This window comes from Neovison vison, chromosome 1 (assembly GCF_020171115.1).
Source record: "Neovison vison isolate M4711 chromosome 1, ASM_NN_V1, whole genome shotgun sequence".
In the NCBI taxonomy this organism is placed as follows: Eukaryota; Metazoa; Chordata; class Mammalia; order Carnivora; family Mustelidae; genus Neogale; species Neogale vison.
Genome location: NC_058091.1, coordinates 21,868,935 through 21,924,383, shown reverse-complemented (window position 1 = coordinate 21,924,383; position 55,449 = coordinate 21,868,935). Strand labels below are relative to the sequence as shown.

Below are 55,449 nucleotides of genomic sequence, written 5' to 3'. Positions count from 1 at the left end.
TCAGTGGCTTGGGATGTGTCAGCCTTGTGAGTGTGTTCGTCCTCCAGTAAATAAAGAGCCTCAAAACAACAGAACTTGAATGTTTTAGGATGCTGTTAAGGAAGCAAGGCTCTGGGAGGCGGGGATTCAGCCACATAGGCTACAAACTGGGGTAAGGAAACGGAAGGAGGGAGCGCAGAGTGACTTGACTGTCTGATATATTGGCTAGCCCTGACTCGAGACACGGGAGTAGGGCAGAATCTATAATTGAACCCTTTCTTCTTTGTAAAATAATTTGACTTTCAAGATTCACTTACTGGAACATCCGTGAAAATCTCCTGATGGAGTAGGCGAGCGTAAGGAGAAGCAAGGAGTGGGCAAAGAGGATGAATTTACTTGGGGAACTAGCAGTTGTCAGTAAATACTGGTGCAACGTGGACTTTAGAGATAAACAAGCAGCTGTTACTGGCTTCTGGCAAATTCAGATAATTCATCTCTGTTGGAGGAAGTTACCATGGACTCTGGCTTCCATAGTCAGCTGAAACAATCTTGAATAAGAAACTGTTCCTCTTCACCATCTATAGGAATTTATGAAGTGCCCCCTCTGGATATGTCATTTTAGAGAATGAACCCTTTGTGTTTGGCTTGCTTTCAGTAAGTATTTGATCAACATAAGAGAAAGGCCACAGAATACATTCAGAGTAGATTTTCAATACGAGCTTCCCTAACAGCACAGCGACGGGAGGCAGGACAGGCTCAGCTTTTGTGGGGGCTGAAGTTTTTACAGCTTTGTTTGTTTTGAAGCTTATATAGTTTTTAGAGTCCTCTATAAGATAAAAATCTATAAAATCGTGAGAGAAGAAGTGCCTCTGGTCATTTTGATATCATCTGAGAGGAAATATGACAGAATGAAAGAGACAGTGGTCTTAACTGATGGCAGTGAACTTATCTTACTTTTGCAAAATTTACAGAATTTTACGAAAACGTCTGGCCGAATGAACCCATCATGGAGGTCTCTCACGGGAACCTGTGTGAGGGAGGGAAGCCAATCTGAAGTTCATGCTCTGGTGGCTTCGCAGGAGGCATTCCCTACAGCGGTCATGGGCCAAAACCAGTCGCAGGGGCAGGACACCTGCCACTCTCTCTGACAGAGCAATGGAATCATCTATGGAGTGGAGAGAGACAGCGCTTCCAGCATCAGAACTGAATCACGGTGGATATGTGATGTAGATGTAGTAGCTTATCTTCCCAGTCCCATGAGGGACATCTTATTACCATTCTGAATTTTTCCATGAGAAGGCTGAGATGAAGAGACGTTAATTTGCCCAAGCGGGAGGACCTTTGTCCCGCCACTAGCCTCCACCACTTCTCACAATAACTGCCTGTCGAAGTCAGCTGGACGGACAGACCTCCATTGAACAGATCTGGTGACAAGGTCACCTGCCTCAAGGTCACCTACTTGTGTGCGGCTGGTTCTCTGAGCTTTCCCGCACTGCAGTAAGGTACTCCTTGAAATACTTACAACTAGAGACAGACCTGACATGCCAGGACTCTGTTCCAACTATTGAAGTTATCTAACATCACTGTTTTTCAGGTATAAAATCAGAAGGCTGTGCATATGGAGAAATGCTGGAGGAACAAATTATGTTTGGATTCCTGTATGACTCATATTTGTAATCGTTATGATGAAAAGCCCAAATTTTCTCCCAAAACAGCTTTTTATCCCCCTACTGATTTAAAAACACTTTTTATCAAGGTTGTGGAATATAACAACAACATACCAAAACCAATTACCTTCCTTGATGCCAGTAATAAGCAGTAGAAAATATATGAGAATCTCAGCACTGCTAGTAATAAATATATTTACCCAAGAATAAGTAGGACAAGAAATGTGCATGATTTGTGGAGACAATTACACTTCATTGAAGGACATTAAAAATAACCCAAGTTGGGGCACCTGGGTGGCTCAGTCATTAAGTGCCTGCTTCCACTCAGGTCATGATCCCAGGGTCCAGAGATAGAGCCCCACATCGGGCTCCCTGCTCAGCAGGGAAGCCTGCTTCTCTCTCTCCCACTCCCCCTGCTTGTGTTCCCTCTCTCTCTCTGTCAAATAAATAAATAAATAAATCCCAAGTAGATGAAGACATAACTCATGATAATGGATGGAAGAGTCAATACTAGCAATAAGGTACACTTTCCCTAAATTAATCTAAAATTCAATTCGATTCAAGTTGAAACCATGCCAGGCAGTTTCCATAGCATCAGTAGGAGTGTGGGCTCCTGGGTCCCTGGTCAGTGGCAGAAATGTGATACCTGGGTGAGCAGTAGAAGCCGAGGGTGTAGGCTTGGGGGCTCCCAGCCCAGTGGGGACAGTGTCTTCTGGCCTCTAGCTAACTTCTTCTCCATTTTGTTCCACCAGCCCTCCCCACACTTTTGTAACTAATTCCCTGTATTAAATTTTTCTTTGCCTGAAATAGCTCAGAGGGTTCCTGTTTTGCTGACTGGGCTCTTGCTAATACAGAAATACCTACATGAGTGCTAGACTGAACGTTTGTAGGGTCCGACAAGACAGAAAGAACGGGGCTCTCCAGTTGGGATTAGTGCCCTTCCGAGACACCAAAGCACTCTCACTCTCCCGGCAGAGATACACAGAGGAGGTCATGTGAGCACACAGCGAGACCCTGGCTGCCCGCAAGCCAAGAGAAGAGGCCTCAGGATAAAGTCTACCTTGCAGGCATCCTGATCCTGGACTTCAAGCTTCCAGAACGTGAGAAGTAAGTTTTGCGTGGTAGAAGCCGCCCAGACTATGGTATCTTGTAATGGCTGCCTGAGCAAACCAAGAATAAAAAGAAAGTATCAAAGATTAACCAAAAAAGAAAAAAAAAAGAAAGTAAAAGTAAGTTAAAAAAAAAAAAAAGTATCAAAGATTAACCAAAACGAAAAACCTAAACATCTGTAGAAAAACAGGCTGAGGATAAAGAAAAAAAAAGAAAAAGCGACACAATAAGAGGTGAGAAGAAGGATAAAGAAATAGGTCCCTCTCATATCGTCCTGTTGTTTTGTTTTCTTTCACAAAGTGAGAGAGGTTTAGGAGGTTACGTTTTATTTGCCAAGTGAAGAACTGAGGACTTACCCAGGGAATGGAATTAATATAAAAAGCCTAAATAATTCAAATCAAATCCCTTTTTCCCTCTTACTAATTTTTTTTGTTTTTTATTTAATTTTAAAAAGATTTTATTTATTTATTTGAGAGAACAACAAAGAGCAGAAAGGGAGCACAAAGGGTGGGGAGAGGCAGAGATAGAGGGAGAGGGAGAACCAGGACCCAAGCTCCCCACTGAGTAGGGAGCCCGATGGTGGGAGGGGGCTCGATCCCAGGACCCCCATGATCATGACCTGAGCCAAAGGCAGACGCCTAACCAACTGAGCCACCCAAGCGCCCAGTAATGCTTTCTAAACAATAGCATCTATGTAGTTGTCTTAATCCTCCTTTTATTTATTTTTAAGGAAATATCAAGTTTAATTTAAGGGAAAAAACCCAGAAATTGTCTGAGGAAACAACAAAACAAATTAATTCCCTGAAAAACGAGTTCTGCATCTTGGTGATCACATTTATTGAAAGGGTTGCAAAAAAAATTAAAGCACCCGTTAGCTTGTGAATTTTTGAGCTACCTGCAAATCAACTCATTTCAGGAGTGGAAGAATCCTTGGTTATTTCTTACTATCAAAATTTATGCAGGTTTCTCTTTTGAATGTCTTCTACATTTAAAGAGGCAGTCATACAAAAACTCCTATATTCCAAACACGATAAATTCTTTGTTTTAGCCGACTGTGAATGGAGGGGCAACTGGTACAACACCATCTCCCTGGACAAAAAGCATCAGAATATTCCATTTTGCTGATTTATAGATCTCTTTGTATGTTTCCTCCTCAATTTCTATGGTAGTCACAGTTTCTTCCACATCTCCCAATATCATATTTAAATGCTGATCATAAGCATGTAATCTGCCTCGAAGCTCTCTGTCATTTCTCATTTTCACATAAATTCGCTCATCTAGGCTGATGAGATCCAAGGGCTCTTCTACGGTGTTGGTTGGTTGTTGCTGGTCCACGTCGTCTGCCATGTTTCAAACCCTGCATCCTTTCCCCTTAATCCTCCTTCTACTTGCCTCTGCTGCTAATGTCACCAATTCTAATATATTAGACATAGGCATAGCTAACGGCTAAATTTCAAGAGCATAGAAAAAATTGATGAAGCGATAGGAAAGAGAAATCCCAAACCTATGGTAGACTTGTCTGAAATGTGTTCCTCTAACAGGTATTTTTTTTTTCTGTTGAAATATTAAGGATATGAAACTGAAGATACATGCAAAATATGATGAAGCTGGGGAAACAAAATTTAGTACTTAAAAAACAAGAGTGAAATCTTCCTGCAAAAAAGATTTTTCAAGGCAAAAATACTTATTTTTTTTTTACATTGGTAACATCCAAATGGTACTTAAAGTCAATTTCCTGGATGATCAGCAAACAAAAATTTTGCAATGCACTATAATGCCACAGCTTCTCTGTACTGTGCAGGAGACTTAGGGAGAGAATTTAGCAAATTTAGGAAAGATAAGAATGTCAGACTAGAAAACTTGCCCCGAGCAAGTTTTGCCCTGGCCCCAAGCAGACAACTGTCCTTTAACTAGACCTGTCACAAAACACGTCTGTCTGCTCATTCAAGCCCTCTTGCCTCAGGATGCTGAGAAGCCAGACACCTTTTTCTGTAGCTATTGTTTTTATGCTTAAGTTAGGAAGACAACGTTTTTTGACAGGGCATTTTTTAAAAGATTTATTTAATTGAGAGAGAGAGAGAGAATCTCAAGCAGACTCCCCATTGAGTGTGGAGCTCAAAGTGGGGCTCAGTCCCACGACCCTGAGGTCATGACCTGAGCTGCAACAAAGAGTCAGAAGCTTAACGGACTGCACCACTCAGGTGCGCCCAGGGCATTTCTGAATAGAATCTGAATTTAGAGCTATGCTTCTCCTAAGAGGAGAAGGAATATCAGAAATAGAATCTTCTAGGGGCTTTGTCGAAACCTCCCATGCCCTCTCTTCCCAGTCCCCAGGGGGCAGGGGGACCCTGGTCCTGATGAGAGGGTGTGACATTCCCTCAGGCCCACATGGCTGGAGGCAGGGGGACGGCTGAGAATCAGTAACTTATAAGAACAGGGAGAAGTATTTTATTGCAGTGATAAAGCAGTGTAAAAAAAAAATGAGAATTCTCATCTTGGTTTTATTTCTTTTACTTTTACAAAACAATTGTTTTAAGATTTTCTTACAAAAAAATTTTTAAAAGACATACAAATGACATTCGGGAGATGAGAATAATACTCCTCCTAATACAAAGTCATTAAAGTAAACAAGAGTTCAGGTATCAGACAGCACAAGGCATATTTATTCACCAAGACCAGAAGCCCCTGAGTCAATGACTTCTACTTTTTCCAACACAGTATTACTGGCTGCGGGAAATAATTTGCCTGAACTCTCTTTTTCTCTCTCCTGTTCAGCAGCCTCCTCCCAAGTCGTCGCCAGAGGCCTCCCCATGGTTTCTGGAAGCATTAGCGACAGCATGCCACTGACGAACGCCAAAATCCCAACAACCAGCTAGAAGGAATTAAAAGAACAATAGTAAGTGACATATCAAGAAAGAAATGTACCCTTCAGAGAGAACAGTAATTTCTGAACCTTTTACAGAGGGCAATAGCATTAAACTGGAGGCAGCAGTTGTCATTTTTACTCCCCGGGGAAACTTTGGTTACTTATGCCGTCTGCAGAGTTGGTCCAGTCACTGGTTCATTCATTCGACCACCATGGAGACCTACTCAGCAAATCCCAGTTAATGTCTACATTAGTGCCCTTGCAGGCACTGTCCTAGGAGCTGCAAGGAGAAAAAAGTCCCTGTCCCATCTTCTCCGATCCTAGAGAAACCCAGCAATTGAACCCTGGGTTGGGACTTCATGGCCAGAGACTGTCTTAGTCAAAGTTGTCCCTGCCCCCCAAAACGGTACATGATCAATATTCAATAGATGATGCAGAATGAATGAATGAATGAATGAATCCACAAATGAATGTTTCAATGAACCCAAACCTACAGAATTTAGAGAGAACCAAACAAAGGCAAATGGAAACTAACTGCTACTTTGGTGGGGTAGGGGTCCATGTGATTTCCTAAAAAAATTCAGTATTTCTTTACTTTCCAAATTTTCACACCCAAAAGGCAAGCTTTTAGATTAGCACCGAGGTGGTTTGCCTTTAAAAATGCAAATCCCATTATACCCATTTTACCTCAATTTAATAAAGAGTAAATCGCATTAAGATTTAAAGACTGCCTATCTATTCTCAGTTGATCCTTATGGAGATCCTGGGTGAATTCTAGAACTAAATCTCTACAGTCGGTAAAAATGGGTCTCATCCTTACATAATTTAAACGCCTCCAGCCAAAATTTCTGCCTGGGACAAGCCCATAAAAATAAAAGAAGGCACGGATTTCCTGACAGGTCTACGTCCTTGGAGGAGACACCCGCAGCGCACAGTGCCTCGGTGGCGTGAGGCAAGGCCCCATCAGTAACACGCGGGACCCGAGAAGGTTGGTTTTTGTTTTGCGGAACCCTGATAACCTAATTCTTCGAAGTCCTTGAGCAAGCCTAGAAGCAGTCACAGAATTTAACATGCCTTTCCGAAGGACACTTTAAGGTATCTTCTGGTGCCTCCAGACATAGCCGGGGAACCCACTGGATAAGTTTAAAAAGAGTCACTGGAAGATCAGGACTCTGATCTGGACTGGATTTTTCCTTTGTGGCTTGGCCGTGAGAAGGATCGCCAGGCAGGACACAAACCCCATAACCTGTCACCCCCCCTCCTCTTTCTCATGTAAGACCTGGTCTCCTGCCCCCCCCACCCCCGGCCAGCTCCCTCCGCCCCCTCAGGCGTCCTCATCACAAGCCCCCACCACTTGTTCCTCATCTCTCCCTCCCGCTTCACCCTCTCCAGACCCCACTGCCCCCTACCTCGGATGGCTGGGGGAGGAGGGACCGGTGGGGGTGGGGGAGGGTTCCTCTATCAACAGCCTCCCTCTTCTTTGCATGTTTTCAACCCTTTCCTTTCTCCCAGTTACTTTCCTTCAGTAAAAATAACCGTTCTCTGTGCCCGCTCCGCCTGGGAACTTGCTCCTGCTACCCGTGTGGTCTTGGTTACTTAAATTTCCTGCTCAGTTTCCTCATCTGTAAGATGGAAATAAGAGTAGTACCTGCCTCAAAGGAGGGTTGAACGAATTAAATTAAAGGACCCATCTAAGGCGCACTTAAAACGGTGCCTGTCCCCGGTAAGCGGTCCATAAATGGGATCATGTCATTCAAGGAAGCCAGAGAGGCCCCTGCCTTGGCCCCCACCACCCGAGCCCCTCAGTCTCCTCACCTCCCCTCACCTCTTCATAAAGTGACTCCCACACCCGCTCCTCTGGCTGACCTGTGGGGGCTTCCCACCCATCACACACAATTCCAGTGCACTGTCCTTCCCCATGTCAACTTGGCCCTCCTCCTGGGTTCCCTCCCGCCACCAAGAATGGCTCTGGCATCCCTCCCACCCCCTACCTCCAGCACACCCAACTGCTCACCATGTCCTGTGGATGTGACTTTTTCATCCCACTGTCTCTAAGTCACCCTTAGCACAAATGCAGTTCCCTTCCGACCTCCTTTGATACCCCGGCCTGTTTTTCTAGAGGCTCTCCTGACTTCCATAACCCACCCTGGTGTTAGCAATAAGCATGACCCCAAACCCAAACTCGTCATGTTCTATTTTCTCTGTAGGCCTTTGCCTTCCTGTTCCCCCTGCCTAGAATTCCCTTCTCTCTGTCTCCTCTGGCTGACTTCTACTGGCCCTTCCGGACATAGATTGGAAGACCCCTCCTCCAGGAAGTCTCCCCTCTGGCCCTAGCCTGGGTTGGTAGCCCTCTCCTATAACTCATGACCCTGGCATTCCCCATGTTCAGCCCTCATCTCTGGGGCTTGGGATGGTTTGTTCTTCTGCCTTCCCCAGGCACTGGACAGACAGACGTCTCTCAGGACCGAGGCTGTTTCTTTCATCTCTGCTCTGTAGCACCTAACAAGGAGGCTAGTTCAAATACAACACTCAACAGATCTTTGCCAAACTAACTGAAGAATACAAAACTGATAAAATTAGTGTCCCCTTATTTCTTAGACTACTAGAAAACAATGGTCTATAATAAAAGCATCAGAACAGGTGATTTTCATGTGCTTCTTTTTAGAAGAGAAAACACAAACTCATCTTCTAGATCAGCATTTCCATTCCTCCAAAGCAAAATATTGGCTCCCTAGGCACTTTGACACCCATAAAGAAGCTTAATGAGAAATTTTATAATTTATTTTCTTACTCATTAAAAACAACCAGCAAGGGCATCTGGGTGGCTCAGTGGGTTAAAGCCTCTGCCTTCAGCTCAGGTCATGATCCCAGGGTCCTGGGATTGAGCCCCACATTGGGCTCTCTGCTCAGCGGTGAGCCTGCTTCCCCCTCTCTCTCTCTGCCTGCCTCTCTGCCTACTTGTGATCTAATAAATAAAATCTTAAAAAAAAAAAAAACAAAAACAAAACAGCAACAGCTGGTTGTATCCAAAAGAAGCATATTCAGACTATCTCTGCAAGGAACACAAGACCCTCCTGACAGAGGTTGTCTTGGGGAAAGAGGACTGGGCACTGAGGGTCAGGGAGGAGGACTTGATTTCTTTGCATTCCCTTGTGCACTGTTTGTTTAACCTGTGTGAAAAGCAGGGCATTTGGGTTTGAATCCAAGCTCTGTCACCCGGGTGACCTTGAGCTACCAATTACTTTCTAAACATCAGTCTCCTCATTTTTAAAATGCGGATAGCAACAAACAGTATCTGTAATCTCTGAAGACCCAAACGGGTCTTTTTGTTTTTGTTTTAGTTTTGCATAACAAGTGCTATTTAAGTACCTGGTAAACAAAATTTAAAGTTCCTTTTGACTCCATAGCCCCTAACTGACTATTATGGATATCTTTTCTTTCTTTCTTTTTTTTTTTGAATCTTTATTTGGTTTTAGTATTTTTAGAGCAGTTTGTTTTCATAGATGTATCTTCTGTGTGCTTCAGCTTATTGGTTTCAAAAATGCCTTTTCTGCTTTTATCTCCTATTTACTTAATGAGGAGCACAGAGTGCTAGCACAAAGAAGATGCTTCCAGAAAAGTCCATGCCCTAAAAAAGGATGGTGGACTCTCCAAAACACTTCTCTATGCAGGACAGATAGCACGTATCATTTCTCAACCTCAGAGTCAGCCCCTAAAAGATGCTGGCATCCCAACACCAGAATTAAGCAAACTTGATGAGTGCCCATTACTGGGACGTGAGAGAGATCCAAGCTAAACCAGTGATTCCCAAAGAGAAGGGCACGCCACCTCTGTGTGCAAGGTGATTTTAGGGAGCACCACACTTTGTTCAATGGTTCAATGGTAATGGTCCCATTATTTTATTTTAGAAAAACATACGACTAGCCTAACACCCATGCTTTTGCTGATGATATTGCTGAAGACAAAACTAATTTTAAAAAGCCAGTCTATTTGATTTAAAATACCAGTTAAGGGATAACATGAGTGGCACACAGAGAGAGGGAAATGCTTTGCTGGATACAGTCCCGGGGATCCAAAGTGCCCTGTCCAGCCAGAGTCCAGCGGTCTAACTAGGGGGACAAAAACACACGCACAGACCATAAAGCTGGACTTTGGCTCCCTGTGGGCGTGGAAAGCAGCGCACGTGTAATGCTATGCAGACCAGAGGAAGGGAGACGTGGGGTCGTGGGATCCAGGTGTCTTCCTCAGAGAAGGGGGGTTTGCTCTGCTTCTTCAAGGATACGGGCAAGTTTAGCAAGGGGAGATGGGAGGAGGCTTCCATGCAGGGGGGTATCTGCAGGGGGTCCATCTGGAAAGGACTTCAAAACCCAGCAGAGCTCAGATTTTCTCCAACCCTGAAGGTGACGTGGCAGTCAGGACTTGCTGTGGTGTGGCAGACTCTTCTGACGGGGCCGGGGGAAGCACAGGCGGAGGATCTGGGAGGCAGACGGCGGAGGCCATTGAACCGGAAGCAGGCAAGCTGGGGTGGTTCCGAGAAGGAGGCTGAAGGTTTGGTGTCATGGATGGGGAAACAAGGGGGACAGAAGAACAGGACCATTGAAATGCAGACGCTCAAGCGCCCTGCTGGAGGCTGCTGACTTCTCCCCCAAAGTGGGGGGCAGAGGAGAAGGGCATGAAGGCATGGACCTGTCCTGTCCGGGAAAACCTGACTCTGTTGTGAGACCCCCCGAGAGAACATCCATGAGACCAGGCAAAGGATGGGTTTGCAGCGTGGAGGGGAAGTCTGAATGGAGAAGAGGTTTTCCACACAGGGACTGGGGAGGATAGCCGGGATGGCTTTCAGAGAATGAGTCCATTTAAGGCGAAACCAGAAAATGAATGAGGAGCACTGAAGATGAGAGGGGCCGGCCTAGAGGGAGCTGTGGCAAGAAAGTTCAAGAGAGGGCATCTGGAGGAAGGGGGAGAGGGCCAGAGACCCAGGGCCCTCCCCTAAGTTTCACAGCACCCCAGGCCACCTCCAACCCCCACTCCCAAGCCCTCCCCTAAGCCCTCACCCCACTTGTCTCCCATCTTCCTCCTGAGCAGAAGCCTCCCCGTGAAGAACCTGTCAAGTTTCAGGTAAGCTGAAAACCAAACCCCTAAAGCTCTCCATCAGGCACCACAGGACCCTCCAAGCAGCAGGCAGCCTCCAGAATTCACCTTGACCTTGGCCAGGCAGGCACCTGGTGGGAACCCAGAGGCAAGGGCGGGGTGGGCCCCAGGCTCCGGGAGGACGGAGAACAGAGCTCTCCCTACGCAGCTTCAGGTGATGGGTGGGGAGAGGTCCATCCACCGCAAACGCAAATGCAATTATGGGCTCATCAGAGGCAATCACGGAATATAGAACAGCAACCGCCATTCTCCTTCCCAACTCGTGAGCTATTAACATGGTTTCTATAAACCTCCAGAACTGCATTATAAACTGGCTTCCAAGAAGTAAAAATACAGAAGGCAATTAGCTCCCCCACCCCTCCCTCTGCTGTCCCAGTGAGGTTCTCTAAACTGATGCACACCTGCGGGAGGAAGGTCCAAGCGTTGGAGAGATAAACCCAGAACGGGGCCACGATGCTTCCCAAACGGCTCACCATGCTGCCGCTTCCCACGGCCAGAGACCTGCAAACAGAAGGAGCATTAGGACAGCAGCCGGAAGTGCAGATGGGTGCTCAGAGGGCGTACCTCCTGCAGCGCCCACCGCCCCCCCTCCACCACCACCACCTGCCCTGCCACACTTCTGGCAGAGAACAAATATAATAAAACTTCAGCTCGGCCCAATATACTGGAAAATAATTTTACACTAAAGTTTCGAGAATCACTTGGGATTTAGATCCACATTTTGTAAAACAGTGGCATATACAGGCATTCAGCAGATAATTCAAGACCCTTCAAGACCAAAAAATATATAATAGTAAAAATAACCCATTCTTCCTTTGCTATGTAGATGAGGCCCTTATGTGTATTCATTCAGTCTAACATTGAGAATAACATTGGTCTTCTACAGCAGGAATTTAGTTGGGGCAAGGAACGGACAGGAATGAGGAAGAACGGATTTATATCTATGGAACATTCTATTTTAATTCTTTAAAGTCAAGCAGTATCTTTTTTTTTTTTTTTAAAGATTTTATTTATTTATTTGACAGAGAGAAATCACAAGTAGATGGAGAGGCAGGCAGAGAGAGAGAGAGAAGCAGGCTCCCCGCCGAGCAGAGAGCCCGATGCGGGACTCGATCCCAGGACCCTGAGATCATGACCCGAGCCGAAGGCAGCGGCCCAACCCACTGAGCCACCCAGGCGCCGTGCTCCTCTTTAAAAGCTATTTAAGGTAGCCTTATAGAATGTGTAGTAAGAAGGAAAGAATGTGTTTTTAATGTGAGTAAGTATCTCTAATTAAGCCAAGAAGAAACGCCCCACACAGGAGAAAGCAAATCGGCCAAACAGCTTGATCCTGGACCTCAAGCCTCCAGATATGTGAGAAAATAGATTTCTGCTGTTTCAGGCACCCAAACTCTGGGGTTTTGTTAGGGAAGCCCTGAAAGTTAAGACAACGGACATCAGAACATCAAAAGACACACTCTGAGAAAATTAGCCTTGAATCATACAGAGAGTCAGTATAAGTCAATTGTATTTGAGATTTAAAATGGTTTTAGAATAATAGTGTGATTTCAGAACAATTTCTTTAGTATCCTTGTTAATGAGGTATAGACAAAGCCTCAGATTTAAAATTTGCATCTGACTTTCCCATGTCTCAGAGCTCCAGTAACTGCTAAAGAAAGAAAGCATTTCTACTCAAAGGTCAAATATAATGAAATGACATGTAAGCAAAGGACAAAAAAAAAACAAAAGAAAAATAATTCTTACCTTACCACGGTCGGATACAGCTCTGCTGTATAAAGGTAAATAAGGCCAAACGAGGCCCCTATGGCAAATTTTCCAGCCATAGTCACCACCACAGTATAAACAAAGTAACCCTGAAAAAACATATATTAGCAAAATAGACCATCAGAAGTAACATTTTAAAAGAAAAATGTGAAATCTTAAAAATTATTATTATTTATTATTACTATTATTTCTAATTACCCAATACTACCTGTTCCGTAGTAACTGACCCACTCCTGGAGTTGAGCAGAGCAGAATGAATCAAAGAGCCATAAAAACAAACTGTGCCCTTTGCAACAGTAATCTTCTAGCTTATAAATTATCTTCAGAAAATAATCTGAGATGGATAACTGAATTATTAAAACAGATTCTTCTTTTTTTCTTTTCGTCGATGCATTTCTCAACAGCGACCCTTCTCAACAGCGCCTCCAGTTCAGTTTCTGCTGTCCCTCCACTTCCAGCTGTGGCTCGCAAAGCCCTCCCACGTTCCATCTTTGCTCTCCTCTCCTGTCTGCCAGCTGGATGTGGAGACCCAGGGGACCCTGAAGGTCATGTGTTGAGGATGGCGGTGCCTCGGTCAACCTCAATCCATGAATGACCCGGTGAAGCCAAACACTCCCTCCCCTCCCAGCACCACTCCCACATCGGACTTTCTATAGGCAAGAATAAGTATCCGTTCTGCGAAGTCCCTGGAACTTGATGGAACTCGCCTCTAATGAAGCAACGAATGTCACCTTGTCATCCTGATCCCTGCGTGTTTGCTGGATGACTCTGTTGACAGTATCTATTGTAGACAGTGTTAACCGAATGAATTAATGTAACCTGGAAAACACTGATGGGTGCTGACACTGCCATTTGGGGAGAGACTTCATCAGAAGGAGAAATTTGTGGTTAAATATTAGTGCCCTGTTTCTAGAAATCCCCAACAGCTACTCTCCTGTTTTCCCCATTATCACAGGCATGTAACCATTATAGGACTCAGAGGTTTTGGGGTTCCCCTAAATCTTCACCAGCCAGCTCAAAAGCAGCTGCCACCAACTCAGCTACTGTACCTGTAAACTACTTGAAAAGACAAAACCAAAAAAAGGTGTGAATGAAGTTCCCTCAAATTGGCAGCAACCCCCTGGTCCTGAGTAGTTTGACGGCATTCGTGTTAGTTGTGCGTCAATCAGTGGGAAACTTCATTGTATAAAACATTTGATTCACCATCCTTCAGAATTAAGTGAAGTATTACTATAAAAAGTCACTGGTTAACTTAAAGAAAATTTCAAACAATATGCAAAACTTAAAATGCCTTGCTCTAAATGGTGAGATACTATTGTAATCCTAGAGAAAATTATAGAAAGTATTTTTTTTAATATTTTATTTATTCATTTGTGAGAGAGACAGAGAGAGCACAAGCAGGGGGAGAGGCAGAGGGAGAGGAAGAAGCAGACTCCCTACTGAGCAGGGAGCCCAAATTGGGGCTTGAGTCCAGGACCCTGGGATCATGACCTGAACAGAAAGCAGACAACTGAGCCACCCAGGTGCCCCATAGAAGGTATTTTAAAGTACTGTTAGAGTAACCATATTTTCCAAATCAAGAATGAAAACACAAGTCCTGATAACATTTTGCAGGGGGAAGAGGAGGAGCACTTCTGGATGCAAGAATTATTCTGGGGGTGGCGGGTAGTGCCTGGGCGGCTCAGTCTTCCCAACGTCCTGGGATCGAGCCCCACATCAGGCTCCCTCCTGGGCAGGAAACCTGCTTCTCCCTCTCCTTCTCCCCCCTGCTCGTGTTCCCTCTCTCGCTGTGTGTCTCTCCCTCAAATAAATAAATAAATAAAATCTTTTTAAAAAGAGAGTTCTTCTAGGGGATGGTGTTCGCCCAACCATAGAAATGGGAAAGTGGTCTCCGAAGTTTCTGGCAGTGTTTCTCAGTAGGAAACTGCATTTTTAAGAACGAGCTCCTTGAGGGATTGAGGCACACTTGAAAGTGAAAAGTGATGCCTGCAATGAAAAGCAAAACTGTTTAAATTGAAACAGTCCTGAATATAAAACTCATTATATCCTTCAGATGTCTCTATTGGCTTCCTCCATCCTCTGGTTTCTAATTAGCTGCTACCTTCTCTGAGAAGCACACCATCCTCGATCACCCTGGATAAAATAAACACATATGTCACACACACATACACACACACACACACACACACACTCCACCCCTCATCCCCTTTTGGTTTTCTTCACACTTGTAGAAACTTGATTCACTGTGTGTCTTCAGCCCCTAGGACAACATAATAGATGCTGGATACACAAGTGTTCAATGAATGAATGTTTATGACAACAATCATCACTGGAAGACGTGATCAACTTCCCTCATTCAGGACCACTGTGTTTAGAAAAAACAATACTGGTCATCCGTGGGAACTGGGATTATGGGCTTTTTTTTTTTTTTTTGAAACATTTTTTTCCTTAATGTTTTATTTTACCATGAACATGTATTACTTACATCACAGAGAAAGAATGTTTTTTTTTTTATTTTTAAATATTATGTATCTTCTCTGTCCATGTGTCTGAATGGACCTTCGTCCTTACTACCATGGTATAACTAACTGTGCCTTCAATAAAACATAAAAATAACTCACCTTGGGGATCACCATAATCACACCACAGAACAGTGCTCCGGAGATCAGACAGCAGACCAGAACGTTTCTTCTCCCTATCCTGTCCATCCCCCAGCCTATGAAGATGTAGGCAGGAATTTCCACTGCACCTGTCATTGAGTGAAAGGGCTCTCTATAAGCCGTGGCAGCAACCACACAAGGGGACCTCGTCTTCTAACCCACCACCCAAAAGGAATGATCAGCTCTCTTCCCATTATCAGGAGCCCTAAGGGCTACCCAATGCCCGCCCTGCAAGCCCAATCCCTTTGAAACTCCCTGGCATGAAGAGGATGTGTCCTCGGAAGGGCACTAACACCCCCACAGTCCTCCTGGCACTTATCGCCTGTCCCGGGGATCTCGCCCCCCACTAGGCTGTAAGTTCCCCGGTACACAACAGGGGACCCAGAGGCCAGGCATATTGGATGACTACATGAGTAAATTCATAGACAACATTGATAATTTCTGATCTTTGGTTTTTCACGCTTGGCAGAACGAGGGAAAATTCTAGATCAGTAACTTCCAAGTTAGGAACTAAAGCAGAGAATTCACTGTCGGCTAGGTACACAAACCAAAGATAACACACAAAGGATTTTTAAATCTGAAAGTAAACATCGAAACATCTAACATGAATCTCCAATGGCCTCTTTTTACTGCCCCACCTTGAAGGTGAAGGCTGGAGCTCTGAGTCCATAACTGACTGGAAAGCCCTTCTCTTAAAAAACCAAAGTTTGAACCTGAGATCCAGAGCCTAAAAGCTCTATGCCTACCAGCCAGAATGAAACAGGGCGCAAGCAGAACCTTTTGGCCAAACTGAGCAACGCCAGCGATCTCCTTTAGGAAAACTGCCATCGTCTACCAGGCCAGATCTTCCATGTAATTCAGTCTTGGGGTTCTCCCCTCCCTCTGCAGCTTGCCTAATCTCAGGATGGGCCCCCCGCTGCTCAGGCGTGACAGGCCCTTGTTCACACAACTGCAGAACATTGCAAGCACATGGAGGGGCAGGTCAGCCTCTCTGTCTCCCACAGCTTCTGAACATACCTCGGGGGGTACGGGGAGGGGGGTAGATACCTACACTCCGGGTGAACATTCTCAGTAGTACATCAGAAATTTACACAGCTGCCACTGCTCCAAAAAAAAAAAAACAAAAAAGTGGCTCAGGCAAAGACAAAAAAGAACATTCCGAGCTGCCTTTGAGGCTCCCCTCCATCGACATGGAACATAGTCAGCTCTGAAGGAAATGCTCCCTTCCACAGACCTGCAGTGGCAAAGTCCATGCTTTTAGGCCAGATCAGGGTGTACATCTCTTACTCTACTCTTCTTTTTTTAAATTATTTTTAAGAGTTTATCAGGCACTTTTCAAAGTCAAATAAGATAATCACCCACAAAAGAGCCACATGGTCTTACTTCGTGTCCCCTCTTTACAAGCGGGAGTAAATGCTTTGAGCCAGATGAGGGACCGGAAGCAAGGTCTTCAGGAGCCAAGACTCCTTTCCTGCAGCCTCCCGCCCCCCACTGTCTCCCTCTGTGCCTCAGGCCAGGGTGCCCGGCCACCAACCAACTTCCCAGGGTCTAGCAAAGCAGAGCTACAACTGTGAAATGGCTGAAGGGACATTTAAAGTATCCTACAACTGGTTTTTCTTGAGTTGTTGCTTCAAGATACTGTCACCACTAGGTTTTGGTGTAACCATGTCTGTGATAGACATGGTACAAGCAATGAGGCCCAAGCCTCCTGGGATTCGGACGATCGGCCATTACTTTCTTCCGTCTATAACGCAGAATCTCCCCATTCATCCGGACCCAGTTCTGCTCCTATCCCCACATGACCCCACGGGTATGTCTTGAAGCTGGACTGAAATCCCCACCAGCCCCAACCTATCTCCAGAGATAGAAACTCGTTCCAAAATGTCACAGCACAGAAATGCTGCCTGGAAGCACCTGCCGGCAAGAGAACTTCCGGGAAGGGTTACAAACATGAAAAATCCAAGACAGTAGAGAATAGAAAACCATGTATATTTATCTTAGAAACATTTTTATATTTATGAGATGTCCCAGTTTCTTGGGAATTTATATCTCCATTAAAACAAAGAAACTGTATCATAGAGAACTAAGATTCCAACTTCTCTAAGCGACCCCACGTCACACATATGCCCCCACCCCCCGCCCCACCCGTCCTCCTGCCCCTTGCTACTCTGCTCGAGGAATTCTGCATCATTTCTCGAGCTGACATACAGAATGGGTTTTGAAGCCAACATGGACTCTGTCTGCAAGCTTGTTGGTTTCCCCAAAAAGAGAAGAATGGGTTTTTATTTTTTCTTAAAATGACTCCCCTGGTAATTCCTGCTGAGCTATAATAAATAAAAACAGATGTTTTTATGTCATCAGAGTCCCTTAATGAGAAGGGATGCTGTCTTTGTGTAAAAATGTAAGAGCGAGATTTTTCTGAGGATAATAGTAAATGCAGGCAGCCTTCATGAAAATGACCAGGAGTTAAGACTAGATGGACACGTATCGATTTCTAAAGTTTCTCTCATGTCTGGTGTGATTTTGGTTGACCCTCGGAGTCATGCCTCAAGACGTCATGATATCTGGGGCCATTTTAACCTGCTACTGAGATAAAGAAGCATGAAAATGAAATTATAGTTGCATGTATTCAAGTGACCTTACAGACTACAATTTCTAAATTAAGGACTTTTGGAAGGTAGAAAGATACCAGAAGAGCTCCAAGATGTATTAAATTTAAAAACGAAAGCCACTTGCAAAGAACAGTAGTTAGTGAATGATCTCTTCATCTGCACAAATGTATGAAAATGCATAGAAAGAGGTCTAAAAGGGTACAAGCCAAATATTACAGACATCACCTCTCAAAGAGAGTTCTGAGATGGGGATGGGCTTATGGGAAGGAAGCAAGCAAGGAGTAGAGGCAGAAGAGGAAGGAGGGACTCAATTCTTTTAAGTGCTGGCATTGTTATAAAAGAGAAATATAGGCACGCCTGGGTGGCTCAGTGGGTTAAAGCCTCTGCCTTCGGCTCAGGTCATGGTCCCAGGGTCCTGGGATCGAGCCCCGCATCAGGCTCTCTGCTCAGTGGGGAGCCTGCTTCCTCCTCTCTCTCTTTCTCTCTCTGCCTGCCTCTTCGCCTACTTGTAATATCTCTCTCTCTCTCTCTGTCAAATAAATAAAATCTTTAAAAGAGAAATATATACCTGTACTCCAGCATAATAACACTAAAAGAGACCATAATAAATAGTTGGCAATATTGTTCCTGGTACAGAAAAGACAATAAAAACATACTAAAAACATGGTGGAAACATCAATTCATTGCCACACTTAAATATACATTAACTACTTACCCATGAGGAAGAGGTTTAAATATTCATTGCCTCCTAAATTAACAGAATTCAAGGAGAAGAAGTAGAATCCCAAACACCCAGTGAACCAAATCAGCCAAACAATAAGTGTCCTTGTTCCAACATTCCAGTCAGAAAACAGATCTATCAGGCTGTGCTTCTTAACTTCAGAGGGTTCATTACCAACAGGACCATTTAGATCCAGTGACCAAAGTTCTGACAGTTCACAGGAGCTCGCCCTATTCCACTTGGCCATCATATCAACTACTCTCTGTGCTTCTTCATGTCTTCCCTGTGAGAGAAGCCAAAAAGGTGTCTCTGGGAGTATCCAACAGCACAGGACAAAGGGGACAGTCACTGTGGAGAGGATTATCTGATAGATCCACCAGGTCCTGACAAAGTAGGCTGTCAAAGCCACCACCATTGTTCCAATGGCAAAAAAGGAATGCATCTGGATGCATGCCCACGTCCGAGACTTCATGCCAATAAATTCCATCACATAGACAAACACCACCACGAGATAGCCACTTCCAGACTGAAAAACAAAGCAGGGAGGGTGGTCCAGATTTAAGGTCACATTTATTAACTGCTAAGGGGTCTGATCTCTCTGCATATCACACATAGGCAAGAAGGAAAATGACAGAAATTGTTTTCTGAGGCCCTTACCACATTTGTAAAATGGTGGTTAAGTCAATCCATCCTTCTTTAAATGGTTCTTTCCACCCATCCCCCACCCTTGCCCCTCCAAAAGGCCAAACTTGAGAGGCTACGTATGATAGAGATGACAGGATATGTATGATATATGTTAGACTCTGCCTTGGGTTTCATGTAAGGATTCCTCTGTAGCGTGCGTCTATTTCTCAGTTAATGTAACTGTAAACATGCATAGCAATTACTCTACATACAAGAGGTCCTTATTATTAAACCCTAAACTGTTAAATGGGGGCAAAAAAATTGACAACTAATGTGAAGAAATAGATTTGGTCGAAACTTTAACAAGCAACAAAAGAGAAAATAAACTGGGCTTCATGAAAATTAGAATTCCGTGCGTCAAAGGAGGCTACCAACAGAGTGAAAAGACAACGTATGGAATGACATATTTACAAATCATGTATCTGGTAAGAAATTAATAACCAGCGTATATAGAAGACTCCTAAAACTCAACAACAAAACAAGCAATCTAATTCAAAATGAGCAAAGAAATTTGGATTATTCCAAAAAGATATATGAATGGCCAATAAGCACATGAAAAGTTGTTCAACATCACTAACCATTATGGAAATGTAAATCAAAACCACATTGAGATACCACCTCATAACCATTAGGAAGGCTATTAATTTAAAAAAAAACAACAGAAAATAACAAGTGTTGAATAAGGATATGGAGAAATTGGAACTCTTGTGCACTACTGGTGGGAATATAAAATGATTCCCCCCAAAAAAATTAAAAATAGAATTACCATATGACCCAGCAGTCCCACTTTGGATATATACCCAAAATAATTGAAAGCTAGGTCCCAAAGAAATATTTGTATACCCATGTTTGTATCAGCATTATTACAATGGCTAAAATGTGGAAGCAACAAAAACATCCATGGACAGACGGACAGACAAGCAAAATGTGGTCTATCTAGATAATGGACTATTATTAAGCCTTAAAATCGAAGGAAATTCTGACACGCTACAACAGGCTTGAACTTTAAGGACATTATACTAAGCGAAATAAGCCAATCACAAAAAAATAAAATACTGTATGATTCCACTTATATGAGGTACACAGTGTAGCTGAAATCATAGAGATAGAATGCAGAATGTGGTTGCTCAGGGCTGAGGCGAGGAGGAAATGAGAGTTAGTGTTTAGTGGGTATAGGGTTCCAGTTTTGCAAGATGAAAAGTGTTGTGGAGATGGATAGTGATTATGGCTGCACAACAATATGAATGTGCTTAGTATCACTGAAATGTATACTTCAAGGTAGCTAAGATGGTAAATTTTACGTTATGTGTATTTCACCACAATTTTTAAAATTGGGGGAAATAACTTTATTTTAAAATAAGCCTATCTTTAACAAAATTTAGACTATAATGGCAATAGGTGATCATTCTTAGAATAAACAAAGAATGAATCAAATGATGGATTTTTTTGTGTGCGGGGGGGCGGGGTGGATGATAAGGAGATTCGAATTTTTCCTTCCAGAGTATTTCACATTTGACTTCTATAACGCAAATCAGAAAGTTAATTTTTACAAAATTATTTAAGAGCCAAAAGCCTCTCTTAATCCTTTGATATTCAAATCATAATCTTTTGAAGGCTCATCATGTCATTATCCTTGTGGATGTTAATTTCTTCAAAAGTTAACTGGTCTAGCTCTGCCACATCCCAACAGGCCAAGGGATTTGGGTAGGATGATTTGGTTTTCCCCACTGCTCTCAAGACATTTGTAATCAAACATCTTTTGTAAGACCTGCAATCTCTTCTTGCATCAGAGAGTCAGAAAGAGGCTAACCTACAAGCAATTTCCTGGGCCAGAGAGGCTGACACTAGCAGTAAGCAGGGATGTGCGTGGTGGGGCCTCTCCTGCATGAATGCTTGATTTAATATTTTTGTGACAACAGCTTCCATTTCTTCATACAACCTTGTAATTGCAAGACTCAAGATGGCGAAGCCTGGGGGTGCCTTGGTGGCTCAGTGGGTTAAAGCCTCTGCCTTCAGCTCAGGTCATGATCTCAGGGTCCTGGGATCGAGCCCCACATCGGGCTCTCTGCTCAGCAGGGAGCCTGCTTCCTCCTCTCTCTCTGCCTGCCTCTCTGCCTACTTGTGGTCTCTGTCTGTCAAATAAATAAATAAAATCTTTAAAAAAAAAAAAAAAAAAAAGATGGCGAAGCCTGATCATGAGGACTCCCACACCCAAAAATCTAGTTGTTTGGTAACTGCTGCTGTTAAAGTACACAAAGATGGTGATTACTATCAAATACTATAAATTTCCCCCAGTAAGTTAAGAGGTAACATCAGTGCCCAGCAGGGGGCCTTTTCCATATTAATTCTGAGTCCACTCCCACTTCTTATTGGTTACTTCTGTCACTGGCTTCAGACAATCCATACATCTATGTAATCCCAAGACACTCTTTGGATCCATTCACACCCGTCACCTCCACTGATAACACTCTGCTCTTCCCATCCCCCTGGACACCACCACCCCTCCCCCAACAGAGCAGGCAGAGTAGCCACTTGGCCCCACCTGAGCCCATTCAGGACATTCCCATTGCCTCTAGGAAATGACACAAACTCTTGATCATCCTCTGAGGCCCTGGCTAATCATCCCCGACACCTTCAGCCTCATCAAGGTATTTTATCTCCTCTCTATTCTCCAGACATCTGGACTTTCAATTCCTTCTCATCTTAGGGCCTTCTTACTTGCTGCCTCTGCCTGGAACATTCTCTTACCCATCCCTCAGAACTAAAAAGCCCATGACTCTCCAGACTCTCCACCTTCCCAGCTTAAGACCCCCCACGGTCAGGCCTCCATTGTCAACATTGTATCTTCCAGGATGGCCCATGAGTGTCTTGCCTTCCCACTAAGCTGTAGAGCCACTGAAACAGTCTGGTCCAGTTTACTGGGCGGGCAGATTCTAATAAATATGTTGACTAAAGGAGTCTGTCTGCATCTTCCCTACTCAGAATTCAACCCAGCTACATTTCTCATGAAAATCAAAGACAGAAATTTAAGGCTCCATTTACAAATGCATTCAATGAGTGACTGTCTCATTTTCTCGGTTCCGGAAATAAACACATGGTTTTTGCAAGACTGAAACAGCTATTTTCAGAATGCATCCTCTTAAGCCTTCCAAAAGAGGACCTTCACAATCTCTCCATACCTGTGCTTCCACTGAGCCATCATTCCCACCAAAGTTCTCATCAAATCTCACTCTGCAAGCCCAGAGCCATTTCCTCTCATTCTGTCCTTAATGGACACAGACTGCAGGTTGTTAACTTTTGTGTTAAAAACTCTTTACATTCCTAAATATATATAAGTACTTTTTTAAAAGGGGCTATGCGGGGCACCTGGGTGGCTCAGTGGGTGAAAGCCTCTGCCTTTGGTTCAGGTCATAATCCCAGGGTCCCGGGATCGAGCCCCACATCGGGCTCTTGCTCTGCAGGGAGCCTGCTTCCTCCTCTCTCTCTCTCTGCCTGTCTCTCTGCTTACTTGTGATCTCTGTCTGTCAAATAAATAAATAAAATCTTTTTAAAAAATTCAATTAAAGTAAAAATTAAATTAAAAATAAAAGGGGCTATGCCTCCAATTCTCCTAAATTTTTTTTCTTTTTATGCATCATCCCCATCCTTGGGCATGCATGTGGCTTCCTAGGAACCCTGTGCAGCCATTAGGGAAGACTCCAAAACGGAACGCACCCGCCTGCTTTGTAAGGGCCAGGACCTCTCCTGAGATTGCAGTCCTTGGCCTCTCCCCGGAATCTTGGCTCATACACCCTGGTGAGAGGGGATGCTTGCCTGTCCCTGGGTTTAGCAAGATCACAAGCTCCTCCCACAGTAGAAACTTCACTCCACTCTCCTTGACTGGTGACCTCCCACAGGACTCACTGCTTCTGTCATTTGGCCATTTGAACCCTGTCTGGATGCCTCACCAAGTGTGGGGATGCTTTGTCACTGGCTGATCCATTTCTGGTAACAGTCCCCACCGGAAGGACAGCATATGCTGTGTCAGGCACCCTACCGTGCATTTAACTTTAATCTCACTGACTCGTGAAAACAACCCAGTGAAGCAGGTAGTATTTTCTACAGTTTACAGCTTAGAAACTAAGGCCCAAAGAGTGTTGTCCAAGGCCACACAGTGAAAAAGCCAAAATATTTGTTTGCCCAAGGCCACACAGTGAAAAAGCCAAAATTTGACCAAATTGATGTGCAAACTCATGCCTGTTTCCGTATATTTCCCTGTTCCTTGTAACAGAAGAGCCTGAGGCCTTCTAGTGTTCATTCCTACCACACAGTATACAAAAGACTTTATTAACAGTATACCTTAAGCATCTGTTTGGCTCCTGCATTCGGGGCCTGACTCGACCAATAGAATCGCTCAGAAATGAAATAATGCCTCAGTGATTGTGGAATGTGGATCGCGTGCCAGGCGTGCCGTCAGACAAGAAGTCTGCCTAGTAAGCAACCACTTTTCATGTTAATGAATTTAGCTGTAAACACAGGGCGTTACTATTGCACAGAAAAAGGTCCCACTGGAGTGAACAAAGACAAGTCCTTACTCTCTCTCTCTCACCACATTCTAACTGACCCAAACTGAGACAGGCTCGAGATGAAAATACAGCAGAAGAATTAATGAGATGTTTTTTGTTTGTTTGTTTTAAAAAGCACACACACAACTCACCATAGCAAGAAGAAAGCGTGTGATCATGAAACTGTAAAAATCAGATGAGAACGCCACGGCGACGCCAAAGAAAAATATTCCAGTGCTTGTGATCCACAAGACAAACCGCCTTCCTATCCTGAAAAATAAGAATCGCACAGCGGGAAAATCAAGGTATGGTTAGTAACAGTTCAAGCATCCTCTCTAATTCACGAAAGGTAAGTACTACCTATGTATTTAATAGCTTCTGTACTGGGGTGCCTGGGGTGCTCAGTGGTTAAGCGTCTGCCTTCAGCTCAGATCATGAACCCAGGGTCTTAGGATGAGCCCCCTGGGCTCCATGCACAATGGGAAGCCTGCTTCTCCCTCTCCCTCTCCTGATGCTTGTGTTCCCTCTCATGCTGTCTCTCTCTCTGTGTCAAATAAATAAATACAATCTTTAAAACAAAACAAAAACAGAGGTCTTGCTACGTTCTGCTCCTGGAACAAGGTGCTTAGTTGCCGCATATTTTCCTAATGGGGAGGGGGCATTTCTTTGTCTAAAAAGCAAACAAATTGCATTCCTGACTGATTTTTTAAAATTGAGATATAATTCGCAGACCATGAAATTCAACCTTTTTTTTTTTAAAAAAAAAGGCTACACTACAGTGGCTTGTAGTATATTTACAAAGTTGCACCACGCTCATGACGAATTAATTCCAGGACATTTTCATCACTGCAAAAAGATACTGTGCACCCAGGAGCCATCATTCTGCCTTTTCTGCTCCCTCTGGTTCCTGGCAACCACAGTTCCGTCTCTAGAGATTTGCCTGTTCTGGAGATTTTATATGAACAGAGTCACAGAACATATGACCTGCTGCGGCTGGCTTCTATCACTTAGCATTCCGTCTTCAAATCTCGTCTTGGAGCGTCTGTGGCTGTGGCGTGTATGCTGTCTGCACCTGGGTGCTGAAAGTGTACAGCAGCACTTCCTTCCTTTTTGGATCTAAATAACACTCCGACATACGGCTATTCCACATTTGTTTGCGTAGTCATCACTTGATGTAAATTTGGATTGTTTCTACTTTTTGGCTCTTGAAAATAATGCTGCCATGAACACCTTGTAAGCAAAATTTTGTGTGAATTTATGTTTTCAGTTCTCTTGGGTGTATACCTAGGAGTGGAAGGGCTGGGTCATACGGTAACTCGATGTTTAACCATTTGGACGAGCTGCCAAACTGTTTTCCCAAGCGGCTGCCCCATTTTTATAATCTTGCTCACAACGTATGAGGGGACCAATTTCTCTACATCCTTGGCAACACTTGTCTGTTGTTGCCTATCTTTTTGAGGATGGGCATCCTAGTGAATGTGCAGGGGTATCTCATTGTGGTTTTGATTTATATTTCCTTAATGATTAATGGTGGTGAACATTTTCCTATGTGCTTATTGGCCATTTGTATACATTCCTTAAAGAAATATCAATCCAAATCCTTTTCCCATTTTTGAATTGGGTTCTTTGTCTTTTCATTATTGACTTGTAAGAGTTCTTTATATATTCAGGATACTGAACCCTCATTAGATATGTGGTTCTCAAAGATTTTCTCCCTGTGAGTTATCCCTGAGAGATCATTTCAAGGCAAAAGAACATAGCTTTGAGATTCCAACCAAGACATCTGCCTCGTAAGGCAGAGGATATGGAAGCAAATTTTAAAAAACCATCCTCTGCACAACATCAGCCTTCTATGCTCCCACACATACTAGCAGGAATGGTTGGCCCTACACACCCACATTCTCCAAACTCATCTGAGCCCTGAATGCCATTTCATATGTTTTACCCATCCCCCATCAACCCCATCTACCACCCACAATGTCTCTACCACCCATCTCCTGCACAGAACAGAGACCATCAGAGAAAGCCCCACGACTTCCTGCTCTGTCCACTTGCCAACACATCCTATGTCTGCACTCAGTTCTCTCTTCCTCCCTCTGCTCTAGAGATACACACCCTTTCCTCTCCAAATACCAGTCTTTGTATTGGATCATGCCTCTTCCCACCTCCCCTGAGAACTTCCTCTAACAAATACTTCGTTTACCTCTTTCTCTCTCCTCTGACTCCTTCCTTTCAGTTTAAGTCTTTTCCAGCCAACGACAAGAACCTTCTCTGGACCCCGTCCCTCTTTCAGCCACATTACATCCTGCCTTTCTTCCACTGATGGCTTCTCCCTAAGAAATCCCTACTTCCCCAACTCCTACGTTTCCTTAGCCACTGACCACCAGGTCACCACTGGCTTTCCTGAGATCGCTCTCCAGTCCCCACAGACCTCCAGGCTGCCTCCCTCAGTCTTCACATGCTTCTCTCTAGTGTCACGGACGCTCTTGCTCCTGAAGGCCCACTCCCTGTATCAGTTTGCAGAACTCCCTTTTCCACATTTGCGGTGAGGGCCCACCTGCCTCAATGCTGGCATTTCCTCAAGTCTTCTCCTGCACGCGCTCTGCCCTTTCTTGTCATCCCCTGGCCTGGCTCGGATTCCTAAAGACACAAGATTAACTTCCTCCTGGCCTTCTGCTCCTACTGGTTCTTCTCCATTTGCATGTCTTGCACAGCTGCCACCTTTTATTATTGCTGGTGGTGATGTTTCGATTCTCCCTTTTTTTCTTAATCTAGGGATCGGACATGCTCATTGGAAAACATACTCAAACATGTTTCCCTTTCGTCTAAAGTGGCTCTTTCCCTCATGTTTCCTGAATTGGTTGGTATTCTCCCCAAATCCTCTTCCTCCTGCATAGTGGTCACCAAATTATGTCAGTTTAAAAATGCCTCCTTGGGTCACTAGGGTGGCTTAGTCGATTTAAGCATCTGCCTTCAGCTTGGGTCAAGATACTGGGGTCCTGAGATCGAGTCCCACGTCGGGCTCCTTACTCAGCGGGGAGACTGCTTCTCCCTCTGCCTGCTGCTCCCCCTGATTGTGCTTTCTCTCTCTCACCCTTTCTCTTTCAAATAAATGAGTAAAATCTTAAAAAAAAAAATGCCTCCTCAATATGTGTCCACCTTACCCTCTCTGTCTCCCCTGCCTTCACCATTTCCTACCTCTTTCATTCCAAAGACCTCCCAACTAGCCCTCCTAATGTCGTAAAAAGTGCTTTTTTGGGGAGCGCACTCCCCAATCACACTTCCCAGAAATAAAAACAAAGCTGGGTGTAGTTTGGCTTCACTACCTTTATCCATCCTATACTTCTGCCAAATGGGCCTCCCCACAATTCCCTGAATGTGCTAGGCTATCTTGTGACATAAAATTGGGTTTCCTCCCCCTTAGAAAGCATTCCCAGCGAGCATCTAAAACCCAGGTCAAACGTGCAGGCTTTTCTGACCATCCCCTGGGGTCTTGCAGCAGAAATGAAGAGACAACGCACTGTAGTAATCAGGTGTTCAGGCCTGGGTTCAAATCCCAGCTCCACTGCTTACCCTCCAAATAAACTTTCTGTGCCTCCTTTTCTACACCGGTACTTAAAATAGGGCCAATACCGCCTACCTCCCAGACTTCTTTAAATAATTAAATGAGATAATACACAGGACATTTAAAATAGCACCTAGTGCATAGTAAATGGTGTGTAAATGTGAGTTGTTATTTTAAAAGCATTTGTCACATTTCATTGAAATTATCTACTTAAAAGTCTTTCTCCTCCGGGCGCCTGGGTGGCTCAGTGGGTTAAGCCGCTGCCTTCGGCTCAGGTCATGATCTCAGGGTCCTGGGATCGAGGCCCGCATCGGGCTCTCTGCTCAGCAGGGAGCCTGCTTCCTCCTCTCTCTCTGCCTGTCTCTCTGCCTGCTTGTGATCTCTCTCTGTCAAATAAATAAATAAAATCTTTAAAAAAAAAAAGTCTTTCTCCTCCACTGTTAGCTCTATAATGATGGAATCAGATCTTATTTCCTTGCCTTTTTATTACATCATACATACAAAAGAATGCCTACAAAAACGTATGTACAATTTGGAGAATAATAAAGACTCAAACCTCTATGATTTCACAACCCAAAGTAAGAAAGGGACCATTGCCACCCTCCCAATAGCTTCTCACATCTCTCTTGGTGTTTCCAAACCCAAATCCTTGCCCCCTTTTTGGAGGGACCATTATCCTAATTTCAGCAACCATTAATTCCTTGTTTTTCATTCCATTTTACCATGTTTATAGACAGCCCAAAACAAGATAGGTTACTTTTGCTAGCTTTTGAACTTTCTATCATCAAATAGTACTGTACATCTTATTTTATGTCTTGCTTCTTTCACTCAATACCATTTTTGGAGATTCCTCTCTGTTGTTTGAGTGATGTTTCATCCATTGCATGGCCGCACAACCCACAGCAAGAAATACTGCCATACGTGTGTCTACAACATGGCTGAAGCATATCTGGGTTCCTTGCATGGCCAGGCTGGTAGCAACAATGCTGTAAGAGACTTCTGACGCACATACCCATGTGGACATGTGCAGGGGCATCTCCAAAGCCCAACCTCTAGGACATGTGAGTTGTGCACATCTCCAAATTTTCTGTATAATGAGAAATGATTCTTCAAAGTTTTCCTGATTTGCAGTCTTAATTTGCATTCACACCAGCAGGGCGAGAGATCCTATTACCCATTATCCTCACCAACACTTGGCATTACAAGACTTTCTACTTTTGACAACTGGTCAAAAATAAACAGTATGTTATAGATCATTGACACCCCTTTCATCTTTCCATTAGCTGTCTGGATTTTCTCTTTTATTAAGTGACTTCAAATCTTTTTCCCAGTTTTCTAGTGGGTTTGTCTATCTTTTTCCTATTGATATAAAGTCCTGTAAGTATCCTGGATTCTAATCTTTTAGTTATATGTAAAGCAAATATTCTCTCTCTTTTTCTCTCTCTCTAGCTTGTCTTAAATTCTAGTGAAGTCAAATTTATTCATTTTTTCCTTCATGGTTAGCACTTTTTACGTCTTAAAAAAAATCTTCCCTTCCTTCAATTAGGTTCTGAAAATGTTCTCCCCTATTATCTTTCTAAAGTTACATAGTTTTTCCTTTCACATATGGAACTTTAACCCTGGATTTTAATCCTTCTGATGTTTGTATTGTAAGGTGTGAGGAAGGGACACCAGTTCTATTTTCTTCTATATGGCTATACAGTTGTCCCAGTACCCTTATTATTCCTTTTCCTGCTGATGTGCGATGCCTCATCTGTTCCATAGTTATATCTATAATTGCACTACTCTGTATGGGGTCCCCTAAGGAACTATCAACTGTTTGTCTAATGATATATCTATTTATCTCAATGATTTGATTCTTGATGTCTGTCATTTTCTCCATAAAGAGTTTATATACTTTTTGATTTACCAAAAAAAGATTTATCCAAAAAAGATTTATCCTTATATATTTTATATTTTTAAGTTTTTACAATGGCATTTTTTAAACTTATTTTTTTTAATTGAAGCATAGTTGACATCTGTTACATTAGTATCAAGTGTACAACATAATGATTCAACAACTCTATACATTATGCTCTGCTCATCGCAAGGGTAGCTACCACCTGTCCCCACACAAGGCTATTACAATACCATTGATTATATTTCCTGTGCTCTACCTTTTGTCCCCATGACTTACTCATTCCATAACTGGAAGCCTGTATCTCCCACTTGTTCAGTTCACCCACCACCAGCACTGTCTCCCCTCTGGCAACCAACAGTTTGTTTTCTGTATTTATGGGTCTGGTCCTGCTTTTTGTTTATTTGTTTGTTCATCTGTTTTGTTTTTTAGATTCCACATGTAAGTGAAGTCATATGATATTTGACTTTCTGTGACTTTTTTTTTTTTTTTAAGATTTTATTTTATTTATTTGAGAGAGACAGTGAGAGAGAGCATGAGCGAGGAGAAGGTCAGAGGGAGAAGCAGACTCCCCATGGAGCTGGGAGCCTGACGTGGGACTCGATCCCAGGACTCCAGGATCACGCCCTGAGCCGGAGGCAGTCGTTTAACCAACTGCGCCACCCAGGCGTCCCTGACTTTCTGTGACTTATTTCACTTGGCATGATGCCCTCCAGGTCCATCCATGTTGCTGCAAATGGCTGGAATATTATTCACCCATGTAACATTATATATATATTACATATTATATTATAAGTTCTATTATTACATTTCATTATAATTAATATTACTTTTATTAATACTTATTATTTTATTTTGTATTATTAGTTATATATTTATTGTATATTTATATTTATTATATAGTACATATTTATATTTATATAATACTTATATAATTATTAATGTTAGGTCATATTATGCATTCTGTGTTATTAGCATATTGATACATTTTATTTCAATTTATTAATATATAATATATTGATAAATAAAATATATTGTATTAATATACTATTTATATATCACAACTTTTTATCCCTTCATCTATTAATGGACACTTAAGTTGCCTCCATATCTTGACTATTATAAATAATGCTACAGTAAACATAAGAATACATATATCTTTCCAAATTAGTGTTTCCATTTTCTTTGGGTAAATAGTCAGTGGTAGAATTACTGGATCATATGATATTCCTATTTTTAATTTTTTGAGAAACTTCCTTACTATTTTTCCACAGTGATTGCACCAATTTACATTCCCACTAATAGTGCACAAGGGTGACTTTTCTCCACAACTTCACCAACACTTGTTATTTCTTGTTTTTTTTTTAATTTATTTTAGCCATTTTGACAGGTGTATGGTGGTATCTCATTGTGGTTCTGATTTGCATTTAGTGATGTCGAGCATCTTCTCATGTCTGTTGGCCATCTGCATGTCTTCTGCCCATTTTTTTTCTTCTGCCTCTTTTTTAATCAGATTATTTTTCTGATGTTGAGTTGTATAAGTTCTTTGTAGCTTTTGAATACTAACCCCTTATGTGTATATCATTTGCAAATATCTTCTCCCATTCCATAGGCTACCTTTTCATTCTGTTGATGGTTTCCTTCACTATGCAAAAGCTTTTATTCTTGGGTAGCCCTGATAATTTATTTTTGTTTTTTATTTACCTCTCCTGAGGAGATATCGCTAGAAAAATGTTGCTAAGGCCAATGTCAAAGAGATTACTGCCTATGTTTCCTTCTATGCATTTCATGGTTTCAGTCTCATATTCAGGTTTTTAAGTCGTTTTGAACTTATTTTTGTGTATGATGTAAGAAGGTGGTCCAGTTCCATTTTTTTGCATGCAGCTGTTCAGTTTTCCCTGCACTATTTATTGAAAAGAGTGTCTTTTCCCCATCATATATTCTTGCCTCCTTTGTTAGGGATTAATTGACTGTGTAAGTTTGACTTCATTTCTGGACTCTGCAATGGCATTTAAAAATTTTTCTATTTACTCCTAGTAGATATAAACATAATTAATTTATATATATTGATAACATATCAAGCAACCTCATTAAATGTTCATTAATTCTAACAATTCATCTGCTGGATTTTCTTCATACACAATTATATGCTAAAAATAATGACTTTTTTTCTTCTTTCTGCTTGGGCATTTCTCTCTCCTTCTGTTTCTCCCTCTTTTTTCCTTCACTGTTTTGCTTTATAGTACTAGAATCTCCAGCACAAAACTAGGCAGAAGCAGTGTTTCATATATCTTTGTAGGTTCCTGATTCCAAAACAAAAGCTTTTGACATTTTACATTAAGATGTTCATGGTAGGTCTTTTTGTAGATACCTGTTATTAGATTAAGGACATTCTTCTACTTTTAGTTTTGTCATGAATTAATTTTGAAATTTAACAATTTTTTTCCTGCATTTACTGAGTTGCAAATATGAGTTTTGTCCTCTACTCTGTTAATGTAGTAAATTCCATTGATTAGTTTCTAATACCAAGTATATTTCAGACCTTACCCCTCCATCATCATGAATTTTAATCTCTCATATTTTCCATCTGTCTCTCTGATGTTTATTATTAATAATTTTTTTCTGAGCTCTCATCCATTTTATTCATTCTTTCTTTACTTGTATATAACAGGTTGTCACAACTACCAGGAATTTGTCAGTCACTTATTTTGGTCTGTATTTCTAGATGTTCGAAGCAGTTAATCTTCAATTTTATAACATTTTAAAATACAATTTCCAGGGGGTGCCTAGCTGGCTCCATTGGTGGAGCATGTGATTCTTGATCTTGAGGTCATGAGTTCAAGTACCATGTTGGGCAAAGAGTTTACTTTAAATAAATAAATAAATAAATTTAGTTAATTTTTCTCATTTTGTTAAAATACAATATCCAGATTTTTATCAATAATTTTAAGCTTGTCATCTATTCCTTTAAGAGCAGTGAACATAGTGGATTTTTAACCTACCCCTGACAATTCTAGTATTTGAAGTCTTTGTGCAGAAGGGCTGCTTTTGCTGCCTACTGCTTCTGCTGACTCTCACTCATGGTGCCTTCTGATCATGTGTTTTGGTTTTGACTGACCCCATTTCCACACCTTCCACACAACTACCAGGAAAGAAGTTACAGAAAAGAAGATTCTTAATCACAGAAACATAACTTCAGCCACCAAATAATAACTACACTCCACTTCCCTAATTTCATTATTCAAACAGCACCTCACAGGATGTGAGTGAGAAGTGGGGAGACCTGGGCACTCCTCCCTTTAGGCTTCCATAGACTCTCCCTCCATTGGCTTTCACTTCTAGTATGGCCCCAGCTACAACAAAGCCCTATACTTTTATTCTGGACATGTCTGTTGGCCCCATTAGACTAGTTCACGCCAACAGCAGGGATTTTGACCTAAGCTGCTGCCTTCAGGTTCCAGGGATCCAGCACATGCCTGTAGAATTCACAACTACGGGACCAAATAAATTCATCTCTGTGTATTAGCCCAGGTACTTAAAGCGTAGTCCATGTCCATAGGGAGGAGCTTTGCTTTATTTAAATGTTATGTACCCATTTTTATGTGTGTTTTTTTAAAGAAAATATGGCTAGTGTATCAAATCCACAATTTCACAGATAGTACTGCTTAGAACCAGGCTATATCTATTAAAAAGCAAGTATATTTAAACACACACACACACACACATATATATATATTATACATATTCAAGTAATAACAAGTATTTATTGAGTTGCTATATGTCCAAGGTAATTTTTCTGCATTAATTTTGCAATAACCCTTTGAAGTGAGTGCTATTATTTTCATCACCAGCTTACAAACTAGTTTCTGAAACTCAGGTCATACAATTTTCCCAGGGCTCATGGCTAGTAAGGTACAACCAGGATCTGAACCCAGGTCAGCTATCATCAGAACGCATGCTCTAACTACTAGGTTTTTTGTGTATCCCTAAATAACAGATCAGCAAAGAGGTAGGTATCTAGATAGGAGGTGTGAATATGACTAAAATTTTCAACATAATTTCCTGACCTCTAAGAAAACCAGATAGGAAAATGAGCCTTACACTGATGCAACAAACTTAAATACTTCATATTACCTGTCAGAAAAGTGGCCAAAAATCATCGCTCCCAGCAGGACTCCCACCATAAATACGGGCTGGACCATCTTTGCATACCATTCTCGGTTACAGACCAGATCCCACTGAGTCACCACGGTGCTGTCCCACTTGCTCTTGTCATAGATGTAGCCATCCATACAAGGAAAGCTACTCTTCTGGCCATTATAATCAGAGTTCAAAACAGAATTGTCATCCCTCCGGAATCGGTGACAACTTGTCAGTTCCCAGACCTCACCATTCTGCAGCTGCACTATAATCTGATCTTTATGGCCTGTGAAAAACAGGATCCAGATGTCCTCCAATCTCCAAATAGAGATATTGCCAAAAAGAACCTGACTCACGTTGCCTGGAGGCCTGCAAGTATGGTAGGGGGACACTGTCAGGAACACAGATGCCAAGTAGTGGATACCACAAGAGATGTTCTGGAAGGCACATATAAAATAGAGGAATTTCTGAAATCTGTAAAGAGAAAAAAAGCAAGTTACTATATCTGGCCTACAGGTTCAAAAAGACTGTAAGTAAATACGAAGGGTATTCATCACATTTAGCTTAATATATATACAGATGGATAAATACAGAAATGTTTCCATACATACATGTGTTATTTGTTATCATATATACATAACTCTGTTAGGTGAACCCACAAGTAATGACATTGAGACAGGGAACTAAAGGGACCCCATGAAAAACTACTTTTCCTGCTTCTAGTCTTGCTAGGACCTACACCCCACCCCTTACACATGCCTTACAGAACAGATAATGCATGTCCTCCTTATAAAGGCCAAGGAGTTCATGATTTCTTTGGAGACTTCCAGTATAGTAGATAGCATCTAAGGAGTGACCACGTGGAGTCATAAAGAATGTTTTCCAAGACCACGAACTCATCAAGACCCCTGGCTGCAAGGCATAAGTGACTTATGGGGGACAACTAAACACTCATCTTTGTTCCCAGATATCTGAGAAGATGCTGCACCAGACCATCCCCAATAAAAACCCCGGACTCCAAGCAAAGATGAAACTCATTCTCCTTTCCTTTCTGACTTTTCCAGAGACTGTCTATATCTGCTCTCTCTATGTCTTCAATAAACCTTGCTCTCATTTCCTCTTGGCTCACATTTGATTTCTAGCCTGTGCAAAGCCAAGGACTCTCCTGGTTGATCCTGCAGGACATCCTCTGGGTTCTCAAACCTGGCCAATCCGCATCAACATCCCAATAGCAGCACGCACACCCAGTGCCCAGATTTTGTTTTCTAAATACCATTTCTTCATTAAAAGGAGCCAGGAAAAATGGCTGATTTGAGGACAGAACAGGAAAAATTAAAAATATGGCTAAAGCATCTTATAGAATCAGAAAGTAAAGAGGCATGTAAAAATAAAAAAAGGTTGGGGGCATGTCACAGGGACACAGGAATCAATCTGAAAAAGCTCACAATTTGAGCAACGAAATAAATAGCATGGTATATCCCAAGGTATAAAATAAATCTACAAGTCTATGATGTTTTGTTTAATTTTATGTGTCAACAAGAATGGGCTAAGCCCAAATACCCGGTAAACATTATTTCTGGATGTGTCTGTGAGATTAACATTTGAATACGTAGATGGAGTAAAGGAGATTACTCCCACTGGTGGGTGGGCATGCTGATCCCACTGAGGGCCTGACTACAGCAAAAGGTGGAGGAAGGGCAAATTCATTCTCTCTGCTGGGGCCGAGACATCCATCTTCTCCTATCCTTGAACATTGGAATTCCTGGTTCTCAGGGTTTTGGACTCAGACCCAAACAGGGAAAGTGAAGGACTCCATAAAAACCTGCCTTTTGCTCCTTTTCCTGCTTCTATTCCTTTTTTTTTTTAAAGATTTTATTCATTTATTTGACAGAGGGAAAGAGATCACAAGTAGGCACAGAGGCAGGTAGAGAGAGGGGGGGGATGCAGGCTCCCAGCCGAGCAGAAAGCCCAATGTGGGGCTTCATCCCAGGACCCTGATATCATACCTGAGCCAAAGGCAGAGGCCCAACCCACTGAGCCACCCAGGCACCCCCTTGCTTCTATTCTTGCTAGGGCCTACTTTATACATGCCTCAGAAGGCAAACAGTAGGTCCTCCTTGTAAGGAACACAGAGTTAATGGTTTCTTTAGAATAGATAATATCCAAGGAAGAACCAGGTGAGAATGACCAACCAGATGAAGCTGTTATAGGTGTATTTCAGACCACCAGTGCTAAACATCCATCTCAACGCCAAGGTCCCTTCCTCTAAGGAATAACACCTGGGCTTTCGTCTCCATACTAACTTGTTCCTGGATGCCTAAGAGGACATGTACACCAGACCACGAGACTCAGTAAAAACCCCTGAACCCTGACCAAAGACGAGATTTCCTCCTTTCCTTTCTGAGTCTCCCAGAAGTTCTGTCTATACTCTCTCTATACTTTCAATAAATAAACTCTGCTTTCTCCTCCCACTGGCTCAGATTTCTATCCTGTGCACAGTCAGGGACTCTCTTGGCTGGTCCTGTGGGACTCCTGGGTCCTCAGACCCAGCCTGGTAGCAACTAGACCATGACTTACATCATCAGCCCCCCGATTTTCAGGCCTTTAGTTGGACCTCACAAGTACAACACCGGCTATCCTGGATCCCAGCCTCCAGACAGCACATTGTGCGACTCCATAACTGTGTAAGTCAATTCCTATAATACATCTCTCATCTGTATCTGTCCATATATCCTATTTGTCCTGTTTCTCTAGGGGAACTTGATGAATACAGATTTTGGTACTAAACATAGTTCTAAACAGAACAAAATTTAAAAAATGAACTTTCTGGGGACAACCTGGGTAGCTAAGTTGGTTAAGCAACTGCCTTTGGCTCAAGTCATGATCCTGGAGACCTGGGATTGAGTCCTGGATCAAGCTCCCTGCTCTGCAGGGAGTCTGCTTTTCCCTTTGCCTCTCCCCCTTCTCATGCTCTCTCTCTCTCTCTTTTTCAACTAAATAAATAAATAGATAAATAAATATTTTATATGAATTTTACTATCTTAGATGCCTCCTATGACTGGAGTCATGCAATAGTTATTCTTTTTGTGTCTGGCTTATTTTACTTAGCAAAATGTCCTCAAGGTTCATCCATATTGCTGTGTATTGCAGAATTTCCTTCTTTCTTTTAAGGCTGAATAGTATTCCACTGTAGGGTACACACCACATTTTCCTTACCCACTCATTTGTGGATACACACGGAGGTTGTTTCCACATCTTAGCTATTGTGACTAGGGCTGCCCATGGGATACCCATAACCATGGAAGGGCTAATATCTCTTTGATATCCTGTTTTCAATTCTTTTAAACATATACCCAGAAGTGGGGTTGCTGGATCATATGGTGGTTCTATTTTTTAATTTTTTGTGGAACCTCCATACTGTTTTCCTAGGCGGCTACACTAGTTTGCATTCCCAATGGCAGCACACAAGTGTTCCAACTTCTCCACATCCTCACCAACATGTGTTGTCCTTTGTTCGTTTGTTTGTTTGTTTTTTAATAATAGCCACCCTGACAGGTATAAGGTGATATCTCATTGTGCTTTTGATTTGCATTTCCCTGTGATTAATGATAAAGGAAGTTTTTTCATACACCTACTGACTATTTGCATATTTTCCTTGGAGAAGTGTCTATTCAAGTCATAGGCCCATTTTTTAAAATCAGGTTATTAATTATTTGGTTAGAAGTTGTATCCATTCCTTATTTTTTGGAAATTTGCTCCCTATCAGATATATGGTTTGGAAATATTTTCTCCCATTTTGTAGGTGGCCTTTCTATTCTGTTGACTGTTTGCTTGTTGTGAGAAAGCTTTTTGGTTTGATGTAGCCCCATTGGTTTATTTTTGGTTTTTGTTGCCTGTGCTTTTGATGTCATACCTATGAAATCAGTGCCAACATCATTGTCAGGAAGCTTTCCTGTCTTCTACTAGGAGCTTTACTGCTTCAGGTCTCATGCTTAAGTCTTTAAACACAGCCTTCTCTCTTCCAGCTTGCACCAATGGCGCAACTCACAGGAGTTCCTAAAGTCAGAGGATGGAGTAAAAGACTTGGGCCTGACTTTACAGATGGTTCCACACCATATGCAGGCACTGCCCGAAAGTGGACAGCTGAAGTACGATAGCCCCTCCCTGGTACAGGCCTGAAGAATAGTCGTGAAGGGAAACCCTTACAGTGAACAGAACTTCGAGCAATGCACCTAGTTACACTTCGCTTGGAAGGAGAAATAGCCAGACATGTGATCATATATCAACACGTAAGCTGTGGCGGATGGTTTAGCTGGATGGTCAGAACTTGGAGGGCACATGATCAAAAAGTGGGCGTCAAATAAATTTGAAGAGGAGGTATGTGGGCAGACCTCTAGGAAGAGGCGAGAAATGTGAAGATATTGGTGTCCCATGTGAATGCTCACCAAAGGGATTATTAAAATCCTCCTCAAGCAGATAGCATGATCCATTCTGCAGGTACTAGCTGGCCTCTTTCCCAAGCCATCCTGTCATTGCCCACTGGGCTCATGAACAAAGTGGTTATGGAGGCAGGGACACAGGTCATGCACAGGCTCTGCATCTCGGTGAGCTGATCTGGCTCAGACACCACTGAGGACCACATGTGCCAGCAGCAGAGACCAACACTGAGCCCCAGTATGGCACCGCTACTGGGGTGAATGTCTGCTTACTGTGCGGAACCATGTGGGCAACACTTTGTCCTGACTAGAACAGACACTGGTTATAGACTTGCCTTCCGTGCACAATGCTTCGGCCAAAACTACAATACTTACAGAATGCTCTATCCACCACTGGGGTATCTCACGCAGCATTGCTTATGATGAAAAAACTCACTTCACAGCAGAAGAAATATGGCAGCGGGCCCCTGCTGATACCACTTACTGACCTTACCACGTTCCCTACTATCCTGAACGGTGGACTCGCCTTTTGAAGACTCAATTACAAAGCCAGCTGGGTGGCAACAACATGCAGGGCTAAGACGAGATTCTCTAGAAAGCTGTGTATGCTCTGAATCAAGCTCCGATATATGGTGCTATTTCTCACACACATGAGTCTAGGAATCAAGGGGTGGAAATGAGAGTTACACCACTCACTGTCACACCTAAGGACCTGTTAACAAAATTGTTGCTTCCTGTTCCCACATCCTTATGCTCTGCTAGCCAAAGATCTTAGCTCCAGAGGGAAGAATGTTTCCACCAGGAGACACAACAATGATGCCACTGAACTGGAAACAAAGACTGCTGCCGTCAGAGCACATCGAAGCTAAATGGCGCTGTTGACGTACGTGATCTTCCTCTTCCTGCCTACTTCTCAGAGCTGCCCACCCACCTGGTCCTGGAGCTCCCCCTCCCTGGAAGGTACTTCCAACCATCCTTTAGCTCCCTTGTTCTCAAACTTTTTGTTCTCAGGAGGCCTTAAATTCTTAGAAATCTTGAGGATCCCAAGGGCCTTGTCTTTATGTGAGTTGCCAGTATGTATTAGAAATTAAAATGGAGAACACTTTAAATATTTATTCACCCGCTCAAACCTATTAATAAGCCCATTTCATGTTAACACTAAAGAACATACAGCTATAGTTTTCAAAACAAAATGAAACAAAATTAGTAAGAAGAATGGTGGCATTTTGCATTGAAAACTTATAAAAATGGGGCACCTGGCTGGCTTAGTCGGTGGAGCGTGTGACTCTGGATCTTGGGGTTGTGAGTCTGAGCCCCACATTGGGTGTGGAAGTTGCTTAAAAATAAAATCTCCAACACCCCCCTATACACACACACCACTTAGATTAAAAGAAGATCCTAGTTTCTCCAGTCAGTGGCTGCATTCCATCTGATCCATTTTTACACTTCCACTAGCCTCTGGAAGTCTATTGTATCTTCATGAAAAATGAGAGTAAAGATGGCAGCTAATGTCTCTGTGTTACCATGACAGCGGTTTGGACCTTGCAGACCCCGAGATGGCACAGGGCACATTGTGAGAATTGCTGGCCTTGCCTGTTCCCCCTGTGGTATTTTCTCTCCACTCTTCTCATCCCCCACAAATGAAACACCGGTCATTCATTTACTCATGTTCTCTCCCATTGCTTTCTTTCTCTTCTCTGGCCACGACAGACAGCTTAAGTGCACTCCTGTTCTTTATGTTGAGTTTTTAGAGAACACCAGGTGAATGTTTTCTATTTCTCTACCAAATCAATAACAATAAAAGGCCCATAATAGGTTGAAAGAAAGTCCCATAAAGGTAGAAACTGTAATGCAGCCACTTTCGAATCTCCTATAGCACCTTGCCTGGTGTGTAGTGTGGTGTCTGTAGAATGTCCCAGCATCCCTCAGGGTTCAAGTAAACAGCACTGAGGTTAATGTGTCCTCAATGCCTCTGGTAAAGAGAGGTGCTCAAGAGGCCAGTGTATAAAGAATTTTGAGAAAGTATTTTTTTAGCTGGGTTCTTCATCAGCAAAAAAAAAAAAAAAAAAAAAAGAGTGTGTGCATGTGTGTGCAGAGATGTATAAAATGAACATATATGGATATATAATATTTATATACTGAATTAACACCTTGTGCATATTGAAATAAAAATTCACATATATATTTACTTGTATACACATGTTCATATGTAAAATGGGTGTTTTCTGTGGTACTCCAAAAGATCATCTTGGCCCACTACGTGGTGGACACCCCACTCTGAAGGCTATCACAAGCTGGCAAGGCTAAGCAAAGTCGCAGAAGTGGTGATGTGAAGTCAGCAAGAAGGCAACCCCCCAAGTCCTCAGGGACGACTGCCAAGATGGTACGTGGCATCCTCACTTCTCATAGAACCCCACATAGATTAAAAAAAAAAAAAAAGTAAGATGGAATCAACTTAGTGGGTAGTAGCTATCAGGACGCCACACGCCGGAGCGGCCACAGTTTCAAAATTCAACTCTGAATCTGGCACTGGCCCCGGCAGCTAGTTCAGAAGAGAAAAACACAAAGCTAAAGTAAGCCAGAATCAAGTGACTTTTTTGTAGTAGCAGAAAGGGAGGGAGAACACACAGATACTATTCTCAGGGTCTCTGGGGGATGGGCAACCAAGAGAAGAGCCTAGAGCCCCAAAGCTTGAGTGCTTGGGGCTAGAGGGGAGCCAACTCTGTTTTTCCAGAAAACGTGCCCCTGCTCAAAGAAAGACTATCAGAAATCTGCCTCACCGAGTCCACACAGAGGGACTGGATAGGAACAGCAGGCTGGAAAGACAAGCCTGACCTGTTGAGACTCAAAAGATCCCGAGAGGCTAAGACCATAGCTTGAAAGGGTAATGTGGGAGCCCCTCAGCCCTCCAGGTCACTAACCTCAAGGATCAGGTTCCTAGATGTCACGTAGAGTCCTAGGGTCAAGGCTCTGCCCTTGGCCTGCACACACTGAGCTACCTATGAGCACCTGGCAATGCTGGTGGGTCACCGGCTCCCAGGCAACAGACTGATGAATTCAGGAGGTTTTTCCTCCCTCCCTGGCAATCTCTCAGGAAGCATTTCCCAGCCTGTTAAGGATGATCACTAGCTAAAAGGGGCCTATTCGAGAATCCCATCTGAGTGTTTCTGTTTCTGTCAGGCAGATTCTAGATGGGTCTGTTCTTGCACAACAGAGGTTTCTCGTTTCCCTCCCTGCCCCTGTTTATACCTGTAGCTCGCTATGTGCATAACACTTTATTCGGCCTTGTCCTGGTCACTGGGTATTGGCTCACACACTTTAGCACCTGGGCTGGTACCTAAATAGTTTCATCCCCTAGAATGCTTCCACCATTGAAAAGTTCACATTCCACTGACCGTCACCTCCCCCTTCCCAGCTCCTCTAGTCCTTCCCGTTGACCCCATTCCCAGCACCAACCAGGTGCCCAGTCTTCGGAACCCACCAGCTTCTCTAGTTCATTGCTGCCTTCCTGGTTTGAACTCCTTCCCCTGGCAGCCTGAACCCCACAGTCAACACTCGAAATCCCTACACACACACACACACACACACACACACCCTGGCAGGCCTCTGAAGTTAGGATTTGTCTTCTCCCACCCCTAGTGACTGTGTTTCAGGAGGTCTGAGGTAGGATCCAGAGCTCTATATAAGATTGAAAAGTTTCGGGACCCCTGGGTGGCTCAGTTGGTTGGACGACTGCCTTCGGCTCAGGGCGTGATCCTGGAGTCCCGGGATCGAGTCCCGCATCAGGCTTCCAGCTCCATGGGGAGTCTGCTTCGCTCTCTGACCTTCTCCTCGCTCATGCTCTCTCTCACTGTCTCTCTCTCTCAAATAAATAAATAAAATCTTTAAAAAAAAAAAAAAAAGACTGAAAAGTTTCCTAAGAGATCTTGATATGGATGAGAAACACTACCCTAGGAAATCAAATTCTCTGGCTGAACAACCTGTTGATCCAAGGTTTGACATCCGAAATACTTAATAACTCTCGTGGAGCCACTGGAACTCTCACAAACAGCCTGTGAGGCATAATGTGTTATAACTACTTTGCGATTCTGTTTGGCAGCTGACCACAGGCACACTCAGCAACAGAGTGATTCCTCTCCCCAGTATGCACCCAACAGAATGCGGGTACAAACTCCTGCCTTTACAACATGCCTTCTGTTCTGCAAAGTGACCTCCCTAATATCTGAACTCCTTAGCATGCCATAAAAAAACGTTCTTGGGGATGATTGTGAACTTATGTCTCCCCTTCCTTCCCTCACCCTCATACTACACCTTAAAAGATGTAGACAAGACAAACTACATGTGATAAGCCCAACCTGGAGACAATCTAGATGTCTACTAACAGCAGATGAATAAATCATGGAATATTCATGCCACGACACACTGTCCACCAGTGGAAATCAACAAAGTACTGTGACATACAATATGGGTGAATCTCCCATATATGATGTTGAACAAAAGAAGCCAGACCAAAAGTACCTGATTTTTTACTCTATTTATATACAATTTGGAAACAGGTGAAACTAGGGGTACCTGGGTGCCTCAGCTGGTTAAGTATCTGCCTTCAGCTCAGGTCATGAACCCAGGGTTCTGGGATTGAGCCTCACATCAGGCTCCCTGCCTCTCCCTCTCCATCTGTGCTCACACACACACACTCTCTCTCTCTCTCAAATAAATAAATAAAATCTTTAGAATCAGGCAAAACTCGCCTATGGCAGCAGATGAGGACAGTAGTGAGTGGGGGCGGGGGAGTGCTTGGGAGAGGGTGTGATAATGGGTGGTCTGGCGGTGGTACTTCATGGTAATTCATCAGGTTGTAGATTACAGTGTATACTTTTCTGTGTATATGTAATATATCAGCTTAAACATTTTATATCTACAAGCCTCAGAGAGTGGGAAAAGGAGTCACCAACGCCCTGCTGAGGCACGATTGGAATGGGTACCAAGTCACACCCAGTCTGTCCACCTGGTGCCTACCAGATGGATTTCAGCCCTGAATGGCCACCCAATCCATGCTGACAAGGAGGCATCTTGTTGAGCAATACATTATTTATCCAAATGCCTAGTTAATGTCTCAACCCAGAAATTCCATGCGGAACTCAGAACACTCTCAAATAGATCCCAGCCCCAAGCCTGCCCCAGCTGGAGCGTGTAACTGTTTCTGAGTTTCAGACACCATCATCTACACAAAGCAGAAATATGGGGCATGGGGTGGAAGGCCGAGAGGGCCTTCCCACTTCTCCTCCATAAGCAAGAGGTCCCGTCAATCCCACCTGTTAAAACTGTCTAGTCCTGGGGCACCTGGGTGGCTCAGTGGGTTAAGCCTCTGCCTTAGGCTCAGGTCATGATCCCAGGATCCTGGTATCAAGCCCCACATCAGGCTCTCTGCTCAGCAGGGAGCCTGCTTCCTCTTCTCTCTCTGTCTGCCTCTCTGCCTACTTCTGATCTCTCTCTGTGTCAAATAAATAAATAAAATCTTAAAAAAAAAAGCAAAAACAAAAAACAACAACAAAAAAAAACTGTATAGTCCTCCCTGTTCACATCCCCCCACTCCCCCACCTCAGTCCAGACCCTCCTTATCTCCCCTGGGCTCTTCCCTAGGTCTTCTCTGGGCTCTGCCCAAACTCCCACCCTTCCAAGGCACCTTCCATTCTGCAAGGTGACCTTCCTAACACCTGAACTCCATAGCATGCCACACAAAAACGTTCTTGGGGATGATTGTGAGCTTACCTCTCCCCTTCCTTCTCTCAGCCTCATACTTCCTAATCCAGAAATAACAAACCACCTAGGAGTCTCTGAACAGTCCAAGCTAGTTCACATAACTACACATTCTATGTGCCAGAAAGATCCAGAGTATCCTTTCAATTCAAACTTCCCTTTCCCTGTTGCAAGAAGAACTTCTTAAAAAAAACAAGACCCTACTTCCCTAGGCATCTAGCATTGTGACATATCACTATCACCCTTACAAAGACTGTTGTGCATCAGGTGTTATCCATGGGCCCAACCTAAGGCCCCTGCAGGATAATACTAACAGATACAGCACACCACCGTGTTCACAGCTAGAGAGACACACTAATGGAAAAACAATCATACAGACACAATGGGCAGAAAACCCAGAAGCCAAGGAAAACAAAGATGACCAGAACCCCTAGAAAATGGATCTCTATAATTTGGGTGACAGGTGAAGAAATGACTGTCAGTCCTAGATTTATATTATTCTGTACAAAGAAGCCTAATGGGTGGCAGCCCAGTGTGGTTAACAGTAGGGACTCCAGAGCCAGACTGCCAAGCTTTGAATCTTGTGTCTGTTACTTACAAACTCCTTAAGCTTACTCATTAAACTTTCTCTGCCTCAGTTTCCTTACCTGAAAAATGGGTTGTTCTGGGATTGAAGACAGTTAATACGTGTACAGCATTATGGCACACTGTCAGTGCATAGAAGAGCTAACTATGACGTTCCTGAGGCAAAGTCAAAAGGGAAGAACCTAAACAGCTTCAGATACTGGGGGAAAAAAAAAAGGCAAAACAAAACTACCTATGCCCACAGATGTAAATCAGCTATAGGCTCCCCATTCCCACGGTGATATTTCAAATCCTTTCTCTCCTTAAATCAAGACAACTTGGGCATCCACGTTCTCCGTCTATCCCAACATAGATGCCTGAGTGTGATTCCTCAATTCCCTCTCACCCGGGCCATAAGTCCAAATTTATGCAATTTCAGTTATGGCTGCAGGACAAGACCTGGAATGGCTTTTTAATTCTTAAGTGCCCTGCTTTCCTCTCTTAAAGGTGATTAGGATTGTGCTTCCTCACCCTAGAAATGACTATGAGAAATGAAAGATCATTAGGGTTCTCTACTTAACATTGTCACTAGGTTTCCTTAAAAGAAGGCTAATAACAAAACACAATGACTTCCCTTTCTATTTAAAAACAATAAGGAGTATATTAAAGCAAATATCAGAGAAAACGGGGTGTCCTGTGCTCTAGTCACACTGTTTTTTGTTTTTTGGGGTTTTTTTACCTTCTTCCATAAGCTTGTTACCCTTACCTTGCTACATGCTGCTTTTACAAGCCAACTGTTCCCACCAGGATGAGGACCCAGGTAACAATAACAGCCATGCCTTACTGAGAACATCCTGAATGTTAAAACTTTGACGTACATGACTGTGGCCGGCTAAGAGTTGTCTCCCCCAATCCATTCTCCTCTTCTCCCACCATGCAGAGCTTCATCTGACCCATGTGGGTGAGGACAATGAGGGCAGATGCTTCAAGCGCAGAGGGAGAGGCCCCATGCTGTGGATGACAGACCTGCCTCAGCCACTTGGGTCCCTGGATGATCCCGCGGGACAGAACCTACCCTGAACAATTACTGGAGAGGGACAAACTTCCAACTGAGGGGTCTCTTTGGTAGCCAAACACCAACTGATATAATGACCCAAGTTAATCCCTAAAATACAGAGGGAGAGAATGGTATTAGTACCTCTTACCTCATAGGGCTACTACAAGGATGAATGAGAGGCTGCCCGTGGAACCCTTGAAATAAATATCTAGAGTGCTATTATTATCGCCATTCTACAGATGAGGACATAGTTAGTAAAACACTCACAACCAGAGAGTTAGCATGTGGTAGAGCCAGGCCTGGAATTCAGACATCCAACCCCAGAGTTGAGCTTGTAACCCCCCTGCTGTTCTGCTTCAAGAAAGATAAAACAATATAATGTATAAAGACCCTGTAGAGCCCTGGGGTTGGTATTTGTTGTGCTCAGGAGAGCATCACAGTTGACAGCCTGGGCTGTGGAAGCTGATGGACATCTGGTGACATCCAACCCTACCCTCCGATTACTAGATCCGAGAGGGAGGCACAAAGCCCAGCTTTCACCTGTGTAAAATGAGGGATGCCACCAATCTCGGGGAGCTGTGGTGAAGACTGCAGGTAACAGGTGCAAAGAGGTTCTGACACAGCAGAACAGGAGGAAGCGGAAGACAACTGGGGCCTCTTGCCCCTCCGCCCACCACTTAACCCCCTTTTTGGGGGCTGGACACAGAAAAATAACCAGCTTCTGTACAGCATCCAACTTGGAGAGCAGGACTGTGTCATCTCCTCTCTACAAGCCCGGGAGGGAGGTAAGGCAGGAATGACTGTGATTCCTGTTCTGGGGATAGGAAACTGAGGCACAGTATTCCCAGAATCATACTAGAAGTAAGAGGCAGGCCAGGATTCCAACTCCACTCCAGTCTCCAATGGTCAAGCTGTATGGCTGCGGACCCGGCAGCCTCTCCTCCCGAAAACTTTCTGGGTCAGACAGAGGAGCGTTTCTCCATGAACGAGTGAATGAAATATTTTAATGTCTTAATTAATTTTACAAATGAAAGGAGGTTGTCAAGTGGCTCCATGTGGGTCCCAGTGTAGGGTGTCTGTGGGTCCCTGGCCACACCAGCCTCAGTTTCCCAGTCATTAAGGATGCAAACACTTTCTCTGCAAGGGCATCAGACTAAGCATTGTGTGCAACCACCCGACACAATGTACGTGGCACTTGTTAGGTTTCTATAAATGGTAACAAAATCTGACTAACGGTTGTTCCTGGGGCACTCCCTGCCAGGTACAGAGGGAGACCCTATAGGGCCGAGCTGGACAGCCGCTCGTCTGGGAAAGTGAAAGAGGAGCCGGTTTGGCGGACCAGAGAAACCGGCCGCCAGGGACAGGCAGACACTGCTCTACTAGGGTGACCGGGCGTCTCCGGCCGGGCCTGGGGACTCCCGCTCCCGTAGAGGACGCTTGCCGGGTCCCACCTGTCGCAGCAGGCGGGCCGGCCGGGGCCTGCACTCACCACCCCCACGGCCAGCCCCGGGGCCCCTCTGCTCACTGTAGAGGAGGTCCCGGCACCAGAGTCCGAGAAGACAAGTCCAGGTCAGAGTCAGCAGTCTGGACGCGGGTCTTCCGACTTCCCCACGAGAGCAGGAGGACAGGTTTTCGGATCGCTAGCGCCGCGCGAGAACCCCACCGCAACGGAAAGAAACAGACCCCACCGGCGCCTCCTCCACGTGGCTCCCGCTCCCCTCAGCCAGTCGTCCCTCCTCCTCCCCACCCCCGGCTCCCTACCTGCCAAAGTGCCCCACGCGGTCAAAAATCGGCTCCAAATTGTGGGACCGCATGGTGCCGCCGTGCACTGCGCTCCCAAGTTGGACACTCCGAGCTTGCCGAGCGCCGGGGACCGCAGGCACCGCGCCCCGCCCCGCCCCTCTCCGCCCCGCCCCAGCCAGCCACGCCCCGGGGGGCCAGCCGGGCAGTCTGTGTCCCCCGCGCGCCACAGGGTGCGGGCAGCGCGCATGGGGCCCGGCTGGCTTCCTTGCTCCTCCGCGCTGTGGTCCCAGGGGCACACCGTCACACCCGCTTCCTCCCCGCCTCCCGGTCCGACCCTCCGCACACACCCCATCCTACTGTTCGCCTCTCTTTCGAGGTCCACGCAGTGCCAAGGCAGGAAGACAGTCCAAGGCAGGAATGCGCAAGCCTGGGTTAGGTTTGGGGGCTGCAAAGACCTAACATCTTTGAAAAGAGGGGCCTTCCAAGCTTGGCTCTCAAACTTGAGGGCGGAAGGGTGTACTGCAGAACTTGGCTTTTCTTTGAACTTTCTGGACTACACTCTTGACCGCTTTCTCTGAGAAGGTCAACCGTTTGAGCGCCAGGACAGAGTCCCCAAGAGCAGAGCCTGAAGAATGGACTGTGATGACCCTGAGAAGTGACAGGATTTGGCAGACCATATTCAAGCTTTTATGTTTCCCCAAGAGCAGAGGAACTCTCTGTGTAGAGACTCAAGCAGAATAGTAGCAATAAGAAACTTGTACTCAAACAGGATTTGAAAAACAGGAAAGCCCACTCCCAAATTACTTCACTCACCTACTGGTATATTCTAGATACCTCTCCTCTGACAGTTGCGGTTTTTGAGAAATTGTATTTTCAATCTATTTATGTTTTTCAGTGATCAGAAGTGGTATTTCTTATTTTAATGAAATCAAATTCATAAATATTTTCCTTTAGAACTTGTGATTTTTGTAATTTGTTTTAAAAGTTTTGCTTTATCATGAGGTTACAAAAATATTGTTATATTTTCTTCTAAAAATTTTAGCTTTCGGCTTTTCTCATTTAGGTCTTAAATGCACCAGAAGAGATTGTTTGGTGTAAGATGGCAATCCATTTGGTTAAGTGACTGCCTTTGGCTCAGGTCATGATCTCCCAGGATCAAGTCCTGCATCAGGTTCCCGGCTCAGCTGGGAATCTGCTTCTCCTTCTGACCTTCCCCCTCTTGTATTCTCTCTCTTTCAAATAAATAAATGAATAGATCTTTTAAAAAGAGAGAGAGAGAGAGAGAGATCCAATTTTGGGTTTTTTCTATGCATATAAAAAATTGTCCCAGCCCCATTTATTGAATATGCTACCCTTTTCTCTGCATTGCCACCTCAACATCTATAGTTTCTTTATAGTGTGGGTTTGTTCTGGGCTCTCTGAATCTGTTCCATAGATCTATTTCCTTTTCCCTGTGCCCAAGTGTCTTTATTATTATAGTTTTATACAATCTGCTCCAATCAATCTTTTACTACTACTCCAAAAGAGCTCTAATGAAAGCACCATAATCTCCATGTTGCCAAATCCAATGGCCAATTCTCAGTCCTTATTTTATTTAATGCTAATTGTAAAGAAAAATTTTTAAAGGTATTTTTTAAAGGTATCATCATGACTCACATAAAAATATAAAATGAACAAGTCGGTAACTTTATTCATTAATTAGCAAGGAAACCAATAAGATATTATATTCTGTTCAAAGAAGAATTCAACAACCCTGCCATATAAACACAGTAAGAAATGCTAGTACGAATCTACAAATAGATGCAGAAATGGTCTATCCACCAGGCAACTGTATCTAACCAACTCCACCAATGCATCAATTACATTCCAATAAACACAATTCATTTCTATAGACAAGAATCATTTGCAATATTGTCATTTTTCTATAACTTACAGGGTCACAAAATAGTTCAAAAATAATGAAACATGAGGATAACCCCAAAGAGCATTCCACATTTGATCTTAGCCAAAAGGCCAAGAATGATCCAAAGAGCATTCAAAAAAAAAAATTTCCCATCTTAAAGTGTTTCACAATGTTTCCTGGTACCACAATATCAGTTTGTCTTTCTTAAAACATCTTCTTTGGCACCTGTACTTCCCCAGTCTCGTGATTTCCCTCTTATTTTCCTGCTTGCTATTATCTTAGTCGCTTTGATCCTCCTCCTTTTCCCACTTTCTCTAAATGTTAGAGGGCCCCAGGGCTCTGAGCTCTTCTATTTTTACATTCTCTCTCCATAGCATAAGGTAGTCCAAGAGTTGGCCAACTATAGTCCATGGGCCAAATCTGGTCTGCTACTGCTCTAGCAAATAAAGTTTTATTGGAACACAGTCATGCTCATTCCTTCATATATTGTCTGTGGCTTGCCTTCATGCCACAATGCCACACTTGAATAGTTGTGGCAGACTGTATGGTCTACAAAGTCTCAAATATTTACTATCTGGCCCTTAACAGAAAAAGCTTGCCAACCCATGATCTACTCCTATGGCTTTCATAGATTAATGACTCCCAGATCCACATGTCCAAGCTGACCTCAGCCCAGAACTCCAGACTTGCAAATACCACCATCTTCTCCATACCTCGTCTGCAGGTCTAAAAGCCCCCTCAAACTTCCCATGGCCACCTTCATTCCCACCCATCTCGAGCATTTCCCATCTCAGTAAATGGCACTTCTTGCAGCAGTTGCTTTGGGCCAAAACCCCTGGTATCTTCTTTCATTCCCCTCATGTTTTCACACTCCACACCCTTTTCCCTTAGAAAATTCTGGTTGCTCTGCCTCGATGATAAAACCTGATTCTGAACACTTCTCTCTACCTCCACTGCTAACCTTCTTGTCCAAACCATCACCTCCAGCTGGATTATGCAACATCCTCCTAAGTGGTCTCCATGCTTCCCCCCTTGGCCCACAGAGCTCCTTATAACAAATCAGAGCAAGACACTCCGTTGCTTGGCAGCTTTCTGTCACTATTAGAATAAAGCCCAAAGTCCTGGCATGGCCATGTCTGCTCGTCTGATTCACTTCCCACCTTCTTCTCAACTACTCTGCTCCAGCCTCCTTGCTCATTCTAAACCACATCCCGGTCCCCACACTTTCACACTAACTGTCCCCTCTACTTGAAACTTTTTTTTTTCCACTTTGACTTTCTATTTATTTTTCACCTTAAAAATACACCCTCTTCCAAATAAAACAGCCACAACAATAAAAACAAACCAATCATCCCACCAACAATCTGGGTAGAACATTGTGGTATTTTAAGGTGTACAATTCACCTTATCACTGGAAGTCTAAACCCTTTGACCATCTTCATCCATTTCTCCCAACCCCACCCTCCCTGCTGGAAACCACCAATCTACTCTCTGTTTCTAAGAGTTCAGTTTCCTCTGCTTAACACTTAAGACTTCCCTGTCTCTGGGAGGTACAGAGCTCATTTTCTTACTTCACTCAGGTCACTGTTCAAATGTTGAGTCTTCTAGAATATTTCTCTGCTTCTCCTACAGCATCAGTCCTCATCACTCTCTAGCCCCTTACTATGCTACCCTGCTTTATTTTTTTTCTTCAACCTGAGATGTGTGTGTATATAACACACATATATATACACATATAAAATATTATATCACTGCTATAAAATATGAACTCCATGAGGGCAAGGACTTTGGCATATAGTAGGTGCTCAGTAAGCATGTGTTGAGTGAATGAAAGAACATAATCCAAACGGAGATTAATGAAACAAAATTTAAGCAATTTCCTAAGAGCACCAGTTTCTCTACACATGAATGGAAGAAGACAAAGGGCTTAGCTCAAACCCTACTGACAGCTTAAGCAAATCTTGGGATTTCCTAAAGAGGGGCCCGCTAACAACACATATATCCTCTTAGAAATCCAGCGAGATCATTTTAACACAAATACAGGGCAGGTGTATTTCTTCAAGTAAGCAGAAAGGGGAAAGTAGAATAGGGAGTGGGGAGAGGCAGGGGCCCAAGAAAAAACAATGTTTGTGCATCCTTCTAAATCTAGATGGATTGGTTGTTGAATTGGGTGACTTGAAATCCCTGGCATGGAAATAAATATTCTGATGTCCTGTGGCCTTGTGGCTTCCAGGTCCCAACTCTCATCTCAACCTGGACTTTGTTCAAAGTTTCCTTGGAACTACATCTAGGTCCCTAAGAGGTATCCACAAACTGGAGAGAGAAATCAATGAGCAAATGGTGATTAAGTTAACTTATGGGCAAAGAGTGACCCACAGTGTGCCCGGATGGCTCAGTCGGTTAGGCACCTGACTCTTGATTTTGGCTCAGGTCATGATCTTAAGCCCCGATCTCAGGCTCCTTGCTGGACGTGGAGCCTGTCTAAGATTCTCTCCCTCTCCCTCTGTTCCTCACCAACTCCCCTAAGCTTGTGTGGACATATATACATGTATTCTTTCTCTTTTGCTCTCTCAAAAACAAAGGAAAAAAAAAAAAAGACTGACCAAGAGTCTTACTTATAAAATGCTAAGTATGCATCCGATTATAAGATTAGTAATAAATGTATGAAAACAGATTTTCTGCCCAGGGCTAGGAAATCACCAACAGAGTAGGAAGGGGATTTGGTGTGGTGGGGAACAGGCAGCTGCCCACAGAGTTCCTGCCAGAGGAGGTTTGCAAGGCAATTCTCACAAACTCTGTCCCACCTGTTCCTCCCCATGCTCTAGACAGACTGCCACATGCTACAGAACTGAAGTCCTTCCTCAGCAGAAGCCCGGCAGAGCACCCCTGAGGGGAAATTCCGAAGTAAAGCTTGCTTTGGCACCCTCTCATTTCCATGACCACACTTCCCTCCAACTTCAGGGACCCCACCTCCTCTGTCCCCAGGGACTCCACTGGGACTGGTCTCCAAGTGCCACTTCCACTCCACTCCCACCTCATTCTGCGTCCCCCCACACGAAGCATCCCAGGGAGAAATTCCTCCTCTTCCTTTGTCAAAGTCCTACAGCCCAGGGAGCTCACTCACACCACTATACCTCTTCCCATGCCACTACTTTGGACTGGAAATCTGTCCCCACCTCACTGACTGGATAAATCCACTAATTCGTTTTTGTTTTTGTTTTTTAAGATTTTATGTATTTATTTGACACAGAGAGAGACAGCAAGAAAGGGAACACAAGCAGGGGGAGTGGGAGAGAGAGAAGCAGTCTTCCCACCAAGCAGGGAGCCCAAGGCAGGGCTCAATATCAGGACCCTGGAATCGTGACCTGAGAGGAAGGCAGACGCCCAATGACTGAGCCACCCAGGTGCCCCTAAATCCACTAATTCTTCAGGACCCAGCTCAGGTGCTGCTTCATGCCTTATTCTTGTTGACAACCAAATGAAGTTCCAGCACCTTTCTCCAGTTTAAAAAGGTGGAGTCAGAACCACCACTTCCCATCTATGTGATCTAGGGCAAGTTATTTCACCTAAGTTTTCTTTTAACTGCTCTAAGTATTCTCTTGAAGGTTATAATAGTGCCTACCTGGTCATGCATATTAAATGAGATCAGTGTCTCCCCAACTTTAGCATCTAGCCATTGGGGACCACCTTCATGATAATTCCAATATCTATACACATTCATGAACGCATTTTTATTTTTATTTCTTTAAAGATTTTTTATTAATTTATTCGACAGTTAGAGATCACAAGTAGGCAGGAAGCAGGCAGAGAAAGAGGAGGAAGCAGGCTCCCCGCTGAGCAGAGAGCCCGATGCAGGGCTCGATCCCAGGACCCTGGGATCAAAGACAGAGGCTTTAACCCACTGAGCCACCCAGGCGCCCCCATAAACGCATTTTTAAATGAAGTTCAAATCAACTCACATTTTTGAAAGAGATTTTATTATTTATTTGAGAGAGAGAAAGAACACAGGTGAGCATGAGCAGGGCTGGGAGAAGAAGAGGGAGAGGGACAAGCAGACTCCATGCTGAACACAGAGCCTGATGCAATTTTCCAAGAGAAAAAGCAATCTGCTGAAGGTTGCCCACACTGGTGCTGCAGAGCCAGATTCCAACCCAGCTCTGTCTGACTCCAAAATTATTGCTCATAACCATGACACTGGCACTGCTTGTTACCAAAAAAAGTGCAGAATTGTGCACAGTTACCCTTAAAATGACTGGTGTGGAAATCTGGTGACTTCAAACCACCAATTGCCCCAACCTCCTTAAGAACGCCTAACGTTAGTATGCCATTAGCCCTCAGAGACACCCATCCAGCAGGGTGTTCAAGTCAAAGACCTTAAAGCTCAAAGAAGGGGGGCGCCTGGGTGGCTCAGTGGATTAAGCCGCTGCTTTCGGCTCAGGTCATGATCTCAGTGTCCTGGGATCGAGCCCTGCATCGGGCTCTTTGCTTGGCGGGAGCCTGCTTCTCTCTCTCTAAAAAGAAAAAAAAAAAAAAAGCTCAAAGAAGGAAGTAACCGCTCCAGGGTGAGGTAACCTTGAAGGCTTCCAGAAGAATCTGATAGTTGACTAAAGATTTGAAGGGTAAGTGAATATTGCCAGGCAGAGGCAAGGGAGAAAGCATGTTTGGGTGGAGAAAATAGCCTGAGTAAAAGCCCAGAAATAAAAATCCAGGCATGTGTGAGGCCACAGTGTGCGGCAGTGCAGCTGACAGGCTGAGAGCAGGCGTGTTTGGTGCTTCGCCTCGTGTCTGGCACACAGAAAATAATGGGTACATTTCGCCGAACGGCCTTGGAAGGCACTGTTAAGAGCTCACACTCTGCAACTGACAACCTGGTTGTAAATTCCATCTTCATCACTTAAAAACCGGGAAGCCCCATCCAACTCACATGTTTCTGGGATCACTACCTGGTCAAAAGGGTTGAATTCAGTGGTGAGGTCAAATGAGCCGCAAGTGCTCTAGTCACCTTTTCAGTTGCAAAGAGCAGCAGGCCACATTCAAACCAACTAAAGTAAGAAAGGGGCCTTTTTTGACTCACTGTGGGAGAAGTCCAGAGCTAGAGCTAGCTGCAGGTGCCATGGGCTATGGAAGAACAATATCTCGGGCTTCCCTTTCTCTCATTTTCCATCTCTTCCCTGTGCTCTTCTCTGGTTCTTTGCATAGATCTAGATCCCAGATGAGAGAAATCCACTCCTTCCCACCTACAAGTCAATTTTTCAAAGCCAAGGTTGAAGGTGGGGGAAACTAGAGTGCTCTGCTCCACTGGCGGGCAGGCGGCACAGGGAATTCTCTGACTGGCCGGCCTGTGGCAGGGTAGGGAATCCTCTGATTGGCTGGCCTATGTCACATGTTCTATTCTCATTAGAAACAGCTAGACAGTCCCTCAGGAAAAAGGAGAACAGCTTCCTGGAAAGGGATTCCAGATGAATAACATTTAGAAACTTTTAACAGTGTGCTTAACCCATGGTAAGTGCTTAATAAAAGCGAATGTTATGAAGACAGGCCAAGAAGGATAGGTAAATTAAGGCCACAGTGCTTAGAGCCTTGAATTCCAGGCAGCGACTACTGAGCTTTAGTTAATGGGCAGTGAGGAGCCAAGGAAGGCTTTGTCCTGTGTGGTGAACAAGGTATGTTTTGTGAGAATTGGTCCGATAATGGGGTGTGACAGGAGGAGGAGGAAGATGGGGAAGATGGTGGTAGGAAAGTCCATTGGGAGGGTGATACGCTTGGAGCCCAGTGCTGAGGATGCAAATTAAAGAGGTGTCAGTAGAAACAGAATGAAGGGGAATCCCATTCAAGTGGCGGAGAAGGCAGAACGACCGGCTCTGGCGACTGGTGGCCTGCAGAGGGCACGTGGGCACGGACATAGAGGAGATGAGGAGTCCCGGCCCTTACAAGCCTGAGTGCCTGAGGATGATGGCCTGGCCGTATGGACTGCTCTCTTCCCTCTCTCTTTCCATCCTCCTCTTCCTTCCCTCCTCTTTTGGAAAAGATGCAAGTCTCTCTTATCGTAGAAAGCTTTGGTGCATTTCACTGGCATACCCACTGAGGGCTCCAGCGGGAACAGCTTTGAAAGGTTTGTTTCTTAAACAAACGCAATATGCTGACAAAGATTCAAGTGAATGAAGTATTTTCCCTCTCACCATAAAAGATAAACAAACAAACGGGATCTGCAGGATGTGGAAAAGATTTGGAGTAACCGTTGTAGGTCTCTTTTAAGAGCATGAAATGAATAAAAGTTATGGATAAGAACCTTGAGTGTTATAATATATCTATGTTAGAAATAGAGGTGTGCCTGGGTGGCTCAGCCGGTTAAGCATGCATGGGACTCTTCAGTTTGGCTCCGGTCAGGATCTCAAGGTGGTGAGATCCAGCCCCCCAATGGTTGGCGCTCAGGGCGCAGTGTGAGATTCTCTTACGGGCTCCCTCTGTCCCACCCCCTCTCTCTAAAATAAATAAATAAATAATTTTTTTTTAAAAAGGATATTTTAAAAAAGAAATGGTGAGCATAGCAGAAGATAGATTTCTCCAATTTCAGGAGAAAGTTGCAAGGGTGTGTGTGTGTGTGTGTTGTTTCTGTGTTTGTATTTCCA

At 43.8% G+C, this 55,449-nt stretch overlaps 2 protein-coding genes across 2 annotated transcripts; both read right to left on the bottom strand.

Moving 5' to 3' along the window:
• Positions 1-3,800: 3,800 nt before the first annotated feature.
• Positions 3,801-4,103, bottom strand: LOC122898446 (U6 snRNA-associated Sm-like protein LSm3). The gene has a single exon (XM_044236243.1). The coding sequence runs from the start codon at positions 4,101-4,103 to the stop codon at positions 3,801-3,803; it is 303 nt and encodes a 100-aa protein (XP_044092178.1).
• A 1,273-nt stretch (positions 4,104-5,376) lies between these two features.
• Positions 5,377-47,012, bottom strand: SLC22A16 (solute carrier family 22 member 16). The gene is made up of 8 exons (XM_044236242.1): positions 46,936-47,012; positions 33,355-33,834; positions 23,911-24,028; positions 18,525-19,056; positions 15,159-15,286; positions 12,517-12,626; positions 11,175-11,274; positions 5,377-5,628 (listed from the first exon to the last, which is right to left on the bottom strand). The coding sequence occupies exons 1-8, from the start codon at positions 46,986-46,988 to the stop codon at positions 5,419-5,421; spliced, it is 1,731 nt and encodes a 576-aa protein (XP_044092177.1). The 5' UTR covers positions 46,989-47,012; the 3' UTR covers positions 5,377-5,418.
• Positions 47,013-55,449: the final 8,437 nt, after the last annotated feature.

Excerpts from the sequence above, each read along its gene's own strand:
- SLC22A16 (XM_044236242.1), bottom strand. The coding sequence starts at position 46,988 with ATGCGGTCCCACAATTTGGAGCCGATTTTTGACCGCGTGGGGCACTTT. Across the intron at positions 33,835-46,935 it reads CGCGTGGGGCACTTTGGCAG|ATTTCAGAAATTCCTCTATT; the intron begins GTAGGGAGCCGG and ends TTCTCTTTACAG. Across the intron at positions 5,629-11,174 it reads CTTGGACCTTCCTCCCGCAG|CTGGTTGTTGGGATTTTGGC; the intron begins GTGTGCATCAGT and ends AATTCCTTCTAG.
- LOC122898446 (XM_044236243.1), bottom strand. The coding sequence starts at position 4,103 with ATGGCAGACGACGTGGACCAGCAACAACCAACCAACACCGTAGAAGAG.